We start from the raw sequence: 54,753 nt of genomic DNA, 5'->3' as shown, positions 1-54,753 counted from the left end.
CATATCAATGCAATATACAATTGTATGCATTGACTTTGGCGTTGTCTGCTTTCCCAGAAAGTGGAGGAAAATCTGGAGGGACGTTTTTTCTTTCTTGGCTCATTTCTTCATTCAAATTCCAAACACAAACTACAAAATTATAGAGCATGGTGGATAAGGAACGAGTGAAGACGTCTGCTAGAGGCCAAGGACAAAACATTCCCTTTGCATTAAACGGAGTTGCTGAATGATTTTTTTTTTTTTCTTTGAATGTCTCCAGTCTGTCTGAAAAGGTTTTACATCAGCCCATGAATATATAAAACGTTATAGAAAGTTCTCTGTTAAACTGAACCAATTCACTGCTGTTGGTTGGTCTCTCTCTACTCCCTAATGAGCTTTCTTTATTGTTTCTAGAAGAATAATGTTAGTGGAAGCTCAAATGAGCTTTGTAGCCATAAAAAAAACAACTTTTTTTTCCCAAAAGGTGTCGTCGTGATCGCTGCAATAGACGTGAGAGAGTGAACGCTGTATTGAAGTGCCAAAGGAAACTATAATTGTGGAATAAGATACACTCTGTACATCATGCGCTTGCTGCAAAAGCTACTGTCATGATACAATTTTGCCTGTGAACACAATTTCTTACAGATGGATTGTTTTTTATTTAAGGGTTACAGTTACAGTAATGTTCATAGACTTCCTCATCGACAGGCTGTCAAGGGGACGGAGGGAAGGACCCAAACCCAAATACACAGTTTAAATAATATTTATTCCAAAATAAAAGGAAAAGGGTACTCCAAAAACAGACCATGGATGGCAGGAACAGGAACAGAGACAGGACGAGACAGACTACACATTACTACACAATATGAACCGACAAGGAGACAGGAGACAAATGGGGTTCAATTACAAGAGGGAGGTAACGAGCAACAGGTGGACACAACGAGGGCAGCACAGGTGCAGGGAATCCACAATCAGGAATCAGGTAGACAGACAGAAAATCACCAGGGCAGGAAGTGCAGAGACACAGGGGACACAAGACTACAAAATAAAAGAGGAAACAAAACTCAAACCATGACAATTTGAATGTCCATGGTTAATGAACTTTTTGCTCCCTGCAAATATTCGGTATCGCTTGTATTCTAATATTACATCTCTTCATATAAAAACATGGAAACGCCGTAATATTGTACCTGTATGATGAGGAAAAGGTTGTCTTGAATAAGCTTTGTCCCAGTTGTTATGCACTGTTTGGCATTTAGCAAAATAGACTTTCCACAAAATGCTACAAGATGACAGTGAGTTAACTTTACAGGCAGTGGAGCGCTTCTGAAATCTGCCCATCTGCCAGTTAAAGTTTTTAATCCTTAACTTTTTGTTTTCTCAGCACCATCCATTTATTTCCCTCCTAGTAAAGCGTATCAACTATCATTTAATAACAATTGTGCATTTTATAAGAAAAGCATGGAATTTCGTAACATGGTTAGCCGAAGCTATAAGCTTCATTTTCAGATGTGAATGACCTTGAGAGGTAAAAATCCAAGATGGCCACCAGTACCTTGGGTCATTCATAAAGTAGCGGTGCCGGCTGCTTTACAATTACCTGTCAGATGATTCTGACAACCAATCATCTGTCAAAATATATCCACCCTGCAAAAATGATCTACCTGACTATTCAGAGAGACAATTTGAACTCAGGGAATAAAATGCATAATAGAGGTAATTTCCCGGAGCCTTTTGGTAAATTATAGATTGTTCTTTCATTTCAATCATGTGCATCGTTCTTATTCCCAATGAAGGTGCTCTGGCTGAAATGATCGGGGCGTGCGTCATAAATGCTGTGCACACTGAGCTTGCTAAAATGTCACGAACATGGGACAAGTTTGATTTTTTTTTAATGATGTATACTCATGTTCCATATGGCATTTTCCTGTGTTGTTTGTTCTTTGTCAAGTGTTTCTTGTCTGCCGTGCACTGCGAACTGTGTTTGTTGTTGTATGAATGTTGATGACAAATGAGTTTTTCCAATGGGGATTAATAAAGTTTTCTAATCTAGTCTAATGGAAAGGATCTCATCCTCTAATGCATATTAAGCAGAGCAGATAAAAGGCCAGTTATCATGCCACACTCATCAGGTTTTTATCAACATTTCAAATCCATTAACTCTGTACGAGCACCCTCAGCCAGCTGGCGCCGAAGGGTACCTACCAGTGCTAGACGAATTAGCTTAATGCCAAAACAAAAATGTATTAATCATAAGACTTAAAAGAGGGCCCAAAAGAGAAATTAAACTTGCATTTCAATTTGAAAATTGATGGACAAAATAATTAAAAAGTACTTCAACAAAATAAGTAAATCTCCTACTCTCCACAGCCCTCACTTATTCGACTCCTTGTATGTGATAATTGGAGGGAAAGTGGTAACAGCCGCTCTGCGCTGTTTTAAATGGTTTTGAAGTGAAATCCAATCATTTGGTCACTTTTGTTTTTTAATTTCAGCCAAGCACTGTCGGAGAGAAAGAGAGAGAAAAAGTTAGAAGCTCTGCCACTGTGATTTCCATCCAATCAGTAATGCTACATGTTGAGGTTCAGCATTTGTGCCACTTTAAAGTGTTTATGTTCCTGCAGCTGTGTTTAATGAGAATTAACTCACGGTGCCCAATGACAAGCTGTATTTAAAGACTCACCTTCTTCTGCTGCGTGGTAGGGAAGTGGCATGCATGAGGGCTTTACAGGGCATTCTGTGATGCATGTATAAATGCCCATATGAGAATAGCCGAGGGATTAGCAGCAATGCATTTGACTGGACTTGTTTCATACATATGCAAAGCTCCCAGTTTATTGGAGTCCAGTGGCAAGATACTATGTATGTATGTATGAGGTTTGTTCCGAAGCAAAACAGATAAAGTATGGGAGATTTTTATTACGTTTATATCGTGATACTCGGTTTCATTAATTGGTTAATCTTGTACATTTCAAATACAAACAGGAACGTCAAACACTTTGTTATAAAAGTATGTTTATATTAGTAGATATGAGTAGTGCTTAATTTAAAAAATGCTTCAGGCCGAACAAGGCAGTGCCTCCTAGTTTCTGGGTTGTCTGTCCAAAAGGGAGCTCAGAAGAGATGCAGTCTCGCTGCGTGTTTGCACAAGTCCAGCACTGAACCGGTCTGTCTGCTGCACAGCTTTTATGTTATTTATTTATTTCACCCAGAGAGGAGTTTTAATCTTCCGTTAGCCCAAAGCCCGAGTGATTCAGGTCGCTTTGTCCTTCACAGTCTGTCCTCAGTATGAGACCATGTGGCAGTCAGGTCACACAGATTCCATTTGTCAATCGAAAGTCTTGTCTTTCTTCAGCAGTGCTTCGCTCCCATTAGGGGCTCGGGTTGGACTTGGAACGCACGGGAACGCCCACATCCTCCCAATAACACACATGCTCGCACCCGCCACTCTCGTGTTACATGTGGAAGAATCATGAATGGAGGCCTGTGCTCCGCTGTGGCGTGTTGCCTGTGTGCGCCGAGGGAGAGCTGCATATGTGTGAGTAAAGTATGTGCTCGTGCTGCCATCACATGTTTTGCCAGACTCTGTGGTCACTAATCCCTCTCTTTTGCCAATATTTCCACTCTATCTGGTTTCATCAGGCAGGGATTACACTGGATTAGACAACCTCCCAGAAGCTGACATGCATTCATTCATTAAAAACTCAAATGTAGTTGCTCACACGCCTCCAATTCAGCAAAATGCACCAATTAGACCAATAGCAAGGACGACTGGGATAGAAATATATATATCTAGATATATCCATCCCAGTGTTTGGAATGGCTTCATCCCATTTATTTATCGTTGACTGTTGTCCCAAGATTGTGTGCTATGTGGTTATGTAATGCAGTGGTGATGACAGCATGGGGACCATGCTATCATCGGGGTGGGAGTGGTATTGAGGTTGCGGTTTAGCAACCTCAGCTTGCCCTTTACCTCGGAGCATCGGTCAATCAGTCGGAGCGTGATCCTCCGGTTGCCCGCTTCTCTGTGCAGATAGAAAAAGCTGACGTTCGCGGGCAAGCATATTTTATTAAGAAAAAAGATTACAGCCAGCTGGAGTTGCGACATTGTCAACAATATGATCGTATTAAGGTACATTTTAGAATAATCTGAATAACTATACTTGAGATTGAACCAGTTTTGATGCAACCTGGACTCCACCAGGATGTTTTTTTTCCCCCCTCACAAAGCCAGACTCTCATTGTGCTCTGCAAGGGCTCATGAAGCATCTGCTTGGGACAGATGTCATTTCAAGTAAGCCGCACACAAAATGATTGACAGACCACTGCTTCAATAAGAACGACACAGACACCTGCTGACAGCTGACTGGATAAACGCACCCCATCGGTGGACTGGGAACAACATGGGGGTTGTTCTGGAACATTTCTCTTGAAGCATCTTCTGGCTCTCAAAGTCTGAAAGGAAAATGTATTCCACATTTTAATCATGCCCAGTCAGTTGTCACGTGCTCTCTTTGGAGAAACGATATAGAAAAGACAGGATTTTGACCGCACAAAGAGATGACTTAAAACAATAAACAGTTTTAGCGGTGGTGATACTCAACACAGAACATATATCAGCTTTTTGTAACAGCTAATTGCCAGATCACATGCGCAAATAATGTGAAGCATTTGGAACCTTTCGCTTGTCTGAGCTCCTCCTGAAGAAAGCAGCTACCACAGGATCTGTCATGAAACGGGAGCTCTCTGTCCGTCAGGCTGATCAAGCGCAGCGCTTTGCTGTGGCAACAGTGTCTAAGCAGGGAGAAAACAACATGTTTTAGAAACAGTTTTCAGTTAGCGACGAGTCCGCAGAGTGACGGGTGGTACCTGAAATCACAGAAAAGACGTTTAACAGCCTTTTCATGGAAAAGAAAACGGCACTTGACATTCCTTGTGAGTAGGGACGGGCGATGAAGTAGATGAACTCGATGTAATGCAGCTGCGTGGGATGTAGTAAATGACTATATCGCAAACAATTTTAAATACAAGTCAAATTGAATCCTCTTGTGTAAAGATTATTGGAAAACACATTCTGGCTCAATGCCAAACGGCCTTCCCTCAGCCACAGGTTTGCAGGAATGGGGCTGAGTGTCCAAGTTTAGCTTGACGTCCATATTTCTTGTAACTGTTGTCCTTCATGTTAGTGTTCACGTTACTTTTGTACAACAGCGAGGCATATATTGTTATAGATCTCCACGTCATTAACACGACTGCTGTTTTACAGGTTTTACGCAAAAACATACACAAACTGCTTCAACATACTGTAAATGCATTAATAAGAACTTCTACTACTACTACTACTACTACTACTACTACCACTAATACTACTACTACTACTACTACTAATAATAAAAACAGTAATGAACACATTAATAAAAAACTACTACTACTAATAATACTAATAATGATAGTCTCATAGGGTTGCTAAATCTCAAAGCCCATTTGTTTTAAAGACTTCTGGTCACAAACATATCGTGTTATTTTTTCCTCACTGGGCCCAAGAAGAATGAGACTTGAAGCAAATGAGTCACATGTATGGAGCTTGGTAATGAAGAAACATGTCACCCAGCAACAGAGAGGTATCAGATATATTTTTGGATTGCTACGAGAGAGGAATAAGATACACCAGGCTTTGGTTACACACACACACTATAAAGGTTACAACCAGCCTTATACTGTACACATGACCAAGGCCACTTGCAGTTTCATTGAGAAACACATGAAACAACACATTCTACAGTCCAGCCTTTCATTGACTCCTTGAATAACGATGGGCGCTCAGATTCTTTTAAGAAGTCATGAACTGTCAATGCAAATTTTATTCTAGAAGGCTCGTTTAAAATATCGCCCCAAATAAACTCTTTTCTGTAAACATGATTAAATTCTGCGCTCCTCACCACAACAAGAAAGCCATGATCAATTTGCTTCGCTTGACAATAATTCCATGCGAGTGACAGTGACTACAGTGACAGCAGCAGCAAGGACGAAAGGTCAAAGCACCACAACAGCAGCATCATCCCTCCATACAGTCTGATGGGGTCGAAGCCAGATCATGATGGAGAAGGTTTGCCCTTTAGGCTTGGTGCCCCCATCAGGCTGATCAGTGTTACTGCTGACATTCCTCCACACGTCATCATCTTCCCTCCAGCGGTCCAATCATTTAAGACAGAAAGTATTTTTTTTTAGCTTAAATATCTAAATACTGTTAAAATGTAAAATGCCCAAGTAAAAGTTAAAAAAAAGTAAAAGTACTTAAGTAGCATTGCTTATAAAAATGTAAAAGTATTTACATGTCAATTTTTAGGTTAGAGGCCCTTATAATGTGTGGGAATATTTTGTCTACACACAGATGCAGTTTTCAGATACAGAAGAGGCCTCGTTTCCTCGTCTCCTTACTTTCCACCACAGGACTTCTCTAATACTTATATTAATCCCTGAAGGAAAATATTAAATAAGATCAATGAATCCGCATATAATGTTTTACGTTATACAATTTTTGTATTTGTATGTTTTATATTTTTTTTATCCATATTTTTTGACAAATGTACCTTTTACTAAAAGGGTTACTCGAGTGATTTGTTATTGTATTTCACTGTGGGTTAGGTGAGAAACTGATAAAAGAAGGACCATTAACAATCACACTCGCATCCTGGTTTTGATCTGTTTAGCGCACAGAGGTCAAAAACAATTCAGTTCAAACTCATTTTCAATTTATTCTTAATGGATGAAGGATTTACTTGTAATTGACACATTCCCCCTGTTGGTCAGAGAAGGACATTGAAGGTAGGACAACCTTCACAGAAGGTATTGAAGTAATTTAATTAACATACCACTGCTCTCAGACCGGAAAGCTATAGAGGGTAGTGAGAACTGCCCAACGCATCACCGGTACTCCACTCCCTGCCATTGAGTCCATCCACCACAGTTTTATTTATATATATATATATATATATATATATATATATATATATATATATATATATACATATATATATATATATATATATATATATAAATGTATATATATATATATATATATATATATATATATATATATATATATATATATATATAAATAAATGTATATGTATATGTGTGGGAATATGTGTGTTTTATATATATATAAAACACACACACACAGAATGTAAAATACCTGTTTATACTGTCAATAGTCAATACTGTCTATACTGTCTATCATATTATCCATCACACTGCAATGCACCTTCACTGCTTCTTTTGCAGTCTGAACAGATGCAAACTACATTGTGTTGTCACAGTACGTGTATTGTGTGCAATGCCACACAGTTGAATCTGAATCTGAACAGCTTCCCTCTGGAATGAAAGGTGCTTCACCTCCATGATCATTGTTTCTCACAAGGGAAGGTTCAGTGAGTCCATCCAATATGACACCTACACAGAAAATAACAAACTTTGAGTGCATCAATGGGCTGTAATTTGTTTTATTCATGTAAATGGGATGCATCTTCCAGTAATATCTGATGATTTCACATAGAAATGTAGGTGCCAAACATCATATAAGATGATCGTGAACTGTGAAAACTTCACAAAAAGACTCAATACAAGAGTTGATAAGGATTTTTACCAGACCCTCACATTGTTGTGTACGACGCTACACGCTTGTATCCTGTTATAAAGGAGTTTTTAGAAAAACTGGAATGCCTAGATGTGAATGTGGCCTTGAGAGCTCAATACGGTGCAAATACAGAAAGCGCAACAAACACAGAATTCAATAATGCAGACGACAATGGGACACAAAAAGGTGATGGACATGTCTGCAACACGCTTGTTATTGCCATTTGTTGGGAACTGAACTGTAATGTAGTTTGTTCTTTGGGTTTGGTAATCGCACGATTCAGACAATCTGAAGAAAGATATAGCGTTAGTCTTTAGCTTATTATTAGCCGGCCAATTCAAATAATTTGACAAAATACACGCAGTAGAAACAGGCTAATGTTGTATTCGCTGGCTGGAGTTACTTTCACAGTTGAAGGATGAAAATAAACGGCACAGTGTTTCATAAATTGTTTAAAAACATGTCAAAATAAGTTGCAGTTTGACGGCATTAATAATATTTTCCCACCCCGCCATTTGTTTTTTATGGCCATCAAGAAGGTGTTATCTGTCTAGCATCTGCCTAAGTCTTTGTCAATGTAGCATTACTGTTAGGTTGTGTCACACTCAGTACAAAAGATTATTTGCTCTAATTAATCAACGACAAAGAGTTCTGGACGAGTTGTGAGAGCCCATTGAAAGAACTCACTACATTAAAGGGGGCCTAATTTATGAAAAAGTATCCACTGCTCTCCTAATCCATGCTTCATCTTTTAATCATTGCTATATTTACGCCATCGTAAAGGCTGGCTATTTGTTGGAGTTTTATTAACCACGGATTATGTTTGCATCCATGCATGATCCTACCGAGGAGGCAGATGAGTGAAGTATTCGAGTGTCTGATTATTGTTAACTGACGCTAACTGATGCGTGCATGTGTGTCTCTTCATGACCGCTTAAAAAAACTAAATCAGATTTGTATATCTAAGTCGGCTGATGAATTCACATAAATGGAAGAGAAAAAAAAACTGTAATTTAAACAAAGCCTGATTTCAATATCGCTATGCCAATCACGACACATCATCTGGCAGAGATAAACGTGTTTTGTCGTTAGTGGTGTGACGGACAACTGTTGATCTGTGATCCGTATGGATCCCCACACTTATGAAGGAGAGCTATTAATGATAGCAGCACCGCTAACGGCTACATTACGATGCGTTCAGGCTCTGTTCAGTAAAAAATTAGTAATAGGTGAAGGTAAATTATTACGTTAGCATAATATGTTTACATCATGCTAACGTAATCATTTACGTCCTAATAATGTACAACCTAAAATGTAGTGTTAGTGCGAAACTTGAATAATTACAGTTGTTTGAAGGAGATCATTTCACGACAACATAAATAGATATTAAAGATAATTTTGACCCGTTATCAATACTACTAGCCTATAATACAAAATTAAAGCTACTAATGACAAGATTTTTGTTTGCGATAAAAATACAATCTTGCATTCCCAAATGTTTTGAAGTGTTTTATTGAAGAAGAGAAAACACTACGTGACTATAACAAAGTAAAAGGATGCCATTTAAAATAGTTGATAGTTTACAGACTTCACAGCATTTGAATATATGGCTCAGCTATGATCGGTAATGAGTATAGGCAGCAACAAAAACGTGATCGGGAAGTTATATTTGCTCCCTTTTCTTTCTTTCGTGCAGATCTGTAACTCTGGATTGCTTTTTTAAACAAAAATGTGATGTGGAAAACAAACTTGACATATTAATGTCATATTAATTTCATACTGCTCTATAAGCGTTTCGCCCTATTATATGAATTTGAGTGCATTGGGTCTCATCAGCATTTTCATTAATCTAGAGAGAGAGAGAGAGAGAAGAGAGAGAGAGAGAGAGAGAGAGAGAGAGAGAGAGAGAGAGAGAGAGAGAGAGAGAGAGAGAGGAATCAGAGACAAGAATCTGAGAGAAGAAAAGAGAGAAGCAATCAGAGAGAGTCAGAAAGATAGAGAGGGGAGTCAAAGGAGCAATAGATGGAGTTCAAGAGAAGAGAGAAAGAGAGGACTCAGAGAAAGAGAGGAGTCAGAGAGAGAGAGAGAGAGGAATCCGAGAGAGAGAGAAGAAAATAGAGAACAGCCAGAGAGAGAGAGAGAGAGAGAGAGAGAGAGAGAGAGAGAGAGAGAGAGAGAGAGAGGAATCAGAGACAGGAATCTGAGAGAGAAGAAAAGAGAAGCAATCAGAGAGAGTCAGAAAGATAGAGGGGAGTCAAAGGAGCAGTTGAAGAGAAGAGAGGAGTCAGAGAGAGAGAGAGAGAGAGAGAGAGAGAGAGAGAGAGAACCGGTCTGCACCTCCACCCATCCTGAGCCAGCAGCTGACGTGCACTTGCAGCAGTGGGAGATGGGAGGCATGAGCGCGTGCTTCAAAGTGCGCCACAGTGCAAACGGCTGTCCACGTGCGCCACCGCGTCTGACATGAGCTCGGACTGCGAAAGTTACTACGACGAAGAAAACGTGTTCGTGGAGGGGTTCACGTGTCCGAAAGCGGACAGTGACACCGCGGCGCTTTTCTGCTGCGGGTTCAATGACGTGAAGTACTGTTGCGATGACCCCAATAGCTTTTTTCCGTACAATTATGGATACATGTGGTGGTTAAGGTAAGCGGGGATACACGCAGCCCCAAAAGTGTCTCATTGATCCTTTATACCCGTGTCAGAGGTAACTTCTGGTGTGCGCTCCAGGTTCGTATGACGTGCACCTGAGTAATGGCAAACTGTAATAGAAAATAGTTTATTATATACAAGACTTTAAAAAAAAGAGTGAGTTTTAGGGGTTAAAACGCGCATGTACTGTACTGCGCGTGTTCGTCCCTTTGTGACGGCAATTAGGCTCTTTGTCATGAGAGACTACAGAATAATTAAGAATACATTGGATAAAAAAACACTAATTGAAACTTATTAATGCATATTTTAAACACACCGTTGGGTCCCACATCTGTAAATTGCCAACCACTCGATACAATCATTCCTCTCATTCATTAAAGATCTATAATGCATTGCTCCAACGTTTTATCTGATAATCCCCTGAACTGTTAAAAAAAAATAGAATGCCATTGATAATTCTCAGTGAGGATATAATTGCTCAGTGCAAGGCAAACTAAACCAGCCCCCGCCGTGTATCGTTGGGAAGAGGGATTACAAAGGCAAATACATCTAAAACGATCTCCAGTGCTACATAACCCAACTGGTCTTGTCATTTCTTGCCATTAAGTTATCACATCGGAAGTCTATTGAAGTACAAAGTCATGTAAAAAAAAAAAAAAAAGGCAGAAGATTTTATTCTGCAACTGCATGTCATCATTTACCTGTAATTTCATCCCAGTGCAACTGACGTAGCATGTTACTAACTCATCTCTGTCGGAATGGGCTAGTGGTTTTACCTGGCTCACGGTCATTATTTGTCATTATGTGCTTGTAGGACCACCTCAGTGCTTTCACTGAGTGCTTTTCTCTCTTAAATCACAGAATGGGCGTGCAGGAGTGTAGTGTGTAGTGTTCAATCGCTTTGAGTGGGTCGGAGTACAAAAACTATACAAGTTATAGTCCATTTACCATTTACTCACGTGTTTGGAGAGACACGGGAGGGTTTACTCAAGAGTTTACTCAAGAACTAGAGTCTACACCCACATTAGCAGCTCTGTGAGGCTATACGCTTAGGCTTAACGTTGCTTTAAGCTAAACGCTGAGGTCAGCATGCTCTCATGCTAACATCTGGACACTCAAAATTGGACCATTATTCATTAAAAGAGTGGAAACTAGAGAATTAGACCTTAAAATTAGATCTTAAAATTAAGTCAAAATAGAACAGGTTGCTTCAACTCACATGTTCATGTTTTTGCCTCATTTTTTTTGATATTGACTGAAAATGTTGACTTTCTAGTGTGGATCCAGACATGGATGCAAACTGTAACCTGACTAGCTGATGCACACAATCGCGAGGTGTAGAAAAACGGCATACAAGTAAAAGACAATTAAAAATGTCCTCTAAAAAATAAAACGCACTCTAGGAATATTCATTAATTTTAATCAATGCAGTTGGATCCATATATGTACACAGTAATATATAATCATCCTGCTGTGTCTTTTGTGCTCTGTTTCACAGTTTCGGAGCTTTTGTGGGTCTCTCTGTGGCAGCTGTGGTTCTTCTCGCCTTCATCATCACTCTGTGTGTCCTCTGCTATCTCTTCATCACCACCAAACCCAGAGGTCTGGACAATGGGCTGCCACTTCGAGCACCAGGTACCGGCTGCAGCCAACGCGTCGATAAATTATTCTGAATCATGAAGCCTGACATTTAATCATGGCCAACCCGAAGGTTTTGAAGGGAATAAACTACCAGACTTTAGCAAGCTTGTTTATTTAAATTAAACACTCTGCACACCCCTGGTACACCCACACTTGTATTTTCTCTCAGATGGTCTAATTAGACCTCTCCTCAGGAGCACGGCTTGACTCACATCTCTCACTCTCTTGTCGCCGCTGTTGAGGCTGGACAACTCACGACATTACCAGTGTATCCTAACTGATGGAAACTGCCTTGAGTTATCAAAGGAATATGGAATGAATGTCACCAACATTGTGCAGAGAACAGTCAAATAAGAAAAAACCTAATTAAGGCACTTATGCTTGTAAGGAAGCGCCATCATGAATATACAAAGTTAGTTGTACATTAAAACATACAAGGACAGAATACAGGCAGTAGTAAACATTTTGGGGACTACAATGCTTGTTATTACACAAGCACCAATGAATCAGCTGTAATGTGTTTTGGACATCCACATATTGTTCAGTCTCATTTTAAAGTGTCCCGTCAGATAGGCTGTAAGGAAACGGCAAGATTCAACAAAACAAAAACTGTTGTAAGGCACGTTTGAGGTGGTTTTGGCCCAAGACGAAAAAGAGTCAATGCGATGAACGGCTTATGGAAACGCCTTTACGGAATGAATTCCTTTTTTAATGAAAATGTAACTTGCTTAACTGATCAGCTGTTTCCAAGAGACCTCTCTCCATTTTCCCCTCGTTGACGTGTGATATTTGGTTGAATGGCCGAGTCGACTTGTTTTGTTTCTGGTTTGCTTCCACTATGTTTTCTGGCGGATTACAGACATGCGTAGCCTATAACACCAACCTCCAACCAAACTGTACCCAAACTTATTAATAGAAACCGTGGTGCCTTATTTACAGAGGTGTGCTTAAGGTTGGCTGGATGATTCAATGGAAACATAGCGAATGTAATCATTCTTATGAGATAATACTACCAGGTTTACTTTCTTGTGGTTTGCGTCGTACGACCCTTTACACACACGTTTCTAAATGAACTTTCCGTCTTCTAGGCACATCCAGTCCACAAAGAGCAGGACCGAGCCATTCCAGCGCCCCCGCTGGTCCTCAAGGCCTCAGGAAACACTTCCTGAGGGGCAAGCTGGACTGTGACAACCAGCCCCCGGACCCCGACCGCCTTTTCCAACGTTGTTTCATGGCCACTGTGACGTCTATCAAAGTCGAGGGCCCTGCATAGACTGTCGGGCTGTTTGTCTTGTTGATTGTGTGGTTGCTCAGAAGTCGCTCAACGGCGACCTTCAGAAACCTTTTGTGTGGCCTCCTCCGAACGTGACATGAAAGGCATGCATTGTATTTGAATCATCCGCCGTCCATTTCCACATGTTCTCAATCTATTGCTTAGATTTGATACGCTACTCGGCCACTACGTCAAACGACGCCCCGCCGAACCAGCACCTGTCAGGTTAGGAATGACTTGTAGAAAGTCAACCGTTACATGGCAACCAGTGGCATCTCGCGAAAGTCACAGGCAATATGTTTGTTCCAACGAGGCCTATCTGCCCAACCGTTGGTCTTCAAGGCACAGGCCAGTTATGTGGTATCTCACGAAAAATCGCATATAAGCAGTGATGGAGAGTTGGTGAGGGGCTGCTTGGGGAAGGAGACATGCTGAGAACCAATGGGGAAATCATAAGAATTGAACCCTGATCCTTTGAGATGAATGGTTTTAATTTGCTTAGGATTAATAAGATGGGCTACAATACATTTGGATTTGCCAAGAAATGTCCCTCAAGTCCAGAGGCTCTTAGCACTTGTTGGTCATGTATTACATTTTTCTAAAAAACTGAAAAACAAATGCAGAATTCATTCCTGACATTCACCAAGAAATTACCTCCAAACACTCTTTGAATGGAGATTAACCAAAAGACAATTTAGCGAGTTTGTGAAACCGGAGAGACTCAGTTTGCAAAAATGAAGGCGACTGTGTTCAAACTGTGGTTGATTGACACAAGCCTATACCTTTTAACTCATTACCAAAGATACCTCTGGGAAATTCATGTTCATATTGTTACGCAATCTCAATTACGCCTTTTTATTTGCTTAATTAGCTTCATTTTTTTCATGCGATTAGTGCACTTCAAAGGCACTTTTTCTTTTTTTACGGTCACTCCTTTGTCGCCTCGTTATTTCTCATTTTCAAGCATCACGGATGTCACAACAAGCACCCCGGTGCATTTTTTAATGGCTTAATGACTGACGTGTTTTCACTGTGTTTTTTCAGTCTGAAAAAAGTGGAGTTTGAAAGTTGTTTGTTTACAAGGCAGGAATTGTCCAACGAGTGCATTATGGGAATTGCGGGCCTTTGGTGCTTTTCATGCCTCTGCGCTGACAACAGTTGGTCTACTCGTGTAAACGTAAACATCTTCAGAGTGCCCAAGGGTCAAGGTCACTATGACCATATGTCCGTCTCATTCTTGTGAATTTCTTCAGTACTTTGCACAAATCTCTACCTGCTCGTAATGCTGAACTGATTATAAAATGGTGGTCAAAGGTCACTGTGACCTCACAAAACACAACTTTGATGTAAACTGCAACATGACTGATTGACGGAGGCATACATGAGGTGGTAATTGTAGTTTAAAGCTTGACACATACTAAAGGTCGGGATATCTCCACGTTGCCATGGTTGAGCTTATCTTTTTAATGTGAATTTTGTTATCGGATACATGTCCGTCATGTGCTGCTGCCTTATCGGTTGGTATTCATATATATTTTGTGGCTTAAGTACAGACTGTAAAACATTGGATGAATAAATTGGTCGGTCCTGACTGAAATATCTCAACAAGTGCTTTGTTGAGTGTCAAAGTCGAGGAAAGGACACAATCAGCATCTCCTACCCAACTGTCAGTCTGATACTCGTGTCCGTGCTTTGCTTTGATAGTGCAGAAGGAGAAACCAGAGATTTATGTTGTAGCTCCAGATCCCCATGTCGTGCCACGGCAGTTCTGCTCATTGTAAGAATATTCGTGTAACGTGTCAATCTCTGTTGCCTAACAAATGCACAAGGTCATTTAAGACCTCCGTAGCACTGCCAGTTATGTTTACTACCATTGTATTTGAAGAAAGATGTTGGGTGGCTCAAGTGCCTCACAAATTAATGTGTATTGTCTATGATATGTGTATTTTCCATAATCATTATTAAAGCTATGAACCACACTTGCTTGTGTGTTGTCATTTGCTTTGATGTTCTTAAGTTTGATCTTTCTTCACACATTACAGTATCTCAGTTGCAAAAGGAATGAAGACATTTCAAGTTGGAGGTATACTGAGAGATGTTTTCCCATGTTTTCTATATTTAATCAAAATTTTTAGGCAGCAGCAGCCAGACAGAATATGTTAAGATGTAAAGAAGGTTCAACACTGTCATAAGTGTATTCTGTAGATAAATCACTGGAATAATGAATTCTTTGTAACAGCGCCCTTATTCTGGTGTATGTGGTGGCAATGAAGTTTATTAATAATAAAATTATATTTCTGCTCAGAGAAATAGTTGTAATTTTTTTTTAGTTTTAAAGCTATTATTATTATATTTGACTAATAATATTTACTAAAAGTACTGTTTTCCGTCACTCATGTCTAAATGTTGTTTACGTGGAAAAGGTGAATATTTTGTCTATTTATTGAAGCTGTTATACAGTGAATATGTAATGATTGGCATTACCCAGGTATAAATACCCCAAATATCTAATGAGCAATTTAAGTCTGTTGTTTAGTTAGTCTTCCACTTTGGTCCAGATTGAAATACAACAACTATTGGATGGATTGCTATGAAAATTCATAGACATTTATGGTTTCCCGAGGATGAATCACATTGGTGATCCTCTGACTTCTCCTCTTGAGGTTTGATATCTATTGTTTTAAGTGAAATATCTTAAGAACCATTGGATGGATTGCAGTCACATTTGGTAGACATTGGTGTTACACTTAGAATGAATTATAAATGCATTGCTCACACCATTCTGATCAACAATTTGGTATGTTCAATACTTGGGTTTATGACCAGTAAAACAAATTACATTTGCTCTCAGACATAGTTGTGTCTAATGCTCACTAGCACATGCTAGCAAGCAATGAACAGCATGCTAATATTGCCATTGTCAGTTTTGAGGCAATAGTTTGAAACAAGGACATGTGGTAATAGTGCATTCAGGCTAATACTGTGTGGCCTGAGAGCATCATATCCTGAAAATCATAAGAGCAATACCAAGGCCAGGGTGATGACAACATGTTGATGGTATTTTCTGATGAATCGACCTCTGAGTTCACTACAAATAGCAGGTACATTATCCTTTAACCTGCAAATACCAAAGTACAGCCAAAACAAGGTGCACACTAAATGTTACCAATAAGGGGAGTGGGAAAACATAGATGTCTTATTAAAATGCCAGAACTTCTCTCTCTCTCTCTCTCTCTCTAAAAAAACATAACCAGGGACTTAAACTACAAACGCGTGTTTCTTACACCTCTGAAAATGTCTCCCCTATCTTGTCTATTTTACTGATTATTTTTTTACACTACATTGAACAGACGTTGTCACGTAATGAACAATTGGCAGCGCTGATACCCGGATGAGGAATTTCACTGCCGTTTATGATGCTGAAGAAGAAGAAAATAGCCACCGCTCCATGGATACAAGGGATGCCTAGGCTTGAATGTAACGGCTAGAAGTTACCATCATTATGAGGCGTTTCGTGCTTAACCATATTTATATTGACTTGTAATAAGCTAGGAATGGCCTTGAGGTGCATCGAAAGGGGGTAACTTAGCTGACGCTAGGTGAGCTAACTAACTGCTAGCTAACGTTGACTCTCCTGCCCCCGATATGCAGCATGAAACTTTCCCAAACTGGGTGAGCTACCGTGTAGCGTGTAGCTAACATTAGCGTTACAGGTCGATGTGCGTGACGTTATAGTGAGCCAGGCAGGGCTCACAAGAGCGTCGAATCAACGATGTGGAAACAGGGCGGTCGTAGCTCCGCTCTGGACCGAGCTCAGGCGCTGCTGTCCACTAAGAAGAGTCCGAGGAGCACCCGGGGGGACGCCGAGTCCGTTCAGGGGCCGACGGGAAGTACAGTGAGTCGGACGCGCCTCCGTGGTCTGTGCCCCCGGCGGGATCCCTCGCCGTCTCTAACTTTGGGTGATGTTTTTAACACGTGATGTGTCGTGCCTCCACTTTTCTCTCCAGGGTGCTGTGAGTGGATCATTGAAAACCAAATCTACTTCCTCCAATACGCGCCCTGTATTCTCAGACCTGAGTGACGTGTCCTCGGTCAGCTCCGCCCCTGAGCGCGCAGGTGACACCATGCTGGGCTCTGCTGCTGCTGCTGATGGTGATGGTGGGAAGACCCAGGCAAGAAAGGTGCTTAAGACCAAGTTAAACGACTGTTAAAACTTTAACAAGATGTGATGCAGTATTTTGTTCAGGACATTTTGATGCAATGGGACTTTAGAAACTTCGACAGTGGGACGTTTTTTAAAATCCAATTTGACAACAAGCCTCCATTTTTTGTATTTCTTCCGCCAGGATGTCAGACCTCAGAGCTCTCTGGGTGGAGGGGGAAGCAGGTTCTTGAAGAAGGCTCCACCACCTGCAATCAACAGCAGTCAGTCACCAGTCCGCAAGAGCCAAGTGCACCAGGTGCCAGAACACAGGTACGGTTGGTTCGGTGTGCGTAGGAAAAATACATTTTAAAATGCATCGATCAATGGATTCCGAAAAGTGAATCGTTTTCTATCAACTGATTCTACTCAAAACATTTCCAGTTCTAAATATTCACCTCCTGCTGCTGAAACTCAATTCTTATGTTAATCTTTATCTTTCTCGCCCTCTCCTGTCAGAAACGTGTCATCTTCCCAGCAGGGCTCCCAGACGGCTGCTCTGATTAAGATGGCTCAGATTGAGAGCCGCATCCGCAGCCGCAAACAGGTTCAGGAAGAGGCCAGGCGGGGGCCAAAACCCACGGAGATCCGAACCTCGGACGTGGAAATCTCCCCACTACCAGCCACCCAGGCCCTGGAGTCCCCTGTGCCATACTTGGCACAGTCCAGCAGTGACCAGAGCCTGAAGGGGATTTGTTTCCTTAAGAACAAGACAGCTGGGACTGTTAAAGACATCACTATCCCTGCTCCTGGGTTGCCAAAAAGCGCCGAAGTTGGTGTCAGGTCCAGATCCAGAACTGCTTTGGCGGCAAAGTCAGTGAGAGTAGTGAGTGGTGTCAGTCTGGAAAGTGATGAAGAAGACATGAGGAAACTTCTGGGAGACTCATTGGATTCAGTGGGCAACATCTTCTCGGTACATGGGAGACCCTATTCCATGAGAACAGCAGATGAGGTACCTTTTAATGTGTTATGCTAATACCATTGCACATGGAAGAAGTTCTGGAAAAAAAAATGTCCCCGTTTATCACAAAGAAACACACATTGCCTTGTAATTGCTCACAAATGGAAGTACACACAAATGTACAGATAACAGAAGCACTGTGGTTGACAGTTCAAAACGATACTGTGCTCTTCTCCCTTCCAGATGGTCCACTCCTCACCTCCTCCAGCTGCTGCCCGTCCCTCATCGTCCTCAAACACAGCACCCCCGCGCCACCCTGCCTCTCCTTCTCCTTTCCGATTCGCCGGTCAGGCTCAGTCCCACTTCAGCCCCTCCGTGCTCTCCCCAACCCCTTCTCCTCCCCGTGTCTCCCCATCGCCCAGGGTGGGCAGTCCACAGCGTTCCCTCTCCTCCGCGTCAGGCCGTGGGGAGGTGCTGTCTCTGGAGGAGCTCTTCTCTGTCGGGCCCGGCTCCGAAGACCCCCACAGTGAGATGAGTGCAGTTACCTCTGACGGTGAGAGAAGTTCATCGGGGCAACACACACATCTGGAAAAGACGAAAATGAAGTGTCAATAGGACAACAGTGTTTTCCTCAGTAAATACCATGTATACTGTACCTGTATTATTTATTGATTTTAAAATGTGTTTTCCAATAGAGGATATGTGGTGTTTTTGTTCATTAATCATGTTTTAATTCCTCACTCTTTATCTCATGCATCCTAGATGGACAACAAGGTACATAAATGTGTTGAGTGTTCATAGTTCTCATAGTTCATTTTCAAGTGTTTACTCATCGGGTGCTTCTAATGTATGATGTGGATGAATAGTAGCACACTGAATAATGTGTCAATGAGAATTCTGTGGGTATACGCCATTGTTTATTTAATTCTGTTATGCTCTTGTGTTATTGCAGATTTCAAGATAAATGTAATGACACTAGACGACCTTGGATTTACTGAGAGAACGCCAGAACAGGAGGTGAGTAGCGTCAGAAGTTAATTAAGTACGGTCAAATAAAGTGTGTGTATTTCATTGTGCTTTCTAAATGTGAACTTTATTGTATTCATGAATTATATTAAAACTAAAAGAGCTTTGTGGTAATATTGGCCATCATTTATATCCAGAATGAACTCAATTTAAACAAGAGGACAAGCAACACAAGCTGTCAGAGCCAGATTCATTCACTGTAAATGTGTGTTGCCTTGTTAATGGCAGTATAAACGAGCCGCAAACGCAATGTTGAAATATTATTAAATGTTAAGTTGATGCAGTATATCTGATGACAAACTGTCGCTTATTTACACACCCACATTTGTCTCAGTTTGACAAACCCAAGTCCAGCAGTCTCTCTCAGCAGAGCTTCAGCTTGGTCTCCACCAACTCCTGACATTTTATTTAATTTCTTTCGTGCTGAGTAAGTTTTTCTTTCTTTATTGGGGAAATGGTTGAATCCCGGGAGCGACTCCATAGACTGATATGTTTGCTTTCTTCCTGTTGCCTGAACAGAAAGAAGTCAAACACAGCGTCCCTCCTCCTGGATCCCCCAACAGACATCCAGAGCGGCCGCAGTTGAAAGAGAAGAAAGAGGAGCGGCAGCAGGAGGAGGACGCGTTGGACTACCAAAGTGACTTTGAGAGCGTGACTGAGCCTGATCACAGCGTCAGCCAGGTTTCAGAGCACCTCCAAGGAGATGGAGATGAAGAGGAGGCGGTATCGGAGGTCAGAGAGGAGGCTTCACAATCAAACGTGTGCCGTCTGAGGACAGAAGACGATTACTCGAGCGCTCTCTCAGACACAAGTCGCTCCTGGACCTCAAAACCCAGATCGTCCAGATCCTCCGTATCACCTGGCAGCCGGACATCTCGCCAGTCAAGGAGGCATGCTTCAACGAGAAAGGTTTTAAAAGAAGCGGCAGTACAGACTCAGCCTGATCCTCTGGCTTACACATGGCCCGCCGGTCAGTCTGCCATACGTGGCATTTGCACATTTTAGACACTTGTAATCAGCACGACCACTGCAGCATTTTCTTCACAGTAGCGCAAGTCATCGGGATTAATTTGACAACACACGCATATGGAAATGTTATCTCTGGCTCTCCTCCATCTGCAGGTGTGGCGGCTTTGGGTCCTGGGGTGGACTTGACTTACCTGGATCCCACCCCGGTGGTTGCTCATACTCTCAGTGCAGAAATGGTGGAAGGTAAGGGACACAAAAAGGCCGACGGAAATGCATCATAAATACACAGAGAACGCTGGAGGGCTTTCTGAGGGAGCCTCTTTCAAGTGTATTATGTTGGTAGAAATGCAGAAATAAGTTATAAACCTGCACCTGGACCTAGGTGCTGACTATAATGGAGAGCATTAAGGTTTGTGCGGGGAGGGTGTTACATTTCAAGTGACTTGTACCTGACCACTGTGGTGGGGCCTTTTTCCGCTGATATTTGTTCAAAAATATTTTGATCGGTGGTCTCCACGAAGGCAGAAAAGCCGGTCGGATGACGCATTGGTTCTAAATGGAAATTTTTCAATATCCATTTCTTTGCTTTTTTTTCCGCCTGCTCTTTAAATTGCCCCGAGAGCGACACAGCTGGAGCGCCGGGACCAGCTTCCTATCAGCAGCAGTAGTTTGGCTGCCGGTCGGATCTATTTTTACTGCAAGCATGTCTGACAAGAAAACCCACTAATAATTTATTTAAACTGATATATTTCTAAAGGGAAAATGAGAAATTAAAACCTGATGAATAATAGAATGTGTATCCTGCGCTCGCCAACCATATTGATTTTCCAGACCCTGTGATAATTTCCGGTCAACATATTTAAAACATCAACGATACTCCAAGTGAGGAGCGAGAACTCAAATGTATACAAATAATGTTAAAAGTATGTGTATATGTGTGCGTCCATCTCTCAGCTCTCAGCACCTCCAACCCGGCTGTATTTGCACTCAATGAAATGCTGAAGCAGCAACTCGCCATGATGAAGTGGTTCATCGAAAGCAGGCGACACCTTCACTCCAGCCTGCTGCAGAGCCTCGGACCGCCAAACTACAGATACACCACGCTGGAGGACACCAAGGAGGTGAAGCACGACAACACAAACGCTACACGCTGGGGGATAGTCAGCCGGGAATAATCCTGAGCGGTTTTCCCGCAAAGTTTGTCTCATTGAAAGAACTGCCTGTTGCGTCTTTGTTTTCGCATCCTCGTTGGTTGAATGTCCAATTTGTGACGTCATCATATTCATCACTCTGAGGGATGAGACATTTAATGCGCACAGCTTTTCCTGACGGTGATGTGGTCAGTCAGTATCATGAGACAGAAGTCATTCTTTAGATTAATTCACATCATTACATTAAATGGTAATGTAGAGAAAAAAATGATCTAAATGTGGCTTGGAGAACCCTGTTGACAATATAATAATACAGTGTTTCATCTTTCCGCAGTACATCCGCAAGCACAGATCTCCCAAACTGAAAATGGAGGCCCTAGAAGAGGTTCTGCAGGAGATGAGAGACTAGCATCCTATCTGACCTTTGATGCTGAATGTCCCCAATAACTGAACAGCAGACATGCCATTTTTTTATTCAAATGTTTTATAAATAACAAAATCATATTTTTTCTAATGTGGAAGAATTTAAATCAAATGAAATAAAATGAACCAGATTTGAATGATTTTGACAATTTCACCTGGTTTACCTTGCAATCAGACGGGTAAGCCATTATCTTTGGTATTTTACTTGAGTGAGTCAGATTATATTTTTCTGGTCTACCGTTACTAAATGCAGTTTTAGACACAATACAAACAGTCAAAATATTGAAAAACAAAAGTCCAACCTGCATTGCAACACACTATTTATAGTTTAGGACACTACATGAGCTCCTTCATAAATAAGCAACTTGAAATAAAGACGCCTGCAAGTGAAGTAACAAAATGTTTATTTTAAAAATAACATGTACGTAGTATGCAGACAGTCATACCAGATTTTTCAGTCTTCATCACTAACGAAAACTTGAAATTCTAATGAAAAGAGCAGGTTTGGACATGATCTAAAGACAAACTCCAGGAACATGTATTACTGATGAGGAGTGGGGGGGTTTTGAAGGCACAAATTCAGGTTGCAGCGTGAGTCCTCAGTAGGGGTCGTTGAAAGGGTAGTGAGGATGTCCTGCATCCCTGGGAACTCGTTCTCCTTCCACCTGCAACATCCAAACCGAAAGTGAATGAGTCACTCTCTCGTGATGTGTTCATGTTCATCCGTTAAACCGGGCCTTCTTTAAATCAAGTCTGGTGCTTTCCCTCCTACACAATCGCTGCTTTCGCTTAACACCAAACTGCTTGAGAAGGGCTCGTCCACTGCGAGGCTTTCTGGGCCGATACTGACATTTTGTAATTCAAGTTACAAGAGGACTGTAAAGCATAAAGCCCACTCACTTGGATCATTGGTACGATGTAGCGCCAGCCTTTGTTCAGAGTCGTAATACTCTTCATTTCCTCCGCTTCAAGGGTGAATTCAAACACCTAGACAACACAGCAAGATAAACACACCTCCGTCTTTAAAAAAATAAAATACACTTGTTTGGAAATTAATGTCCCGACTGATGTTTGACTTCACCTGAATGTTCTCTTTAATACGCGACTCCGTCACACTCTTGGGGATCGTCACCACTCCTCGCTGTGCCTGCCACCTGCCAAACACAGAGCACTTGTGTTGAAATGCACTTCCAACGCCACAGCATTATTTGGAAAGGCGCACAGGCTTTCTGGTAGTTAGGCTACAACATGGAAAGAAATCCGCCATGTTCGCCATGTCAGCTTTCTCCATGCTGATTATACTGTGCGTCCCTGTTGGGTTTACGGCTCGTTGCATGAGCCCCAAGTGGCCAAAGGGTGTATTACAGCATGTTTACCTGTGTATTTCTGAACCAAAGCACCAATGTAATCTGTGTATTTAAACTGCTCCCTGCCTTGAATACAATAAATACTTTTACATATTAAACCTTGATGGCACAGCTATTTTTCTGCGTTGGTTGCCTACACTAACAATTATCAATCAGATCAAATCAGAATCATTTATTGCCAAGTAAGTTTACACTTACAACAAATTTGTTGTGACGGGAGGTGCAAAACATTTAACAAAGAAATGTTGACTGCGATATGGAATTGATACAAAAAGACACCTTTTAAAAACATAAATATTTGGCTGATGTTGATGTGAAACTGAAAATGTGGACACCAAAGAGCTGTTTAGTAAAGCAGATAGATGCGTAGGTGATCCCCAACATGTGACAACCTTTAACAGCAGCATTTAAGGTGGTTTTCAAAGACATCACATCTCTAAGATAAGCCTGTGTGTCAGTAGATCGTTACATACTGAGGCAAAATCTGATCCATTAAGTGAGGAGTAGAATCACCTCAGGATAATCTGAGCTGGAGACTTTTTATATTTCTCTGAGAGGGTGGCTATCACCGGCTCCTGAAGCAGGACGGGTTCATCTGGATGTTTCCATGCCCGGTCAGGAGAGCCCAGTGGGCTGTAGCCCGTCAGCACCAGGCCCCGGTCCCGACAGTGGGCCAGCAGCTCTACCTGGGCCAGGTACGGGTGGCTCTCTACCTGCCCAACCAAAACACAGAGAAACCAGTGTCATCTGCGGCTCTCGGAACTCCAACAGCAGGCGCTCACACTTAAAAATGAACTTTGTCATCGCCACAAACGCCCTGTACCTGCAGGACCGTGGGTTTGATGCTGGCGACGGCCAGGACATCGTCAATCTGCCGGCTGTTAAAGTTGGACAGGCCGATAGATCTGACGAGGCCCTTCTCCACCAGCTTCTCCATGGAAGCCCAGGTCAGCTTGTAGTCTATGTCGTCATACAGCAAGGTGCCGTCCTCCTTTTTGGGGAAGGGAGCATCTCCTTGTCTGGGAGATACAAAGTGAGAGCCACATTCCAAACTACTGAAAAAAAGTTTGGCTTCCCATTAATTTCCTGAAAAAAAACCCCACAAAAATCTGCCAGCTTGAAATAAAGATGCAGCAAGTTAATTAGCTCGTTATGCAGATAAAACAAAAGGGCATTATTAGATCTCAGGAAAGGTGGAGCTCACTGAAAGGCATATGGCCAGTGGATGAGGTAGAGGTCCAGGTACTCCAGCTTGAGGTCCTTCAGAGTCTTCAGGAGGGCCGGCTCCACGTCCTCTGGGTGATGCCGGTTGTTCCACAGCTTGGATGTGATGAACACATCCTCTCTTCTCAGGGCCTGGTTCACAGACGACTCACGTGAGGTCAGGTGCGACACACACATTGAGCTTATCATGTAAATCGGTGAAGCTGTTTTACCTTGCCAGGGCCGAAGCTCTCCTGTAGGCCTTCGCCAATCTCCACCTCGTTGCCATAAATGGCGGCACAGTCGATGTGGCGATATCCAGCCTCCAATGCCCAGATAACTGCTTGTTTCACCTGCGACGAGTGGCGAAACAGGACAACTGTTATGTATTTACAGTAGCATTAAATCAGGTTGTGGCCAACTGAGGGCAACAGAATGTACAACATTTACTTTTTATTACCATATTATAAAGTTTATGTCGCAAACATTGCCTATTTTTAATTAGCATTAATTTAGAGTAATGTGTCTTCCCGAATGAAAACACATAATTGCAGCTTTCATGTAGTGCAGATCTACTTCTGCAGTTGCATAGAAAATGAGGGGAATCTATGCGATGACGTTCATCTGCAAGAATAAATAATATTAAGAAGTATTTATCAAATGTTTTTTTGGGTAAGAGGATAGAAGTGCAGCCTCTACCTTTCCTGGCTCACTCTTCCACGTCCCCAGTCCGATTAGGGGCATCTTCCGCCCCGTGTTGAGAACTGCAAAGTCATTCATGCCTCTCACAAGCACCTTGAAAGGACGAGAAAGAGCGTGATTCAGTTAGTGAGAGAAATGCTTGGCTTACAGATGTTCAAAGCTTCAGGTACAAGAGTTGTAAATATCTCATTTGCCTCATAAAGCTATTAAGACTGCATTGAAACATTGAAATCTGTTGTTTTTTGGCTCTTTTATTTTAGTCAGCATCAACTGATTATATTTCCATCTCCAATGTGTTATGTTCTAATGCTTTTCTTTGCTGCATTTCTTTGAACAGAGATCCCCACATTTTGGATTGCATGTCAATTGATTTGCACTCCCCGTACTTTGACTAATGTGGAACATCCGTATCTCCAAACTGAAACGAAGACAATATGTTTCCTTTGATGTGAATCACAACTGCAGTGATGTGTGGCTCCACTGGAATGACAGACAGACAGACATCTTCCAGATCTTTTCTAAAATCCAGAAGTCTCGTCAGCTGATTTCCTGGAAAGTCACGCGCCACACCTCAGCGACTGACCGCGCGAGCTCAGCATTTGTGACACCTTCAGAACTTCAACGCTCGCGCATTAAAATGCGTTCGGGTTGTTGCGACATGTAGAAATGACACAACTGACGTCTGTTTATATATTAATAACTGGGCTGTCTTAGGGACTATGCCATATTATTGAGCAAGAAAACGAACCAAACTGCCCGTACAAACCAAGACAGCGCTTCAGCCCGTGATAATAAAAATGACAGCTAGCTAGTTTTAGCTTTCTCCTGAAACAGACACCCGCACGAGACGTGTCGTTACTACCCGCACGAGACGCGTCATCCGTTACGAGCCGCTCTCGTGTTTGGCTCCCTCAGCTCAGCCTCCCGCTCACCCGCCGACCCACTTACCCGCTGGCTGCCCAAGTCTGAACACAAGCGGCGGAGCGTCAGCAGCTGGAGGACCCGACATGTGAAGGACCGCATGAAGGGGTTTCAGCTCGGTGGCGCGCGTGACGTGACACGAGCTCTCCACCCTCACGTGGCACTCACCGTTTCAAGACGTCTAAACGCGCGGCTTCGAACAAGGACCGCTTCTCGTGGTCCCCCGAAGCAGGACAGGTACGCAGGAGGATTGTTTTGCTGCCAGACGTTCAAAAACACCACCTCATTTTTGTTGACGTTTCCCTTTCCGGGATGCCGAGTCTCCCGTTTCCGGTGAAAAGCACTTTCCAGACCGTATGAGGAGATGGCAGATAGCAGAGAAAGGGTTTTAACTGAATCTGGAGATGCTTGTGTTGGTGGAGCTGCTCTATGATAATAAAATAAAACCACATGGTTGTTAGTTCATCGACTACTAGAGATGAAACAGTCGCATGTCGAGGCAGAGCAAGTTTATTTGTAAAGCACTTTTACAACAACAGCATTCAAAGTGCTTTACATAACACCAATAAAAGCATCAAAAACACAATAAAAAAGAAAACAATATTTAAAAACAAGTAAGAACATTCAATATAACATTAAAAACAGTCAAGAAGCAAAACATAGAATATATATGTAGAATATATGTCAATACAAAACTTGAAATCTTGAAAGGACATTCTAGCAGAGTTATCAGTAATTAGATATTATATATGTGCTGAAGAACTTGTAAGTGTTTTGTTGTATAATACTGTTATTGTGTCTCACAAGGTTTTAATTTTTTATGCGTTGACATTGGACGGGTGGATTTATTTATGATGGAGAGGGTTTGTTTAGGTGTAAGGTTAAGGAGATGGTCAGGTGTAATAACCACTGTGTTATGGATATTTGTTTGATCTGTTATAGCACAAGTTTTTAAGTATGCACATTGCATTAGAGAATGCTTGATATCATACCGATCAATGCGAGCAACCAAAGTTGAAAGAAAAACATCTTGATGGTTTTGGTGTTGTGGCATAATATGCTACATAGCTAAGGTATTGTATATATGCACAATGTATATATGCACAATATATGCACAATGTGCATATATATATATATATATATATATATATATATATATATATATATATATATATATATATATATATATATATATATATATATATATATATATATATATAAAACAAAACAGTTTGATGGAAACAACATATTTTCTGAGCATCCTCGCCGCCAGGGGGCAGACGCAAACCTACAGGGAGGAACACGGACGGATGTAAGATTAATAACAACAACCTGAGTTCCAACTTGGGCAAAACTTGACTGCAGTCAAAACATTTTTGTTTTGTTTTTTCAATTTTATTTGTATGTTATTAGCTACAAATTCCGTATTATGAGGGGGACGTGTTCCTGCGTGTCGTGGACGTGGTTTGTGCTGAAACTTAACGGCTAGTTTAGTCTCTCCAGTCGTGGCAGCTACGTGAGCTAACTTTTTATCAGACGAGCGTGACTTCCTTTTGACGCGCTCAGTACCATACGGGTGTCATACTATGCCCGGTTACTGGTGGCACAGGGCTCCGGGTGTAGCAGGACTGTCTGTAAGCTGTCGCTGACACGTCCTGGTAGTTTGTATGTGGCGCTGAAGAAGCCCCGGTTAGCTCGCAATGCTTCTGCAGCCGCTCCCACCTTTCAACTAGCTGGCTCCTCTCCTCCTTCATCTCTCCTCTCCGTCGTCTCCCGTTGCCTGATGGCTCACTGCGGCTCCTCCGAGGCGAGTGCGGAGGCCCAGGCGCCGCGTCCCGACGGCAACAAGCCGTCACCGGGCAGCGTGGACCAGAGCATGAAGCCGGTGCTGTTCGAGATCTTCGGTGAGATCTGGACCGTCCAGTCCCGCCTCGGCCAGGGAGTGTCAGCCTCGGTGTACCGGGTCAGCTCGGGCAGGGCCACCGCCACAGCCGCCGTCAAGGAGTTTCAGGCCGACACGCAGGGAGGAGATTACGGGTACCACAAGGAGAGGTCCGTGCTGGAGGACATCCAGGGACATAAAAACATAGGTAACAATATGGGTTTACTATGTTATTATAAAAACCAAAACGCTGACATGGAAAATAAATGTAATTTCTTATTTTTAGCTTACATATAAACAGTTTTGATGGCAGAGTCTTTCAAACCCTTATTTGTCGTTGGTGTCTTTTACAAAGAGCTAGTGCCAAATTTGATTTAAAAATCTCTCAATTTAATAAGAACTCACTTGTCATCTGTGGTATGCACGTGGGAGAATATTCTGTCAGACCATTTACAAATAGTTGTAGTCTGTTTTTTAATTTTGCATATGATAACCCACGAAACATGATCTGGTTCCAGTAAAACATCAGGCTTTTACATTTGTTAGTGTTCTGCAAAAATAATTATGGCTAACCGCTCTGTAAACTTGCAATATCCTGTAGTTAATGGTATTGCCTTGTAGGAGGATTGTATTTTCTTAGACGTGATATCATTTCTCTAGTACAGGCCTTGCTGTTTGTAATGAGTCTTTTTTCTGCCAGTGACGCTGTACGGGGTGTTCACCAACCACAGCTGCATGGGTGTTGCCACTCGCTGTCTTCTGTTGGAGCTCTTGGATGTCAGCGTGTCCGATCTGTTGGTGAGAAGCAGCATTGATACTCAGAGTGCGAGGTAATTCATGTTCCCGCTTCCAAATAAGAAAAGAAAATACATGAGAGGTGTCTTGGTCTGCAGGTTGTTTCTGTTTTATTTGCTCGGGTTTCATTCTCTAGTGCCGCCCCAGGACAATAAAGTTCATGGAATGCTCTGTGCTTCTCAAAGCATACAATGTACTCAATGGTGATGGTGAAATGAAGTAATGACACACTGTGTAATAACCTGCACCGCAATATTTTTAATTACATTTACAACTAGGTAAAATGTATTCCAAATTCATGCAATAGGTTCTCCCTTCATGAAGGTTATAATGTCCAGTGTTTTGTTAAAAAGTGCCGTTTGTATTGCATTAGACAGACGGATACATAACTTCACAATTTTAACAATTACTGCCATCAAAAAATACCTTTTTACGTTGTAGTATTACCAAACATAAAAAACGCTTTTGTGGTTCTTGTCCATCTTATCCATCACATAACCAGCTATAACCTCGATCACTTCCCTCGCAGTGACAGCCAAAAGCCGCTCCTGTTCCAGACCGCTCCTGTTCCAGACCGCTCCTGTTCTCCTCCTTGATTAGCTTTGCCTCCCACCAGTGTTGTAAAGCTGTCCATGTGCGGGTGTTCCTTCAAATTTTAAGTGGAGTTCTCTGCAGCTGTCAGACGCCAATTCCCTGGACACAATTTATATTTCACTGTGATGTTCTCGAAACGGATTGCTCGTTTGAAAACCAAACTAAATATCCGATTACTTCAATTTGAAAGGAATGTGTTATGATACATTGTGTATATGTGTATATATGATTCTTACATTAAAAACACAATTACAAGCTACCGCGTTACCTCTAACTCTGGGTATGATACATGCTGCTTGTTGCCTTCACAAATGAAAGATTATTGAAAATGCAATAATAATAATGAATGATGGTGAGTGCAGTCACTGTTAAGACTTCATATATTTAGGAGGTTTTGAGCTTTGTTTAACGTCACGCTATGATATTTGTTAGCAGACCCCAGCAGGGCCACTCCATGTGGCTTATCCAGCACTGTGCCAGAGACCTCCTGGAGGCTCTCTCCTTCCTCCACAGGGAAGGGTACGTCCACGCCGACCTCAAGCCACGCAACATCCTCTGGAGTGCCGACGACGAGTGCTTCAAGCTCATCGACTTCGGCCTCAGTTTCAAAGAGGGGAACCAGGTGGGCGTGACGAGGGATTTGAAGTTCAGTAAAAGTGTAGTCGAGTGTTGCAGTTCTAACTCGCTCGCTGCCTCCCCTCCCCCAGGATGTCAAGTACATCCAGACAGACGGGTATCGCGCTCCAGAGGCCGAGCTGCAGAACCGCCTCGCTCAGGCCGGCGTGGAGATGGACGGGAACTCGGGCTGCACGGCCGGTGTGGACATGTGGAGCCTGGGCATCATCCTGCTGGAGATGTTCTCAGGAATCAAACTCAAAGACACCGTCCGCTCGCAGAAGTGGAAGGTAAGACAAAGCTCTGCTCATGATGGATTGACAATTCTTTTTCTTCGTTTTTACTGAAATCAGACAGACGCTCTCAAAATGTTAAAAATGTACTTAAAAATGTTGCGTTGCAGCATTAAAAGTTGACTGAACAAGATCCAATTGTCTTTAGAAACATTTAATTGTCGTGTAGATTTGATAAAGAATAATCAATTTGAAAAAATTGGCAAACTTGTGATGTCATAAAAATAAATGTTGATGCTGTTTTTGAGTATATTTAGAATATTAAACTAACTTGTCGCATATTTGAACATAAAGTAACAGGGAAAAATGAAACCAGAAAACGTTGACACTATTGGACTTAATCAAACAAATAAATGACATTTGTAGAATCAACTGTTCAGTCAGGAAAAGTCTGAAGCAGAACCTTGGTTGCAAAAGAAAAACAAATGTTTTCCTCTCATTTTAGGATAGCAGTGCCGCCATTATTGACCATCTTTTTTCCAGCAACAGTGTGGCGTGCCCTCCCATCCCTGTCTATCACCTTAGAGACCTTATCAAAAGGTAAGTTCTTACACATAAAGCTTTTAATTGAGACTGCTTGGATACGACTGCGATGCTACTTACTGTATCATGTGTTGTGTTGAGGAATATTGTCTCGTATACCAAAAGTCATTTTGGTACTTTGTGTGTGCAGCATGCTTCTCAATGACTCAAAGCAAAGATGCACCGCTGAAACCGCCCTGTTGAGCCCATTCTTCAGTATTCCCTTCGGTAAGTGTCAATATTTGAGACGTCCTCCAAGATCAACAAATCTATGAGTGTGCCACATTCACCATGAAGACATTCCGGATACGGGAGCTGCCATCTTGAGATTTTGACAGAGAGATAGAGTCTGTGCAGTAGTGATGCGGGTGCTGGAGATGAATTGTCGAGGTCACACCCGCCTGAGCCAATCGTGAGCAAATCACGCACACAGCTCCTGAGTGTGAGCCACTTAGCTGCTACGTTAGCTTCACAATAGTTGTTTATTAATAGTCAATCTGTCGGGGTTTATTACTTATACCGCAGCAAGCCACAAGAGAGCAATGGAGATGTTTTGACTTTGATGTCATCCGTCTTTATATCAAGTCTAAGGTGTGTATGCGTGTGTGTGCGTGTGTGTGTGTGTGTGTGTGTCAGCTCCTCACATTGAGGACCTGGTTCTGCTGCCCACTCCTGTCCTGCGTCTGCTCAACCTGATTGATGACAGCCATCTGCACAACGAGGAGGAGTATGATGGTACAACACTCTGTCTTTACATGTGACATTACTTAGGGCATTTTTAAGGTATTTTCCTGTTTCTTTCCAGAGCAATGGAGGTAAAAGTAAGTCAAAATGTTTGTCATTATTTCTCCCAGACATCCTGGAGGACATGAAAGAGGAGTGCCAGAAGTATGGCTCGGTGGTTTCTCTGCTCATCCCCAAGGAGAACCCGGGGAAAGGACAGGTTAGACTGTTGTTTAGTGAACAAAAATGTGAACAGTTATAGGACATTCTCAGAGTAAGAAACAACATTTATACTTTATTGTAATCATAGAGACCCTCAGCTGGGTTTAAGATGAGGTCATGAGGTGGTAGCACACCAAACGTTATGAAGGCTCATCATTGTGCTAAAAAGCAAAAGGAGGCAATATTGTCTTTATTATATGTTTTAAAGTCGGGTAGAATATAAAGAAACAGATGATTTTAGCAGTTTTATTCTGTACAATTACCCTTGCTTCACCGATATTGTCCACTGGGTGCAGCAGCACCGTACTCCTTTCTGGTGCTGAAGACGATCCAGTTGGATTGTATGTCAATGCTTATGTTTAACAACAATTAGCTTGAAATGGATCTTATTGGCACATTTCATTTGTCAGCAATGTTGTCTCTTTTTCTTGTTTGTAGCCGGTGAGAAGAAAAAGTAAGAGGTATCCGTTGTCTCGTGTGAATGGGCCAACGAGTTCTAGTTGACTTATTTATTTATTTGAAAAAAGTGCCACCTCCGAATCCTTTTCAGCGGACTTTGAGCCGCAATGAAAGTCGTAACGAGGGACACTGCATCCAGTGGACATCCAGGGTTATGCACACATGACGTCACTCACGCACTAATCCATCACTATGTCCTGTGTGTGGCCATCAGGTGTTTGTAGAGTACGCCAATTCCAGCGACTCCAAAGAGGCTCAGAGGCTGCTGACGGGCCGCACCTTTGACGGGAAGTTTGTTGTGGCCACCTTCTACCCTCTCAGCGCCTACAAGAGAGGGTACTTGTACCAGACTGTGCAGTGAAGTCCTCAAGCTCAGTTTACACATCTGCCCTTGTTTGCATGAAAGAACACAACCGTATACCACAGAGTCCATCTTCTCCTTCCTTTTGGGGTTAAGCCTTATGCATGTCATTCATGTGGTTTTTCTACCGTGAACCTGTGTTTCTTGCAGGGTCTAAATTGAACTCAGCCGCCATTTCTGCTTCCTCCAGTTTACTCCACTCTCTGGTCTGGGCACAGTGCCGCCTGTTCTAGCTTCCATTTCCCTCTCATTCGTTCATTCATAAAAAAAAGACCACACTGAAATAATGAATAATTGACAATAATAAGGACGAGTGAAATCTGATCTGGATGGATAGAGCAAAAGCCTTTATAAAATAAAGCCTGTAGAAAACGTCTCTGTAGAAAATGTTCGAGAGAGACGTAGTATTTGATGAGAGACATGTAGCAGGACGACACCGACTGCCCATTAGAATGTCTGGGAGTTTTTTCTCTTTACAAAAACATCTTGTGAATTGAATTGCAATGATCTTGTTATCGTTTGTTTCGCTGAACATTTAAACTGAGGTGACGGAGTGGTACAATCCTGATGGAAGTTTTTGCAGTCTATCCATTGCTTTCTTCAAATCCTGCACATAGTGACTGTGTAGCACTATGCAACGTGAAGAGATCATATGCAGTGACTATTGTACTGTGAGTGGGCCGATAAAGTGCAATGTTGAAATCTTACAACTGACACTTTCTAATATTTCATTCAGCCTGCTCCTGACCCACTGGATTAACGGGAGGTACCGCCAGCCCTCTTGGGAAATACATCGTTTCCCCGAAATGCAGGACATGCATTCGTTTTGTACTTCTGTCAGTTTACGAGAAATGTAGCCAGCTGCATGACAGAGTATGATTATATAATGTTAGGTTGTATGATTATATCAGGGCAGGAGGACAGTTTTGTATAGAAGCATAATTATGTCGTGTAGCAGCGACAGAGAGTTGGCGAGCTTGGTATTTTTTGCGGTGGAAAGCACTTAAAGTTGAACCAGAAACCAGAAAGTTTTGTTCTCTTGGTTCCACCTTTTGATACTAGTTGATATCTATCTATCTATATATCTATCTATCTATCTATCTTGTATCCATCAAGCCCACTGTGTCACACTGAAACCTCAGATGATTTTATACATTCAAGCTAGCTAGCTAACCACAACGCTGCTATACCACCAGGTTGTGCTCCACTTGCACGCGTCTACTCCTCGAGTAGCCGCGCTGCAGAGGGCCGAGAGCATAATTCCCATCGAGCAGGCAGTCATCTCTGTAGGCTTCTTCACAAAAATGCCGCCAGTCGTTTTCCATTGCATTCTTGTCAAAGCCAGACAAAGTGGTCTTTACTGAAGAGCAGCCGCTCAAACTACAAGTGACAGTGTTTTGCTAATGCTCGTATTAGCTGCAGGAAGTGCTACACTGTTGCTATTAGCTAAATGCTAAACAACTAAATAGCATCAGCTGCTGCTTTGCATTTTGCAGTACTGTTTAGCATTTAGCAAACAGGCAAAATCAATGTCGCACAAGTAGAGATGTCATGAATTGACACTAATAATAATTATTATAAAACGTATTTATTAGCACCTTTACGAACAGGGTTTACAAAGTGATTTAACAGACACAAGCAAAGCAAAATGAAGGTACAAGGTAATAGAACAACAGAAGGCCAAACAACACGCAAGACAAAATTGAGGTCAAATTTAAACACAGGAAAAACTGCACGTCAGATGAAACTAATACAATAAATACAAATACCAGGGAAATGCAATAGGAGCAAAGAAAACATCAAAATAAACAAATGGAAAAAAGTTAAAAGATGAGCAAGGCTTTGTGTTATTGCTGAGTGTTGCAACTTTTCATTGGTAAGCAAACAAACAAATTTCTCCTCTAAAACGTCCATCGTCTCGCTTTATAGTCAGTGTGTTAGAACTGCAGCTGCTTCATGTTGCTGGGCACAAATCAGGATGAAGCTCTGCTCTGTCTGTTTGGATAATGTGATTAGAGTATGTGGGAGAAACTTCCTGTTCTATAAGATATTTAAAGCTTAATGACGTGTATAAATCTTCCTCTTTCTGAGACCTATTTTCTATAAAAATATTGTGTTTTTGCTTCCCCTCAAAGAAAATATATTTAAACTCTCTAATAGAAAAACAGAGTTGTGGGGGTAAAGCATCTCAAGTACTACAAAAAAACAACATATTTTTCTACCACCTTTTATGTGTATGTGCCTGAAATTTCCCACTCGAGACTGTCGTCACTGACCTAAAAACCTTGATTTGAAACTCCAACCACTAGAGAGCACTTTTGAATCAGAGCTCTGTGGTACGCCAGCCAGACGGCGACTGTTGTCCGTGACTTGTAACCATCCAAATGACATTACCAAGGTAAAAACACATTTTCCTCCACAATTTAGTCTTCAGCACTCGTCCCAGAGTTTGTCACCGACCTGGTGAAGAACACTGATCTTTGATAATGTGATAAGATATTCCTTTTATTGCATTTTGAAGTTTGATTTTCATTTATGACATCATTAGCTCCATTATTATCTTCTCTGTGTGTGTGTTTTCTGCTGCTCACCTCTGACAAACACATCGTAGTTTTTTGTCGCAGTGCTGCCGTATGTTTACTGACTAACACCACGGGTTTACTTTATGTTATCAAATGAGTAGTACGGTCCTTAATCCCCGCGCCGTGTAGAGATTCTGGCAGTTGTTTGTTGTCACTGTGTGAGTTTGGACTTGAACAGGTAGAGGAGCTGTGACAGTGAGTTTGTGTAGAAAACTGATCTCAGTCCTGCCTGCATGGTTTCTGGGGTTGTCTCGTTACTCGTTACTAAGAGCTTGCGACCCTTTTTGAAAAGAGAACCACGACGGCTAATAACGCGGAGGAGCACAGATGTTCTCTGTTATGCAACGGACTTTATTGACATGATTCCACTATTTGAAGCCACACTGTCCTCTTTAAACAGTGCACTGCAGCAGGATCAGTTTATAACCAGTTCAGCCACCTCTGGCATCACATACTGGAGGACGCTACTGATTCTACTGAGTCAGGTGACGGTACATGCGTGAGGTGTGTGTTAATGTTAACGGTGGGCTATTAGTTGTATATGGCTTTTGGGGTTTTAATATTTATGTCGGGGGGGGGAAAAAAAAGGCAAAGCAGGTTTCTCCATTGATTGCTGCACTTTATAATAATGTGACTGCCTTTCTAACCGAATAAGGATGTAGACGGCGATGCAGGCGTTCCATTGCTGCTCTGGCTTCGGTCAGCTCGGCTGTGGCTCGTTGAGCATTTAATAGAACAAGAAATTGTGTCTGCAAGTTGCTTCCTTTATTTCATTTAAATATATTTCGTGGTGACCGCTGATATACGAGCATATTTCAGTGTAGTCCTGATGCTCTAGCATATAAAAAAGCAGCTGTTTTTGCGTTTGTTATCACAATGCTTAGCTTTTATGTGTGTGTGTGTGTGTGAATTTTATGATTTGGGAATCTATCTCTTTTTATGAAATTATATCATTATGAAATGAGTTCTCCACTCTGAGTGTGTGTGCTATGCAGGTGTGCTCCCTACTAATGTGATATTGGACTAACACTGTGTGCACTCTTACACTTCACCATGAAAGGGGTGAACACTCGGGCCTGACCTGGTTTCAACATTTAAGGCAAGCAGCTTTGTGAGATTATCAGACCTGTTTTCTAATCATTGGGGACAATATGCAAGCTAAGGCTCGATTATTCAGTTACTTCTTTATTTGTATTAAAGACTAGAATAGATTGTCGCCTTGAAACATTCTGATCTGCTTTTCAAATTGAACTGGAAACTTCACAAGGATGCAGACTGAGAGACGTGCGCCGCGATTTGCGTGACAAATCAAAGGCCTTCTTTGAATCATATCTCAAATCTTAAAGCCCATCCCAACTAAAGTCCCTAAATCCAATTATGAATCATAGAAAAGAGATGCTCCTTTCTTGAGAGAGGTAATTTTGCACATTTTACTTCATTTTCAATGTTATTCAGCAAACAGAAACTGCAGAGAGATACTTTGTAATACGTTTAGCAGTAAATATTTGCCAAATTTCCAAAAAAGGAGTTTCAGTCCAGTTAACTTACTTTGTCATCACAAAATTTCCCTTTCTGTTTGCGCTGCATTATCATGAGGGCGAGACGCCGCAGCTGTCTCAGCTCTGAAGACCTCGGATGTCTGAAATAAAACAATCGATTGATGACTAAGAAATCTTATTTTATCAGTTAACTAAATGTTGCAGTGCTAATAAAGTTATTAGTTGTCATTAATATCAGAATAACACACACAAAAAAAATTGGCACAAGACTGTTTCCATGAATGTTATTGTGAGTGAATACGATATGCTAAAAAAAAAGATCATAGCTTCAACTATGTTGGTGCTCAAACTCCCTTGTTAATATCACACTCCAGCAGATTCATAGCATCTCTAAAGAGGCCTGCTGGCTCAGCACTGCTTTATACACGCCAGTTTCTGTGTGGAAAATGCCGTTAGTCCTGCTCAGAGCTGTGTGTGTGTGTGTGTGTGTGTGTGTGTGTGTGTGTGTGTGTGTGTGTGTGTGTAGTGTGGTAGACAGCAGCACTGATTACGAGCCCACAGTGTTGTCCGCCGAGCTCTGTCACACCTGTTGGGGGCAAAACCCCCGCGCTAATGTTGTTGTTGTCTTTCCCGTTGCCGCTGCATTACAGGATGTCTCGATGGTGAAGTCTTATCTTTTCAAACACTCACTTGTCTCTTTTTGGGGTTTGCCGATGAGAAGCTTTGAATCTGTTTATCTCTTGTCATCGAAGAAGATTTTTTTGTATTTATCTTTTTGTCTTCGCAGCTCAGAGGGGTTTCTTTGTGCACTGACAGACGGTCAGGGTCGCGCTTTATTTTCATTGCGCCTGACCTCTAGGCCAGACTTTGATACGCTCTCAGCACATTTGTGCATTGCTGTGTGTGTGTGTGTGTGTGTGTGTGTGTGTGTGTGTGTGTGTGTGTGTGTGTGTGTGTGTGTGGAGGATGAAGTTGCGGGATTTGGTTGGAGGCAGTGTTTATGAGTCAGTCTGAGGCGGATATGCAACAATGTGTCAGTCTCATTTTGTTTTCCACCAGTGTGTTTGTGTGTGTGTTATAGCTGAAGTGCTGTATGCCTTTTTGCTTGCAATCTCAATTTTGAAATCACGAGGACAAATGTGAATACGAGTGAGTAAGTGCATGTATGCAAGAGTGCAGCCAGCTATTTATACTGTGACGTCTATATTATCCATTCCTGTTAACAAAGCACACATTATTTAAGGCTGGTCTCTACTGCACACAACGTAAAAACAATGAAAAAAGACAACAATTAATCAAGCGCTGCACCACTTTACAACTCGAGGTTTCAACCGTTGGTCAATAATAATAATAATCGCTCTACAACTCGTCATCTGTGAGCCCTCCTTCATGTGATATTTTCTAAATTAAAAACTATTAATTAATTGTATTTCCCAGGGCGATACAAGCAGCTGTCAAAAATAGAATAAAAAAGCTCTGGAGAACTGGGATGTGCAGAATTGGGTAATATTTCTCTGCGGCTTTGGCTCAAAGAATAACCTCCTCCGCATTACACATTGTTCTTGGTCCGTTGTTATTGTACAAATATGAATTAGTACACTTTGAAATGTCATTAAATAACTCGGAACAATGATTCAAACCCACGTCCGACCTTATTGCTATCAGCTAACGGAAACCAAAACGACTCAATGAGGAGGGAGACACTCTTCACCACAGTTGTTGCCTTTTTTTTGGGGTGAGGTTTTTCTTTTTCTTTGTACGAGTTTGGTGGAGAGGTCGTTTTGACACGAGAGGAGAGTCCAGAGGACAGTGCGACATTTAAAGAAGTGTGATAGTAGAGTTGTCCAAATACATTCTCATGATTCTCCTCAATAAAGCATTAAAATATACAGAGTTCATGTTCATTTCAAAGTGGACTGACGCACAATCTGAGACGCAAGACACGTGTAACCTGTTTGAAGCGGTGTGAGGTCGCCCGTGCTTTACTGCCTTCAGAGGCATGGCCCTCGTGCTGATGTCTGAGTATCTCATAATAAAAATGGTGATTGACTTGAACTGATGTTGGTCTGTTTTTGTCTCAATAAGTGACTGAAAGAATAGCAGGTGTATTCTTATTAAGGTCGAGTCAAATAGGTGACATACTGCATGTTCATATCAAAGGTCTTATTCTGTCTCAGCAGCAGTTTTGCAATTCATTGAAATTCTACAACATCTATTCTTATTTATCTTTTATTTCCAAAAATGTTCAATTGCCCAATTTTGAAAAAAAAAAGAAATCTTTATCTCCGGAGACCCTGGCGATAAAATCATCATTCAACAATCCTCTAACGTGCTCGTGCTCTTCTGCTGCTTCCTTCCTTTGGCTCGGATCAACATGGCGTCGTGAAAACGGATGTCAAGTCTTTTGTCTGCGGCTCCTGGAATAAAAATGGAGACATGTTTTGAACGCGCCTTTCAAGAACGAGACCGTTCGCACATGAGGCACGGTAAGGTACCGCTGTGACACTCACTTCCATGAACCCAGGCATGTCCTGTATGATCACCGCCTCGTCGCTCTCCCGCCGTCTCCTCTGCCCCCAGGCCTTCTTTGCGATCACCATAGATGCCACCAGCACGGCCATCGCTGCCACGGTCCCCACCACGGCCGTGAGCGCCGTGGCGTTTCCTGCATCGCCCCGCGCAGCACCTTGGTCCGCGGCCTTCGCCAGACCGGCCTCGGCTCGCACTGCGGGCCGGACGAGCGGCTGAGGCGCCAGCAGGTGAGAAATATCTGAGGACAAGCAGACGAGAAGCCGTGACCTTTCAGGGACGGGTCGACCTCCGCTGTCGTCCCGTCTGAATGACCCCCCGCACCTTCCAGACTGAAGAGGAAGAAGGCGTCGCCTCCTTTGATGAAGTTTCTGCTCTTGAGTCTGCTGTGGGTGAGGAAGGAGCTCGTCCCGGTGCCCGGGCCCCGGTAGTAGGAGCTGCCGTCGGACGCGGTCACTTTGGAGCCCACCTTCCTGGGATCGTCCCAGTAGTACTCCGTGCCTGGAGGGGATCGGCGGGTGAGTCTCAGTTTGACAAACAAAGAACAGAACGAGTCTCTCGCCAAGCTCTCCGCCCCTCTCTCACCGTCGGACGACATCTTGTCGGGGTCGGTGGTGACCATCCGGTGCATGTTCATCTGCTGCCGGACGTCAGAGTGCTGGTCCATCAGGGCCATCGTCGCCTGCTGCCACGGACACGGCCACTTGAGTCTGTGGTCGTTGGGGCCGGAGGTCAGGTAGAAGTAGGTGGCCAGGTATCCTGGACGGTCGCTTCTTCCGTTGATGTACACGCCCACCTACAGATCACAGAGCGGAACCAAGTATGCCGATCGTCCAATCCGAGCTCGGCGATTTCGTCACGGTTTGAGAGAACCGGGTGTTGAAAAGGCGTTTGTTTACCTGGAAGGAGTAACCGGCCGGGGACAGAAAGCGAGGGCTGTACAGCTTCTCCCCTACTGGTGTGGTGGCCAGCAGGCCGGTGATGTTGCGGATGTGCCAGATGTGCTGAGGGCACCGCGTGGACGACAGGTTTATGTCGTCCAGAGAGAAACCTCCTGTCGACGGGCCCTTTCCCTTCACGCCCTCAAAAACCACACGGGCCTTCCGGGTCACATTCAGATTGATGTTATGCAGTTCCCAGGAGCCCGTGACGCCTCCTGTGAAGAGAACGGATAGAATAGGCATCAAACACAATTGATGAGGTGAGTTTTTGTTTTTCCCGCTTCTTACAAATCGTTCCCAGTTGCAAACGTGCCTATCCCACATACAGGCGGGTTTGTAGTGTATAATATAATGTTTTTAACTTGTGTACCTGAAATACTCTTGAAGAGCTTGAGCCTCCCGTTGGGGTCGACCTCGTCGTGCTCTCTCACCCAGACGTTGAGGACGTCGTCGGCCGCGCCGCTGTTGTGGAGGAAGAACTGCAGACACTGGGCTCCGGGTTTGGGGTAAAGCCAACGACTCTCCAGGAGCGCACGGGCGGCAGGTGCAGCAGAGGCGGTGCTGAAGTGCATGAAGTAGCCTTTTCCTGGGAGCCGGAGGACACAATAGTGGGTAATGTCGTCACATTTGTCGATCCAGTGGGCTCAAAGTCTCCACCAGGTCGCACGGCCTGGACTACGAGGGACTTAAACTGTATTATCCGCCATACGGACGGAGAGTTTTTTTAGCTTAGTCGGAGCAGCTAACCCAAATTACGTCTATTTCCAATAAATCACTTATGATTAGATTTTAATCTTTAAACAACAATCAATGCGTTTTTACTGCCAGTCTGCACTTTGCACGTTATGTTATAAATCACTTAAAGGCACCTTTGTTTTTAAATATCTTCAGACACTAACCACCAAGGCCAGCTATCTTTGAGGCTCGATGACCTGATAAAGTTTAATAACTGCTAACTGGACAACAACACAGTGAGTGTATAATATATTATTATATTGTAAACACGTCATCCGCTTTTTTCGACGTTTCACCTTGCACAAAGTTCAGCACCTCCACATGTATTCGTTTTGATTGACGCTCACCTTCACATCGTCCCATGTGGGAGAAGTCGGTCTGGGGGCCTCCGCTGGCAGAACTGCGTTGTTCCCACTTTGCCTCTCCGGGGCCCTGAATCATCCCACAAATGTTCTCCAGCTCAAAGTCACAGCTGTCCACAAAGGTAGAAGACTTGGCTGTGGAGAGGAAACGGTGAGGTCACACTTCAGCACAGGAGACTTTCATTACCATCCCTGTCCTCTTCCACTAAAATATACGTCTTGACTCGTAGTAAAAACCTTACATTGTGGATTCAAGCTCTTTTGGAGTTTTATTATCTGAGAAATATGAAATTAACCCCGGACAGGATTGTGTGAAGTACATCTGTGCGGTTCACATTTGAGCAAAATGGATAATAAACTGAATCATCATAACTACTGCTGTCATTGCGATGGAAACCTTCATTGTATTTCAGCTAAAAGCAACAAAGGTATGTCATTTTCTTCACGGTAATGAACGCCAAACTCCATTTCACTTCATCAGTTTCATCATCATCGGAACAGAATTAAAGAAACCGTTCAACTGTCAACTAACTCGAGCCAAACCATATTCCTTACATTTGTTGAAATTGCTTTCAGGTGCCGTGACAGCAAAGTTATACCAGCTGTCATTCAGCCTGTCAATCTCTTTCCCAGCAGTGAAGGAGGGAGGTGAGGACCGTTTGCCAGAATACACATTATCCAAATGAAACGCATCAACTCATTCTCATTCGCAGCCGTCACATGCTGAAGCGCTGTCAGGTCTTTTTTCTCCACTAACACTGGGTCGTCACAGTAAACACGTGGTTAACAAAACAACCTAGTTAGGAAAAACATCATGGTTTGGCTTGAAATACATCTGTAAACTAAGCAAAATGTAAGCAACGTAAGAAAAAGTATAGAAACACGTCATTAAAGTAACGTCCCAATTATTCAACAACCGTTTGGTGTCCTGGTTGAAAGTCCTGTGTTTGCTTCCGTCTTTCTTTTTTCTATCTTTTTGTAATATTCAGTTAACCTAATAATCTCCTCGTATTGTTCTTGTCCCCGCACCATCTGACCAAGGGCCACGACTGAAGATGAAATAATCTAGACTTTTACAAGAATAATAGTCCTCCAGAGGAAGTAGTAGATGCCAGACTTTTCCCTGAAGGAATGTACATTCTCACGAGTGCACCAGCCTCAATTATTATTGGATGCAAACTTCTTATGTCCAGAGTGTTTTTATCGGGACACCTTTGGTCAAACATGTTATCACACATCCAGCTTTTTTTAGCCCTCCATAAAAGGAGCGATAAAGGCAACGCGATAATACGTGGTGCTCTAACAGTCCGCTTTGATAACCGAGGGCTGATATTGAAGGCACAGAGCAGAAGTGGCACCACACAAATATGGTTGCATCATCAATTAATAGAAGAGAAAAGAGCTGGCGAGCTTGAATGGTTAATAGAACGAAGCACACTAAACACTATAAGGATGATGAATTCCAGATTACTGCCATGCATTATCAATTTGATTAGCATCATTTTATGCCAAATAAACTCTGACCTTTCTTATAACTGCAAGGTTATAATGGGACAAAAATCGTAAATGTTTTACAGGGAGATGTTATTTATTGATCGTTCGAGCCCTCGGTCAGGCTTCACGTCTCAGTGTGTGAGAGGACTCACTGCATTTGTAGAGGTGGTTGAGCTTGGCGAGGTCACTGTCGCTGAAGCCCATCCTCTGCCCGATCACGTCCATGAAGTGTGGGATCTTGGTGACGATGGTGGGCTCGGTGGCGATGTTGAAGGACGTCTTGCTGTAGTGCATCACCGAGCCGTAGTCGTAGGCCACGCCGAGAGCGCTGGACACCGAGTCGTCGTACGTTTTGAAGTTGTGCTCTTTACCTGAGGAAGGGCACAACGAGAGCTCGGCTCTGTGTTCTGAGAACAGCAGGAGGAAGCGGTTCCTGTGAAGCTACGACGCGAGTGCGTTGAGCCGGAGGTCAAGGTGTCGTTACCGGGTTCAATGCGATCCCACATGATGTTGACGTAATCGTCCCGGTCGGCTCTGGACTGCTCATGCCAGAAGCCCAGAGCGTGCAGGAACTCGTGCTCTACGGTTCCCAGGCGGTCACAGTTTCTACCGATGGACAGCCGCTGCTTGCCCACATGCTGGTTGCCCACAGAGGAGAAGCACCTACAGAGAAGGGAAAGCGAGGTGCTGTTTTTACTGTGGTCTAAACAAAAATGTAATCCCCAGAGAGACGTGCGCATAACTAATAGCACATCATATTGACATTAATAATGGACTTTGACGAGGTTCCTTAAAGAAGTAATATCACATGTTTGGGGCCATTTGGGGGACAGTAGATCAAACTGTGAACTGTACGTTTTTGAAACGGCTCAAGTTTTGTGCATAAGAAAAGAAGAAAAAAAAAGCATAAATTCATGCAGCTTCAAACTCTTGATGAGGATGCCGTGTTTGTGGACGCTTGTGCCAGGACACGTTAACTAAAGGCCGCCGTAGTTTCTTTCGACAAGACAAGTTTATGTGAACAAAACGCAGCGCTCACCCGCTCCCTTTGTACACTGAGATGTAGTTCTGCTCTCCTTTCCACGGTGTGAAGTCAATGCACGTCTTCAGTCTGTACTGGTCGAATGCCTTCAGGATCACTCCCTTTGCATTCATATCTACATGTTACACACGCGTAAGACAAAGAAGCAGCGTTATGTGACGCAGATCCATGACAGCATGGCAGCGGACTGTGCGCGTTTCCTACCCAGACTGTCCTCCAGGTAGTAGGGAATGGTGGTTGGCCACCGATACTTGTCTCCTATGATGGAGTTCCTGCTGAACGTCTGATGGGAGTGGAGAAAACCAAAAAGGGGGCGATGGATCATAAAGAGACAAAAGTTCAGACTTAAGCAGACTCACTTCAGCGATACACCTGCCGAGCTTTCCCTCATTGCCATGCAGAGTAGATTTCCTTCAAAACAATGACGGGTTTCCTCTCTGTCTGGGAATTTATTCAGTGTCTTTGCAAACAATTATAATTATGACATCTGTACTTAGACATGTTTTACATAAAATCATGATGTTGAGAAGACATCGCTGTACTCTACACACACTTTCCATGAGTAATATGATGATCATATTTACACTGTTCATGTTGGACAGCTTTACTTCCTGATAATATGGAATCATATTATGCAAATGTTAATTTCATTTCAAGAAACGATCAATTTTCCACTTAAGCATACAATAATTATGTCTTTTTGTGCCTGGAATTCAGCCGCAATTGAGATATGACACTCAAATAGACCTGAATGGGCAGATTAATCGAGCAGTCGTTGTCTTACTTCATCCTGTTCGATATCTCCCTCCAGCAGGTCCAGTCCAGCCGCTGCAAAGCCAAGTTTTTATTTCATGATCAAAGTCCTCAGAGACAATCAAACAAACTGCGTTTCAGACTCGGGGTCCAGACAGATTGTACGACAAAGCCAATCCAGACCAGTGCTCTCACCAACCTTCATTGATGTCGAAGATGTCCCAGTCGTGGCCCTCATCGACATCCGTCTCTGCAGATGTAGAATCAGTTATATGCTGCTCAGAAAGGGGATTTACAGGATTATCTTCAACATTACAAATAAACGTTACATTCCCTTCATTCTTCCATCACTGTCTGACTATTTTAAGATGAAATATACTGGCAAGTTGTTCTGGCAATAAGCACAGATTTATTTCAGCTGTTGAATGCGCTGATCCCTAAAATACTAAAATATGTTTAAGTGGAAGTCATTGGAACTTTCTCTACTGAGCTGTTCGGTGCATGAAGGGTGCAGTGAATGTGCAAGACTTCCGGATCATGCAAATACTGCCTAAAGATCACAGTTTGGGGGTATTTAAGAAAATATTCTCATTTTGTCTCGAGTCTAATCCAACTTTAACCTCAGCAACATACTTTGGAAACCATCATTTACACAACTCACCTGTATCACCTGTTAGCTTCGCTGCTGCCTAGAAAATGCATTGGAGAAAACACATGAATCAATCAATAGAGACAACTGATGACAAGCTTCACGAAATAATGAATTGACAACATGGGCGACAACTCAAGAAATGGAGCAATTGTCACTGTTTTGTACTGGACATACGACAAGTTAATGTTCCACAAATGAAAATACATCCACATACCAGTCCAAGGCCAAAGAAGAGAGCGATCCACCTGAGTGCCATAGCTGCAGCTGCAGACACACACACTAACACACACACACAGTCACTGTGTTGGTTCAGTCAGCCTCAGTTGCGCCGTGTCTGGAGAAATGTTGCTGCTTTGTGTTTGTACTGAAGATGAAACACTGAAGAGCACGCAACATTCACATGATCTGATTCTTTTACGACTCGGATTGAGGGAGATTACACAGATTTACAACAAGATTGTCATATTAATTATTAATTGAATAGGATTGATTAGTTTATCTTTCTGTTGTGGCCGCACTAACACACACACACACACACACATTCGTGACCTTACAGCTTTAAGCAGTGGCGCATCATTTCAATTTAAAGGAACAGTGTTTATGAGTTTTGTAAATTTTGTAAAATCAAACATAATGATAATCAACATTTTGTTCAATTGTGTCAAATACCTAAACCAAGAATCATTGTGTTTTTGTTACCTTAGATTGAGGCCTTTCATATCTTCATAGGATGCACCATGTTCCAGAACGGACAAACCAAACGTTAGCTTTAAAGAGCCTTTCTTTCTTTTCCCCCGTGACCAGAAAGCCGCTTTAGTGACTTGGAAACAGAGATGGTGAGTGGAGGGATATTCAGTCGGATGCAATCTACAGCCTCACCACTAGAGGTCGTTAAATACACACTGCTGTAACTGCAACTGTAAAATACTGTATGTAGATTATTATACCAGGAGAGAGGAGCAGCTTTTTGTAGATGAAAGAATAAAATGGAGGATGAAGCACTGCCAGGACCATCTTTATCAGCACATTTGAAATAGACATTAATAAAATCTGGGGTTTTAAAAATGGACCCATAAGATATTCACCACCCAGTCAACGCAGGGCTTGTCAACGATGTCATTCATCGTGAAACGGTTCACATAATCCAAATGGCTTGATATGGAACTGACAAAATAAATAAAGATATCTATGTGTCAAACGTCATCATGAAGAGGTCACAGGCACATTGTGTTTATTGATAGTGCAATCATTTATGTAACAAAACATGTTTGGATAGAACATTTAGAATCAGTCACAGGCAGCACTGGTGTGTTAAACAGAGCTCTGAGGAAACATTGTTCCTTCTGATGAAGCCCTCCAGTACAACATAGGCTTCATTGGTTTCCCTGCACTTCGTGATGCACTGTGTGCACAATACTATATCTGAAAGGCTGCCACTAACCTATCCTCTGGTCGTTAGCATGACACGAGGAAATCAAAGTGAGCTGCTTGACCTCCACCCTACCCGTGTTTGTGCTCAGCCCGTCAGCTGCAGCTTCATATTTGGAAGAGGGAAATCAATCTTCTCATCTCTCGGGGAGAAAAGCACAGAAGCGCGCTTCACCTTGAACTATTCCTTTAACAACCAGCGCCGCAAAGCTACATAACGCAGAGCTGTTAAAAGCATCGTGTCACATTTGTACAAATCCTTGCAAAACTACCGACTGGCCAACAAGAAGAGTGGAAATTAAATCAAATCTGGATTTTTGACTCTGTCTCAAAGGTATATTCTCTTTTCCAGCAGCGCGTGGATTGTCACCGATACATGTCTCTGAATGCCATCGCTCCAGCGGTCACACGTTCTCTTTACGGGGCACTCCCTCCTTTCTTTTGGTCTTGGCCCCTTGAAGCTGCTTCATGTCCATATGTACCGGAAGCTTCCTTTTTGATCTCACGGCCATCCGACCCGTCACCCCTTAATGGGGCTCACTCGCTCGCACATGATGGACAGGTACTGGGTCAGCTTCACCATGGCGATGATGATGGTCCCTCCAATCAAGGTGCAGGTCGGCCAGAACAGCGAGTGGAAGACGGCTCCCCGACCGAACATCTGCGTCAGGATGGCGCTGTCCATTCTGTCTGTGGGGTCCGCGAAACACTGAACCCTGTGCTGAGACCGGAGACGCTCAGAAATGTTCTGAACGACCACCTGCATGGCTGCGTAGTCACTGCGGCACTTCGGGATGTAGAAGCACTGAAGGGGAAGAACACGAAACAAAAGAGCAAAATGAAGACTGCGTGCTCGTAATGGGCTTGTTCATGGTGCGTTATTGAGTCTGCGGTTCAGAGTCCGGACCTCGGCGTGCCTGTCCTGCGTCTCCTCGTTGTGCATCAGTCGTACCACCTTTCCCGAGGAGTTGAGGCTCACGAAGACCTGGAGGCAGGGGTAACGGGAGCTCCTCCGGCACTCCGTTCCACAGCTGTACGAACAGTTCACGTCGCACACGATGGTGGAGTTGACGACGGTGCAGCTGGTCTCCTCCGTCCACACGCTGTGTCGGGAAAGAGCAATGGTACTTTCAGTGGTTGTCAGTCACCGGGTGTGAGCATGATGAACACACGCGTCTTTGTGTTCACAATCACAGTGAGGTCATGGAGGGTGAGCTCGTGGGCTTGTTGTTACCGGTCGGCGTAGGAGCGCAGGATGGGGATTCCCAGGACAAAGTACATCATGACGGACAGGACGACCATGCCGAGGCCCAGCAGTATGGCTCGGTCCTCCCCGGCCTTCAGAGCGGTCACGGTCTTCTTCTTGTCCAGGACGTCATATTCACGAGGCTTCTGGTAGCTGGGTCTGAAGGGAGGTCAACGATAAAGATGTTCGAAATCGACAGTTTAAAAACAATAATCTTTGACAGTCAACGTGGGACACGTCTCTCGGCTTTGATTCCTGACACCGCCGACTCGTTTGTAGGGTCCACAATACAGGGAACTGTGTGCTGGGACCTGAGGAGTGCTGAGTGGCCTTTTCTCTTTTTGAAATTAGTCATTCATTCTAAAGCACGGTATGAAAAGGCTCAGTGATAACACCCGACTCTGCTCAGCTTAAATTTGAGTTTTGTTTAATGAATGTGTGTGTGTGACAATTGGCATCACAATGTTATAGCCATGAGGATTCCTGCACCTGCGATTTCTTAATCCTTAAACGCAGGTACGCGTCTGCTTGTCGACCTTTTAGAACACTTTTGTCCTCATGAGCCAGTACGATACGTAAGATCCTCAGATGTAACCTGAGATGATCTTGGAGACTTAATGTGAGCGTACGCCTGGGCCCCTGAACGTCCGCCATGAGACCATTTCTTCTATCAAATCATTTCTGAAATCAATGTTTGTCGACTAGCTTACTTCAATTTTTGTTTATGCTTTCAATAAATATATATATATAATTCTTTATATAGAGCTCTTTAAAATACTCAAATAAACTTTATAAAGTTTAAAATCATCATAAAAAATCTATACACTAAACATATAGAAAACACATTAAACATAGTTTACTCATTTTAGATTCTATTCATGTAAGAAATATAAAATTCTCTGCATTTAAACTTTGACTAGATCCTCATACTCGTGTTTCTTAGTTTTTCTCTCTCAAGGTGTGAAATTACAGTGAAATTTAGTGTCACGTTCACTGTTTCCAGTGCACACACAGTGCACACACAGTGCACACACAGTGCACACACTGTGCACACACTGTGCACACACTGTGCACACAGTCTTTCCTTACTGAAACTGGTCCTTTGAGTGTGTCCCTCTCTTACTCTTCAGCCGTTACCTCTTCAGGGTAACTAGCACATCAGTTACTTAGACTGCACATACCTAAACTCTGGCTTCAACTAAATATATATTTCTTTGATCATTTACAGTTCAACTGCTTTTCAAACAAGGCATTCTGTTATTTCCAGCACACAGACATATTCTTCTGAAAATGTAGCCCTTATGGGAGCGAATTAAATACCTGTCTGTTGCTTTATTTCCCGCCCACAGAAACATCCTATCTGAGGAAAGCGGGAACTGTCGTCCAGCGTTGCTGCTCGAGGCGCTGACCCACCTGCAAATATGAGAGACAGTGAATCCAGAACCTTTAATATCTGACTTCTGTTGGCCGAGGAACAAGAAGTAACGAGTGACACCATGTCAATAAAAAGTAGTGTAGAGTAAAAAATAAATGATTTTGCCTTGAAATGTGTATGAATATGGAGTGTGGTGGCTGATTTCTGTATCTGACTGCCACAGGGAACTCACTCCCAGGACCTCAGTCCAAACACAGAGAGTTTGGATCAGAGTTCACTCCACGCGGATTCATTTATAACACACAGTTTTTAAATAAAACTGAGTTGAGTCCGGTACATAGACGACATCCTCCTTCCACATCTGTCTTTCCCAACTCCCAAACAAACAGACACATTATTTAGAACATAACCACTGTTTACATTTTGTACATTATCTTCCTAATGTTTGATATGGATTAGATTGATTGAGAATATCAGTGGCCAGACCCGTTTCAAGAGCGTTAACGTTGCAGATGCACGAGAAGTGTCGCGACATCAAAGAGGACCAAACAACCCCTTCTGGTTGTGAAACAATGTCGGCACTGAGCCGGGACCGCGTGCCTCACAATTATTTACAGGCCGGGATTAGCAGGTCTCTTTCATCGGTCGTCCGTAAGAGATCCACACTGGCTCTGAGGGGTGACGGTAACGTCAGCTCTGGTGTGCGTTCACTCTTCATGCGCTCCTTTCAGACGTCACAGCCATCGATGCGAGAGCCGAAGCTTATCCTGTCGAGTTCACCGAGGCAGGTACTTCATTCTGCTGCGATTGTGTGTGATGTTTTCAAGGTCTGAGAAAATAACCCCTCATCTGTTCCCTTGGAAACTGCATATACATCATAAGTTAGTAGATCTCTGCCTCCTTTTCAGGTCTGTTTTTTAATTCAGCTGCATTAAATCATTGATACGTTAGATCCTGGAGGGGACGAGTCTGAATATGTAAGCTCTCCCTTCGCGTCTCCTGTTGGGTATTCAACCGAAATACCAAGATTTGTCTGTGGCATTAATTAATTATAGAGAACTCTGAAAATAGATAGAAAGATAAAAAGCTATACGCTTTATTCATCCCGAGGGGGGATTTGTTTGTAGCAGCAGCCACCAAAGTTACAGAGTAAACATAAAAATATGAATTATGAAAATACTCACTATATAAAATAAAATAGCAGAGCAAAACACATACACCTATGAAAATTAAATAATAAAACAACTATACACACTGTATATAAAGTGTGTATAAAGCATATAAGTGTTTACAGTGACAGTGAAAAGCGGTGCTGAGGTTATTGATACTTCAATTGACGGAGGATCTGGCCAGAGGGGATTTATTATAAAGTTGTATCGCAGTGGGCAGGAAGGTTCTCCTGTATCGGTTCTTGTTGGAGAACGTGCTCCGCTGTCCCCGCACAAGGCGGAGCAGACGGCTGGTCCGGGTTGTCCAACGCGGACAATAGTTTCCTCAGTGTCCTCCTCTCCACCGGTTTGGAACGGCCCTGTTTGCAGCCAATGATGGAGCCGGCCTTCTTCACCAGTTTCCTCTTGGTGTCTCCGGCTCCAGCGCTGCAATACCAGAAGTTACCTGCACGTTCACATTTATTTTTGTATTATATTATTCAGCGCAGCCTTTGTCCTTTTGAAAAATCCGCAGAGAGACACATTCAGATTGACATCAATCTGCCTGCATGTTCTTCTGTTAGCATGGAAAAACATGTAACCTAAAACAACCGCGGCGCTGTGTGTGTGTGTGTGTGTGTGTGTGTGTGTGTGTGTGTGTGTGTGTGTACACACGTGTCTCCCTTGGGAACATTTGTTGGTTTGATTTATGTTGGCTGAGTGTGATGACTGCCTGCATACCTACACAGGTCTGCATGTGTGTCTTTGAGTGTTATATTTGTAAACCAGTGGAAACAAACACACACACACACACACACACACACACGCACACACATGTGAAATGGTATGTGGAAACACGGTGTGAAACACATGGCTATCATTCCTTTTGCAGTTTAAGACTTCTTGCACGAATGTTAAACGCGCTGCGTCGTAAAAGCTGACGTCGTAAAGGTCAGACAACAACACTGTCACCAAAGCCACGACCTTGCCGTGACGCGTCAAAACCATCCACCTGATGGCGCCGTTTGTTTGACTGAGACCCAGTGAAACCGGGAATTATGCACACAATGTCAGTACGTATTAAGGCACACGCACACGCACACCAGCATTGTATAGTTTTATTTGAAGTATTAGATTTTGAAGTAAAAAGTACTCCATTTCCAGTAAGTGTCCTGCCTTTTTAATAGTTCAGCAATAGTAATTTGTTCAGAAATATGATCAGCTGAATGCACTTCAAGCATGGCTGGTCTGGCCATCAGGAAGCTCGAGAAGACTGTTAAACGGTGGATCCATTCGGTCAGTATGTTTTTAGTTTTTGATTCCGGATGGAAGTGATGCTTTATCGTCCTCAGCTGCAGACCCCGCAGGGCATAACGCTGCCTTTCAGTCTGGGACAATCTAATACTTTGAATATTGAAGGGGGAGACGAGCGACCCCTTCCAATTGGACTGATCCTCATTTTTGTTTAAATCTTCTACAAAAGACCTTTTCTTCTCACAGTTCCGGCTGATTTTCAGTCATTTCAGAGTGTTGATATTGATTCAGCTAATGCATAGCGGCATTTCATTGTTCCATTCGAGCTAGCTTTAACTACCGTGAAGTTTGAGCGCCCTCCACAGGGCCCTCAAGATAAATCTGAGAGGTTTCTGAGAAAATGCATTAAAAAGTACAAAAAGTTCCGCTTCACAAAGTTTTAATTTTTTGAATATTCTCAAATCTTTTCCTTTCTGAATCGAACTGTCATTTATATGCTCCTAACTAATAAGTTTAGAGTGCAAATCTCCTGTTGGTGGAACTGCAAACTACTCATAGACATTTTAAATGTGGCATGAGCCAGCTCAATAAACCAATATCATCTGAAGGAGCTCCAGCGTCCAGATCGTTAGAGGTGGCATCTTTACGAGCCACGGCGTCACAACACGCTGATCCTCTTCTGACCAACAGCCTTTCCAAAAGATTAGCAGCTCAGTCAGGTGGAGAGTTCAACATGAAGCAGAACCAACAGAAGACCACAACAGGAAGCTGCTGGAGCAGACAGCAGGACACCACTAAATATTGACTGAGGCGTGCTCCACCACACCCACGCACACACACACACACACACACACACACACGGTCTATAAAAGTAATAGGGCCATGAATGACAAACCACCTGACGGGTGCCTGAGTCAATATTTGCTGATCCGGCACGCGTACGCTGTCTGCTCGGTTGTGGTGGACACGTCTCAGACGGAGCTCTTAGCGGCAGCTTAGTCACAGCTTGACTTCATTGAAATCTACACGGGTGATAAGATGGCCAGTGGTGGGAAATGTCAACACAGCTTGTAAACGAATCAAAATCTCAGATTGAAATCCAAACTCTTCGAAACCGGCGTTGACTTTGGCGTTGAGCCCCCCACCCCTACGCACTGCAGGGTCATAAAACTCATCACACTACGATCACTTCATAGGATGTCTTTTAGCCATTTAATCAATATTTGTCAGTTAAAAGCTTCACCCCCTCCTAGCTTTATATCTATTATACACACATTGATTTTAAGGATTTTGTTCAGCATTTTGAGATCGAACCACGGTTCCACTCTACACTCAGCCCTGCTCGGATGTTGATGTTCATTTTGTCGAATCTCACCTTTTAGAGCAGTGAACAACAACACAATTTGATTACAGTGAACACTAACACACATGTATGTTGTATGTGGTGAACTGTAGAGAGGAAGAAAGTTAAGCAACACAGCAAGTAGAGTCAAACCAACTCACAAACACTCAATAGATGTATCCGACCTGGCTGGAAATAATGTCCCAGTACCAACATCCCATTTCACACATCCACTTTTATTTACAGTCCTATGTGTATATAAGTAAAATGATAGCGTGATGATGAATTGGAGCTCACCTGATTTCTGATGGTGGTGTTCAGACAACAGTCACAGGTCAAACTGTGGGAGCCGTTGTCCCCGAACACGGCCCCTCACTCCCTCTACAACACCTCCACCCACGGCCTTATGTTGACTAAAGAATAGCTTTCATTTCATGCACTTAGCTCTGCCTCGCAGCAGGCCCGCTCGTCTTCCCTGTAAGGGTTTTCTTCTTCCTCTCCATGTCCCAAACGGAAGCTTTACATTGTAGTTCAGAGGGTGAGAAAAGAAAAAAAAGATATGAAACTAACTTCAGCACTTAAAAAGAAAAAAGTGTTTTACAAAAGTTCCGAACCGAAGTAATTCATGACTCATTTTGCTAATGGACTCTTCAGTACGTAGAAGAGAGCAAGCTGATGAAAACTGAGAGGAAACCGGGAAGCGGTCAATGATGATCCATCCTCTAGAGCCATTCTACAAATAACCCACAGGTCTTTGTGGCTGAGGGGAAAGAAGCCTCACGCTTTTGTTTTTGGCCGTTCTGTCTCTCCAACAGCGATGTCAAAGGGTTTAGTTTAGCGTCTGTCAGCGTGGATGTGGGAGGTGGCTGGACTGTGGGGATGTGGCTTTTTTTTCACCTTTGGGCAGAGCCAGGCTAGCTGTTTCACCTGGTTTTAAATATTTATGTGAAGCTAAAACATGCTTACTCCATCTTCAGACACTGAGGACGGAGAGAATAATCTTCTCAGTCAACTCTTTTAAAAAGTGAAGATGCATATCTCCCAAAAGTTCAAACTATTCCTTTGAAGGTTTGGGAAAGATTGTGATTTATAGCATGTAAAGTATGGTTTAGTTTAGGCAACAATAAATGTTTGAGAAAGATTTAAAATAAGAAAACAATAACTCCTTGTGCGTCACGGAGCATAAACTCTGGTCATCCCCAGCAACGTCGGGTCATGTCCATCCCACATCTTGACCTCCTCACATGCATTCTCCTCTTTGTAGCAAATAGACATCATAAGCGACAGCCAGATTCATCCAATATGGATGTAATTCCCAGGGACAAAAGGATCAAACTACTGCAGATGTAATACTGGAGTTCTAGAAATAAAACTCTATCGGTATAATAACGTTGCCGTGTGTCATCAGGATATTCATGTCGACAGCTGCTCGCTCGCAGTTGCCCACACGTTCGCTTATGTATTCGTGTGGCCAAAGATATTGTTTTCCACGTTCAAAAGCCCGGCACCGCGCTTCTGAGGTCGCAGCAGTTTGAGACACACTGCCTTTGACCTTTCAATGGATATTAGGTATCTGAAGCAACAGCTTTGTCTGTATGTTTATATATGAGGGCGGTGTTTTCAATGTCTAGCAGCACCCCATTGGTCCAAAAGCTATGTCATATATGGATTCAAACAGCATAAACAGGCGATGAAAGTTATGCAAGAATGTAAAAAGGAAGGAAGAGGAAAAGTGATCATTTCACTTTGACATGAGTGCTGTCGTGCAGACCATGTGCAAAGAGCTATTTATTCACTTTTCTTACAGGTGTTAAAAAGGTCATGGGCAGCATGTCTTGAGCTGTTTAAACCACGAGAGGAA

The 54,753-nt window shown here is 42.9% G+C and overlaps 6 protein-coding genes across 8 annotated transcripts in view; 3 read left to right on the top strand and 3 right to left on the bottom strand.

The window, feature by feature from the left end:
• Positions 1–10,046: 10,046 nt before the first annotated feature.
• LOC137793634 (protein shisa-like-2A) lies at positions 10,047–15,117 on the top strand. The gene is made up of 3 exons (XM_068589904.1): positions 10,047–10,260; positions 11,765–11,901; positions 12,996–15,117. Exons 1-3 carry the CDS (start codon positions 10,079–10,081, stop codon positions 13,178–13,180), a joined length of 504 nt encoding a protein of 167 aa, XP_068446005.1. The 5' UTR covers positions 10,047–10,078; the 3' UTR covers positions 13,181–15,117.
• A 1,587-nt stretch (positions 15,118–16,704) lies between these two features.
• cunh19orf44 (chromosome unknown C19orf44 homolog) lies at positions 16,705–21,992 on the top strand. The gene is made up of 10 exons (XM_068589677.1): positions 16,705–17,075; positions 17,188–17,361; positions 17,527–17,654; positions 17,841–18,333; positions 18,526–18,835; positions 19,235–19,299; positions 19,828–20,278; positions 20,431–20,520; positions 21,232–21,398; positions 21,763–21,992. The coding sequence occupies exons 1-10, from the start codon at positions 16,953–16,955 to the stop codon at positions 21,835–21,837; spliced, it is 2,076 nt and encodes a 691-aa protein (XP_068445778.1). The 5' UTR covers positions 16,705–16,952; the 3' UTR covers positions 21,838–21,992.
• A 256-nt stretch (positions 21,993–22,248) lies between these two features.
• On the bottom strand, positions 22,249–26,358 carry akr1a1b (aldo-keto reductase family 1, member A1b (aldehyde reductase)). Of its 2 annotated transcripts, none has more exons than XM_068589678.1 (9): positions 26,072–26,198; positions 25,121–25,216; positions 24,655–24,774; positions 24,423–24,574; positions 24,042–24,237; positions 23,732–23,931; positions 22,933–23,005; positions 22,752–22,838; positions 22,249–22,516 (listed from the first exon to the last, which is right to left on the bottom strand). In XM_068589678.1, exons 1-9 carry the CDS (start codon positions 26,144–26,146, stop codon positions 22,451–22,453), a joined length of 1,065 nt encoding a protein of 354 aa, XP_068445779.1. In that variant the 5' UTR covers positions 26,147–26,198; the 3' UTR covers positions 22,249–22,450. The 2 variants fall into 2 exon arrangements, with proteins under 2 accessions (XP_068445779.1, XP_068445780.1); XM_068589679.1 differs by lacking the exon at positions 26,072–26,198 and adding an exon at positions 26,213–26,358 and having other exon boundaries at positions 22,251–22,516.
• A 975-nt stretch (positions 26,359–27,333) lies between these two features.
• On the top strand, positions 27,334–33,436 carry uhmk1 (U2AF homology motif (UHM) kinase 1). Of its 2 annotated transcripts, none has more exons than XM_068589619.1 (9): positions 27,334–28,134; positions 28,627–28,756; positions 29,751–29,937; positions 30,023–30,220; positions 30,669–30,763; positions 30,897–30,973; positions 31,382–31,480; positions 31,600–31,688; positions 32,364–33,436. In XM_068589619.1, the coding sequence occupies exons 1-9, from the start codon at positions 27,828–27,830 to the stop codon at positions 32,508–32,510; spliced, it is 1,329 nt and encodes a 442-aa protein (XP_068445720.1). In that variant the 5' UTR covers positions 27,334–27,827; the 3' UTR covers positions 32,511–33,436. The 2 variants fall into 2 exon arrangements, with proteins under 2 accessions (XP_068445720.1, XP_068445719.1); XM_068589618.1 differs by having other exon boundaries at positions 29,748–29,937.
• Positions 33,437–38,850: 5,414 nt separating this feature from the next.
• On the bottom strand, positions 38,851–45,355 carry mep1ba (meprin A subunit beta a). The gene is made up of 15 exons (XM_068589617.1): positions 45,314–45,355; positions 45,109–45,136; positions 44,647–44,697; positions 44,479–44,522; positions 43,899–43,977; positions 43,692–43,809; positions 43,137–43,315; positions 42,805–43,023; positions 41,144–41,293; positions 40,432–40,647; positions 40,020–40,276; positions 39,706–39,916; positions 39,445–39,621; positions 39,102–39,361; positions 38,851–39,008 (listed from the first exon to the last, which is right to left on the bottom strand). The coding sequence occupies exons 1-15, from the start codon at positions 45,353–45,355 to the stop codon at positions 38,961–38,963; spliced, it is 2,079 nt and encodes a 692-aa protein (XP_068445718.1). The 3' UTR covers positions 38,851–38,960.
• A 1,346-nt stretch (positions 45,356–46,701) lies between these two features.
• Positions 46,702–54,753, bottom strand: part of LOC137793682 (calcium-activated potassium channel subunit beta-2-like) — a 12,102-nt gene continuing 4,050 nt past the window's right edge. Inside the window, exons 2-5 of the mRNA XM_068589981.1 lie at positions 49,077–49,186; positions 47,762–47,930; positions 47,435–47,630; positions 46,702–47,332 (exon numbers count right to left, since the gene is read on the bottom strand). Coding sequence (XP_068446082.1) covers positions 47,048–47,332; positions 47,435–47,630; positions 47,762–47,930; positions 49,077–49,128 — 702 coding nt within the window. The 5' untranslated portion in view covers positions 49,129–49,186 and the 3' untranslated portion in view covers positions 46,702–47,047. The remainder of the gene's footprint in view (positions 47,333–47,434; positions 47,631–47,761; positions 47,931–49,076; positions 49,187–54,753) is intronic.

The sequence above is a fragment of the Clinocottus analis genome, unplaced genomic scaffold (assembly GCF_023055335.1).
Source record: "Clinocottus analis isolate CAN_PGR_092001 unplaced genomic scaffold, fCliAna1.0.p SCAF_23, whole genome shotgun sequence".
In the NCBI taxonomy this organism is placed as follows: Eukaryota; Metazoa; Chordata; class Actinopteri; order Perciformes; family Cottidae; genus Clinocottus; species Clinocottus analis.
This window is presented reverse-complemented; position numbering and strand designations above follow the sequence as displayed.

Coding starts and splice junctions, on each gene's coding strand:
- mep1ba (XM_068589617.1), bottom strand. CDS start 45,355: ATGGCACTCAGGTGGATCGCTCTCTTCTTTGGCCTTGGACTG. Junction 40,277..40,431: donor GCTCTTCAAGAGTATTTCAG/GTACACAAGTTA, acceptor TTCTCTTCACAG/GAGGCGTCACGGGCTCCTGG. Junction 39,622..39,705: donor CGACAAGATGTCGTCCGACG/GTGAGAGAGGGG, acceptor GATCCCCTCCAG/GCACGGAGTACTACTGGGAC.
- uhmk1 (XM_068589618.1), top strand. CDS start 27,828: ATGGCTCACTGCGGCTCCTCCGAGGCGAGTGCGGAGGCCCAGGCGCCG. Junction 30,764..30,896: donor CTTAGAGACCTTATCAAAAG/GTAAGTTCTTAC, acceptor TTGTGTGTGCAG/CATGCTTCTCAATGACTCAA. Junction 31,689..32,363: donor AGAACCCGGGGAAAGGACAG/GTTAGACTGTTG, acceptor TGTGGCCATCAG/GTGTTTGTAGAGTACGCCAA.
- cunh19orf44 (XM_068589677.1), top strand. CDS start 16,953: ATGTGGAAACAGGGCGGTCGTAGCTCCGCTCTGGACCGAGCTCAGGCG. Junction 17,655..17,840: donor CACCAGGTGCCAGAACACAG/GTACGGTTGGTT, acceptor CTCTCCTGTCAG/AAACGTGTCATCTTCCCAGC. Junction 20,279..20,430: donor GGCTTACACATGGCCCGCCG/GTCAGTCTGCCA, acceptor CTCCATCTGCAG/GTGTGGCGGCTTTGGGTCCT.
- LOC137793634 (XM_068589904.1), top strand. CDS start 10,079: ATGAGCTCGGACTGCGAAAGTTACTACGACGAAGAAAACGTGTTCGTG. Junction 10,261..11,764: donor GGATACATGTGGTGGTTAAG/GTAAGCGGGGAT, acceptor TCTGTTTCACAG/TTTCGGAGCTTTTGTGGGTC. Junction 11,902..12,995: donor GCTGCCACTTCGAGCACCAG/GTACCGGCTGCA, acceptor TCCGTCTTCTAG/GCACATCCAGTCCACAAAGA.
- akr1a1b (XM_068589678.1), bottom strand. CDS start 26,146: ATGCGGTCCTTCACATGTCGGGTCCTCCAGCTGCTGACGCTCCGCCGC. Junction 23,932..24,041: donor TCAAACCCACGGTCCTGCAG/GTACAGGGCGTT, acceptor TTGGTTGGGCAG/GTAGAGAGCCACCCGTACCT. Junction 23,006..23,731: donor CCAGCTCAGATTATCCTGAG/GTGATTCTACTC, acceptor TGTGTTTGGCAG/GTGGCAGGCACAGCGAGGAG.